This window comes from Pinus tabuliformis, chromosome J (assembly GCF_031772625.1).
Source record: "Pinus tabuliformis cultivar Carrire ecotype Pingquan chromosome J, CPIR1, whole genome shotgun sequence".
NCBI classification, from domain to species: Eukaryota; Viridiplantae; Streptophyta; class Pinopsida; order Pinales; family Pinaceae; genus Pinus; species Pinus tabuliformis.
In genome coordinates this window covers 457,552,204-457,624,292 of record NC_142295.1, presented here as the reverse complement: position 1 = coordinate 457,624,292, position 72,089 = coordinate 457,552,204, and the positions used below count along the sequence as shown (strand labels likewise).

The 72,089-nt window shown below is 37.5% G+C and overlaps 1 pseudogene; it reads left to right on the top strand.

Moving 5' to 3' along the window:
- Positions 1-23,786: 23,786 nt before the first annotated feature.
- On the top strand, positions 23,787-61,159 carry LOC149227797 (dynamin-related protein 4C pseudogene; annotated as a pseudogene).
- Positions 61,160-72,089: the final 10,930 nt, after the last annotated feature.

The following is a 72,089-nucleotide window of genomic DNA, read 5'->3' as shown; positions in this document are numbered from 1 at the left end:
TAGTGCATTAGAGAATTTGTTATATTTTCTCTTAGTGATCAATTTTTTGCATTGTTGGAAGTGAATGGAAACTCTCTCCTTACTTTAGGTAGGATTCATCGAATTGAAAAGATTACATTATCATATTCGATTGCATTCAGTGTTGAGTCGTTTCATATCCATTTACCCATTTGAGTAATAACAACCTTAATAACACAGCGCTTAATTAAAATTCATCTAGTAATTTTTACATTTCTAGGGCTCTGATACACCAACATAGCTTAGGATAGTGTCTTGGAGTAGGAGAGTAATTAACTCTCCAAGACAGCAAAACCAAACAAGTAGCTCATCTTGTGGTAGGATAAATCCAACTGTTACATTTATGCTCTGGGAAAGCTCCTCTTAAAGGAGAAGCACGAGACCGTGTCCGAACCAGTGAGGGGATCAATCCTCCTTCATTGGGAAAGACGCCAGATACGCACGTACTACAAACGGTAAACCTCGGATTATTGTCGAGGAGCCTGGGGTCACTTGTCAGTAAACCTTGGATTATTGTCAAGGAGCCGACAAGGGGATTGAGCTTGTTACTCTGCCCTTGCGTGCTATCGGGTCATAGACTGTTACCCCAGGTATATTTGTTGCTGTTGGTAACCTTAGTGACCATTATCTTTAGGGTTCTACCCAAGGTGACGGTGGAGGGAAGATCCCACTGTACCTGGAGCAGACGTCGGCTAGACTCACTTGGATTTTCTGGGGGGTTCACTTCACTCGAGACGGTTAAAGTGGAGGAACTTGGTCCAGTCTATTCATTAAGCAGGTTGCCGGGGTAACTGTTCCACCCGCCACTTCTGTACTAAATTCTGCGATGTTGGATTTCATCACCAACTAGTGTTTTCGGTCCGGAAGGCTACTGTTTGTGTGTGGTTTGACTCCTAGATTTGATAGCGCGTGTTAATTTGTTTGTTTTTACTTTTAGAGACCATAGGTGTGAATTGTGAATTTTAATTGTTAAGTGTGAATTGTGAATTGTTAATTTTAGTTTTAAATTGTTAATAAAATTCACTGAAGTTGAATATAATGGCAAATGTTCCGGAATTTATCAACCTAGGAACCCCTCCTAACGAGAATCCTAGTACTTTTCCTTACTTTGGAAATGTTGGTCCTCCTTATATGGCTACTTTGTCATTACCTGGATTTACAATAGGATTACCGATATGGTTATTTTCAACTTCATTGGCCCAAAGTACTCCGATTGTTCCACCTCAACCGAATGCTTCACCTCAACAGAGTTCACCATCTCAACATCACCAACCTTCTGTTGACCCTTTACCTTCTTCGCCTACTTTTTCTTCCTCCATTTCTTCCTCTTCGCCTGGTAAAAGCCTTGATGCTAGTAACTAGGAGGCTAAGAAGAAGAAGAAAGGGAAGAAGAAGAAGAAGAAGAAGAAGCAAGATAAGAAAGAAGTCAACCAACCAACCACGACTGTAAGTGTTAGTTGTGTTGAGGAAAACTCTGACATGCATCGTAAACCCAAATACCCTTGCAAGCTTTGTAAGGGTGACCACTTCCTTATCAATTGTCCTGGTATTCCAAAGGTCTTGGAAGTATGGTCAGAAAAATCTCATCAAATTTCCATTGATCCATCAACCAGTGATGGTCAGGTTCCTGGGAAAAAGGGTAAAGTTAGGTTTCCTTGTAAGTTATGCAAAGGGAGTCATCAAACTCACATTTGCCCTCACATGGATGAAGCCTCAAAATTGTTGGAAAACCTTACTGTTCCACAGCAAGAATTTCCAACTGGTTACCGTAAACTTTATCCCAACCTACCGTCAACTGACGGAGTGATTGATCTAATTTCAAGTACAGTCGATCACACTCTTCCATTGGAGAGTGAAACTCATGTCACTCAGGTTGATGATCTATTAGTTGATCAAGTGGTCGATTCAATTTCACATTCGGTCGACCCCACTTTCCCTTTAGAGAGTGAACTTCATACCGCTGAGGTTCTTTTTGTTACATCAGATTCCTCTACGCCGGGGGGAATTTCACCTGTTTCTACAGAACCCCCTCCAAGTACTGAGGTCTTTTCCTTTGATTGGAATAGACTGACAGAACCTCGTCTTCCTTCCTCCATCCCTTTCCAAATCATTGTCAAGGCTGGTGGTAGAGACATGCATCACACACAGGTAGATGAAGGTGCTTCTGTTAGTATTTTATCCTCAACTGCTTGGAAAGCTTTGGGTTCCCCTCAGCTTGCGCCTATTACGCAAAATCTGAAAGCTTTTAACAGAACCATTAGTGAACCTTTAGGGATCCTTCCTAAGTTTTCTATTACCTTGGAAGGTAAGACTGTCTGTATTGATCTTATGGTAGTTCGAGGTCCCTTGGATTTCAATTTACTCCTTGGGCGAGACTATGTTTATGCAATGAAAGCTGTCGTATCGACACTCTTTCGCGTGATGTCTTTCCCTCACAATGGAAATATTGTGGTTGTAGACCAGCTTTCGTTCCCTAGTCTTGTCTCAACTACCAATCATATGACAACCCTAAATGTTCCTGATTCTCAAGTGGTACCTACCCTGCCACGGGTTAATTATGTGGCAACTGGTCCCATGTTTTCAGTTACCGATGTAAGTGAGCCTCTCACTGTTTGATCATCTTCCTTTGATTTAGATCCGGTAATTGACATGGAAAACTCTATGGGATTCCTTGAACACGATGTTCTTATCCCTTTTGAGTCCCTTGACATGTGTTCCTTCCAGAGAAGTATTCTTCCTTCTGATGAAGACCTCTTGGAAGCCATGATCAAGGTGTGTCCATTGACATGTCTTTCTTCTAGTTGGAAGCTATGATAAGGTGTATACGAGGAAAGTTCCTTTTACTGTGTCAACCTCATTAAAAATGAATCAGTTGGTCTCGAGGAAAGTTCCTTTTACTGTGTCAACCTCGTTTAAAAATGAATCAGTTGGTCTCGAGGAAAGTTCCTTTTACTGTGTCAACCTCGTTAAAAAATGAATCAGTTGGTCTCGAGGAAAGTTCCTTTTACTGTGTCAACCTCGTTAAAAAATGAATCAGTTGGTCTCGAGGAAAGTTCCTTTTACTGTGTCAACCTCGTTAAAAAATGAATCAGTTGGTCACGAGGAAAGTTCCTTTTACTGTGTCAACCTCGTTAAAAAATGAATCAGTGTGTACGAGGATAGTTTTTTCCTGTATCAACCTCGTTAAAAAATGAAACAGGCTAGAGTGAGGAAAGTTCCTTTTACTGTGTCAACCTCGTTAAAAAATGAATCAGTGTGTGCGAGGATAGTTTTTTCCTGTATCAACCTCGTTAAAAAATGAAATAGGATGTTGTGAGGAAAGTTCCTTTTATTGTGTCAACCTCGTTAAAAAATGAATCAGTGTGAGTGAGGAAAGTTCCTTTTACTGTGTCAACCTCGTTAAAAAATGAATCAGTGTGTGCGAGGATAGTTCTTTTCCTGTGTCAACCTCGTTAAAAAATGAATCAGGTTTGAGGATAGTTCCTGTTACTGAGTCAACCTCATTAAAAAATGAATCAGGTAGATTTTAGGTTATATAGGTAGATTGTAGAAAGTAGGAATTTTGAGGATAGTTCCTGTTACTGAGTCAACCTCGTTAAATAATGAATCAGGTATGAGGATAGTTCTTTTCTTGTGTCAACCTCCTTAAAAATGAAACAACTCCCTTTTCAAGGTAAATATTGAAAGTAAACTTCATTCCATCCATCTGGTTGAATGCAATGAAGCCTGGGGGGCATGTACCTCGCTTTTCATCATTATACTGGGGGTATGTGAACTTTTTGAGCATAGTTCCTTGTCTTGTGTCAAGCTCGTTAAAAAATGAAACAAGGAGTCTTGAGCATAGTTCCTTGTCTTGTGTCAAGCTCGTTAAAAAATGAAACAAGGGTAGGTTATTTAGGTAGATTGTAGAGAGTAGTCATGAGCATAGTTCCTTGTCTTGTGTCAAGCTCATTAAAAATGAATCAAGGATTTTAGAGCGTAGTTCCTTGTCTTGTGTCAAGCTCGTTAAAAAATGAATCAAGGTGTTTAGAGCAGAGTTTTTTGTTAGGTAGATTGTAGAGAGTAGTTATGAGCATAGTTCCTTATCTTGTGTCAAGCTCGTTTAAAAAATGAAACAAGGGTTTTGAGGATAGTTCTTTTCCTGTGTCAACCTCACTAAAAAATGAAACAACTCCCACAAGTCTTTCCAAGATCTTGAAAGTAAAGCTTCATTCCATCCACCTCATTGAATAAAATGAAGCTTGGGGGGCATGTACCTCGTTTTGCGTCATTATGCTGGGGGCATGTGAACTTTAACAAGCATAGTTTTTCGTTTCAAGCTTGCGTAAACATGAAACTGAATCCGAGCATAGTTCTTTTCCTGTGTCAAGCTCGTTAAAAAATGAAACAAATACTCCTCTACTTGAGTCGAGAGATTGACTAGATCTCATAAATGTTAAGTATTTAGGTTAGTTGTTTTAGTTTTTGCATAATTTTCTTACAGTTTTAGGTCGAGTCTTTCGAATGATCTCGCAACTCAACTTTCATTCCATCCAGCTTGTACTTAGTTGAATGAAATGAAGCTGGGGGGCATGCGCTCTAGCAGTTACGCTTAGGGGGCATCAAGCACAATTTTCTCTCTGTTTCAAGCTTGTGTAAAAATGAAACTACTTTGAAGCATAGTTTTTCTCTGTTTCAAGCTTTTGTAAAAATGAAACCTATCTCGAGTCAATTTCAGTTATTTTCAAGACTCGTCAAACTCATGAAAATACCGAGATTATTTTGCTATCTTTCATTCTCGTAAAAAAAATGAAAATGCCGAGTTATTTCCGTCTTTTCCTGCTCGTAAATTAAATTGAAAGTCGGCCATATGAGTACATTTTTATCATTTTTTCGAACTCATTAAAACTTACGAAAAAGTGAAAACCATGAGTACATTTTTATCATTTTTTCGAACTCGTTAAAACTTACGAAAAAGTGAAACCTTGGAGTTCTCTTTTAAGCCCTTTTCAGACTCTTAAAATATGAAAAGATTGCCGAGTTTTTCTTTTTAAACTCGTTAAAATGGAACTAAAAAGACGGTCTACTTACAACTCTTTTCCGACCGTAAAAACACGAAAAGATTGCCGGATTTTTGTCGTTTCAAATTCGATATTGGAAATAAAATGGCGTGTCCTTGATCGCTTTTTACTTTTCAAGTCAAAGACACTAATCATGAAAGTACTCCTTGGTCGCAAGATCAAGCGGTTCTCTCAAGTATTATTTTATACTTTTTCGGGCTTGGGAGACACAACTTTACGAAAAAGTTCAACCTGGAGTCTTCTTAAGTTTTTTCAGACTCTCTAAAATTGAAAAACGCCGAGTTTCTCCTATACTGGACTCATTAAAATTTCACAGTAAAGGACCTGTTCGATTACAAACAGGAACGGACCACTCCTTCTTAGGGTTTGAATCAAAACTAAGTTGGACTCATCCGAAGGATGAGCTTATAATCAAGCATATGTTATCCTCCTCAAGCTTATAAAAAATAAAGAGGTACTTGCCAGAAATGGTGGGGAAAAGAGAGAAAAATGAGCTCATTTGTTATCCTTTGTCTCAGAAGAAGCCTTATTACCACTCTTGAACACGACACTTTGCATTCACCTGGGTTGGGAAATCCTTTGCCTCACAGTTGATCAAACCACATTGAAAGTCTTCAGCCGGGTATTAACTTTGGGTCAAATGTCACCAAGCCATCTGTCGTGTCGTTATGTGTTCAAGAGGTCTCTGCGATAAACATTCATCTGCAAAAATACTCGTCATCCATTTTGACCATCCCTGAGTCAGTCCTTACAGCTACATTTCTTCAACTTGATCTATGATTTCGTGTTGTGGGCTTGCCTGCAACGGGTCACTTTCTATCGACATCAGCACATTATCTAGAAAGATGACCTAGGAATCGTCAGTACCTTGAAGTCTGCATGCATCAATGGCAGGTTTCTCGCCTTTGACGACAGTTTACATCATTGACTTTCGATCTAAGGATTCCGTGAAATGTTCGACATCAACTCATTCATTCACATCTCATGGATTGTACTGGGTACTTTGAGAACCATTGACATCACTGGTGGTCTCTCTCACGCTTGTTAACAGTTTACATCATTGACTGGTAATCAAGTGGTTTCTACCATGTTTGACATCAACTCATTTATTCGCATGGATAGAATCGTACCTGTTCGGGAAGTAGAAATGAAGACCCTGGATCTAGTTTCCACCATCTAGGCTGCGAGGAGTTTTGTATTCATTATACAGTAGACTAATCATAAACAGATGGCTGCATCCATACTGTGTCTACAAAACTCTATGATTATGATGTATTGCGAAATCATTCCTGTATCAGAGTAGTAGATAGTCAATTAGTTAAAGTTTTCAATCTGAGTATGGGAATGCCTACCTCAACGATGATATGATCTTATATATGTATTTTGTGTTGAATACTTGCAGGTTCCAATTGGGCTCTCCACAAGATAATCCTTGAAATGATAAAGTACTTCACCCTTCCTAGAAAATATGAAACCCTAATCTACTACAGGCTTCGCACTTTAGGGGGCAATCTGTTACACTAAAATTTGTCACCATGACTATTTGCAGTTAGTATGGCTCCATCAACTGTCATACTATCCTCCTTGGCAAGCCTCATACCTCTGCTTTCCATGTCAAACTTCAAGAAAGAGAGAAAGTCATTAAAAATCTATATATCTCTGGGTACGCAGTTTCTCTTAGCCTTACCTGCGTGTACGCACCTCAAGTTCACAATACCTGCGTACTTGTACGCTCTGTCTATAAAGCAATGGGTGCGTACTCCTGTAAAGGTCAAAAGGCGCAAGTTTCACTCCAAAAAAGTTACTTGTGGTCATTTCTAGAGCATTCTAGAAGCTTGTTTGACGTGTATGAAGCGCCTCCAGATGGTTCATGTATCCCTACCAAAGAGGAACTTATCCCATCAAGAGGGGAGCTATCCCATCCAAAGAGGGGCTTATCCCATTGATGGTGGACCTGAATAACTTCCTCTAGAGCATTATAAATACAGGCATTGGGCCAAAGGGAGGGGGGGTTGAAAGCTGAACATTCCTAAGGGTAGATGCTGCTGGAATTAGGACTCCCTTGTAAAGCTTGAGAGGAGAGATTCCCATCCTTTCCTAGCCTTATTTGAGAGTGGGTGAGCTGATCAAAGTAAAGGAAAACTCTTGCTGGACCCTAGGAGGGACTTGCACAACACCAAGGCTCAGGTTGTAATGGTTCCTTTTGTTACCTTTTAATGCAAATGAACTTATTTTTCTCAACAGATTGTTATTCATGGTTTGTTTCATATACTCCTTGGTCTGTATGATGGATATGTATTGTTTTATGAGTTTATTAGGTGCTATTTAATCTTTTGGCTTGTTAGTGAATGCAGGTTTCGAAGAGAAGGAGGAGCTCATCCGGATCGGCGAGGCTGGACTACTACAAAGCGTTGGACTAAAGGTATGTTAAAGATCCCCTGATTACTTGTATTTGCAATGCATTTTTATTTGTCTTGTTTGTCACTAGAAAGCTTTTGTTTCTAGGGAGGTCAGTTGTGTCCGCACTAACGACTCTTTCCGCATGACAGGAGACATGTCAGCCACTCAAACATCCTGTCCTTGGGTCCCACCGATGTTATGGATATCTCAAGCCTCAGTCTCTCTCATGCTATAGTCATGGGAGAATCCAGAAACCCATAGTCACTCTCACAGGCTTGCCTACCAGCGTCCAAAGACCGAATTTTCTAGTTCTGTGCCTGCAACCCCAGGATTTGAGCCACTTTTTCAGGCCCAGAGCCTAGGTCACTACCCGTAATGGAATGATAGCTCAAGATCAATCAAAGAACAAGGAAACAATGATGCAAAAGAAATAAGTTAAACAAGACCTTAATCAGACCCCTACTAGCCATGACAAGAATTTCATCAAACATATCATTAACATGTAACCTACAGGTGTAAACAACATAATTAAGCGTAGGGATCTCATACTTATAGGAGAATCACTATGAACCATTGTTTGTTGCATTATCGTCTATTAGGCCATAGGTACATTATCCATTCATTTACAAGTAAAAACATGTTAAGAGCCAAACATAGCTTTTGTCATAAAACACACATATAACTAGCATAATAACAACATAAATATTCATGAAAGTACAACCATATAGACCACATACAATCCATCAAAATACTCTTAGAAATACAAGGAGAAATAACATTTCATTAAAGATGCAATAAGCTAACCAGAGATGGGACTACCACATTCCACTCGACCATAGATTGGCTAAGCCAAGTCTCTCTTCATCCAGTCACTCCCATGCCATATTCCAAGCATGAATGTGGGACTCATAAAACACACCAAAAACACCAAATAAGCATGGATTCCATTGGAATTCTCCACCTACATCATGAGGAATTTGAGTGCCTCCTAGTCTCTCAACCTTTACTATAATCCATAGTCTAATCCAGGGATCACTAGGCCCTACATCGAGACACACTCTCCAAGCTTTACCGTACATCCCATCTCGAGACTACTAGGCCCAACGAAGAGAGATCCACCTCTTGGATTTATCGTATATCCTGCCATTCATCGACAAGGATTCCTACGCCCACCGAGGCACATAATCCTGGCTTTACCACAACCCACAGTCCGGTTTATGGGTTACTAGGCCAGTGGCTTTATCGTGATCCACAATCCTGTCCAGGGATCTAGGCCATGTGTTTTTCATTTCGGAGATACACCCCACTCAGCTTCGAATCCATTCGGCCATCCCAGATAAATCGAGTATGAGAACCCATCTCATCAAAGCTATCTAGAAATGGCAAAGCTAGGTTGAAGAACACCATCACACCTGTCAAAACCCATGCCATGATAGAAAATAACCACATGCAATCCCATGCATGCCAAATCTAACAAGGAAGATATAGATGCATGTTGATAACTACAGTGAAGCTTGTTGTAGCTGCTTGATCCTGCCTTTCCTTGCTTGATCTTTGCTTCCTCTTGCCTTCTTTTCCTTTCTTGCTCCAATGCTAAAGTGCTCCAAGAAAACTCTAAGTGTCCAAGGGAGAGAGAGAGAGAGAGAGTGAGAGAGTAATGAAAGAGCTCCAAAACTCAACTGAAAAAAGGTTACCAATTGATCCTCGGAAGCCTTTTTATGGATGAGACCTCTATTTTCTTTATTTTCCATTAATTTCCTTCAATTTCCTCCTCACATGCAACCTGTGACATTTCACATTCCTTTTCTCCTAATTTCCATTTATTTTCATAAATAAATGTGCCAAAATTTTCATTTTTCCTTTCCAAAGCCTTAACCATTTCCTTTGCCAATTTCCTTAGCCATAAACAACCAAATGCCCAACATTCACCTTGGAATAATTGTCCCATAAACCATGATTATTATTTTTAACTTTTATTACATGGAATTTTCACCAGGGCTGTTACAAAAATGAAGAAAGAACACCCCCAAGACCCCAAAAGCCCGGGAAGCAAACCCTCCTCCAATGTTGAATCGCTCATGGACACGAAGGCACAAATTTCAGACCCCCCTTGTTCTTAACACCTGTCGGACCTCTGGTTCGACCTGTATGGCCACCACGTCAGAGGAGAGGACCCGCTTTGTGTAGTTGATTTAGGGCTATATTATCAGATCGCCCCTTGTGTGTATCATTCCCTTGTGTTCATTTCTTATTTAACTGCTACATACATAGAAGAAAACAATTGTTTTGTTTCTTCCACTGAGCCAAAATCCTAGAGGTGACCCCAAAGTTGATCCAAAAAGCTCTGATTTACCCAAGCTCCCCTGAACCCCAACAATTCACAAAAACCACTCTGGTTTATAATTTTACTACCCTTTAAACCGTTGAATAACAATCCTTTCAACAAATGGTCCTAGCCCCTAGCTTGCAGTCCTTTCCCATTGCTGATAGTTTCCCAATATCTATCTTTCATGAGTTTGTGCAGCCTATTTTATCTATAATTTCTCATCCTTTTGGGGATGATAATTACAATATGGCCAATAAAGTGTCCCTAGGATTTCTAAGGGAGATGATGTGCCATAGCTTCTGTTTGACATACCTTCTTACTTGGCCAAGTCCATAAAATTCCAATTACGCCATTTTCCTACCACCTCATACTTCAGGTATTATTCTCTGTTGTTCTATCTGTTTGTGTACACCCATGTGGATGAGTTTGAGTTCTTGGGTCTCAGTATGATGGCCCCAAACAAATAGAGAAGTGTTTTTTTTTACTGAGACATTGCTGTTAGGAGGAGACTAAATAATGATGGCTATTCCCAGTTCATATCCTCCTACATGACCATTGCTTATAAAATTATTCATAATGTTTCCCCTCCAAGAATCCTCCCTCAACAAAAATCAATCCTTCAACTGAGTAAGGACACTAAGGTGGGATACTAGTATCTATTTGAGAATTACACAAAGATTAGGGTCTATGGGTGTGAGCTTCCTCCTTACCACTTGCCTGTATTCATGCCTATGAGGATATTCACCCTCGAGTTCATTAGACAAAGTCTTAATGTGGACCAAGTCCACTTTGTCCCTGCCAAAAAGGGATATATGTTCAAGTTGGGTAAGCCTATAGGGCCTTTTATTGTTAACTCCAGACAAGCCTTCTTGGCAGCTGAGGAATTACTTAAACAAATGAATTTTGATATGGGAGATGTTTGGCATTATGATCCTCATGGTGTCATTGAAAAGAAAATGGAAAGCATAAAGGCTTCAACTTATGAGCATGAATGTAGGATTGAGATTGAATGGAAGGCTAACCTTGATTCATGGCCTATTAACACAGAGATGGAGATTGAGACTCCAGCAACAAAGGACAAGGCGCAAAAAAGGACCGTTGATGAGACATGGGATGTAGAAATGGAAGATGTAAACACTAGAAAGGTCAAGACCCAAGAGATAGAAGAAGAATAAATCGAGACTAGGTTGGTGGAGACAAAACCAGACCAACCAGGCTTCCAAGTGACTTTGGAAGACCCACTACAAGCTGCTACCTCATCATCCTCAAAGGTAGCCATTATGAGTTCAACTGGAAGTGAGACTTCTACTGAGCAGGTAGTTAGCCTACTCGAAAGGCCATTGAAGGAAGGAACAAGAAAATAAGGGAGGAGATGTAGCAACAAATGGAATCCCATTCAGTCCATACCAGACCGGAATTCTAACTGCTATGGAATTGGAGAGAAATCAAATGAACTTGTCGTGGCATCACCCACTAGTAAGGTAACTACAATTGGGCTCCCAGTTCAAGGCCTTAGATGTTTCTTTAGACTTGGAAAGTGTCCCTCTACCTGATAATATCAACTTCCATAGGCAAGTGGGAGAGATGTTGTACAATGAGATTAATCAAAATGCAATGACCATAAGTAAGGATGAGAAGTTTCTGGAGAAGGCTAAAATAAGATTAAAGTAGGAAATACCTAACTCTAGAGCTATACATATGCAAAATGAGAAATTCAAGGAGTTGATTGTGAAACTGGGGGTGAATCTAGAGGATAAAGCTACATTTGAGGCCCTTCTTCAAAGCTCACAAGAAGAGGTTCAAGAGTTAAGACACAAGCTGAAGATGCCAACCAACGAACATGTGCAGTCCAAGGAACTTGCACAGGTGGAGGAAGAGAAAGAAATCCTAGCAAAAGAGCTGATAGACATAAAAAATGAGGTGGTGGCTCTTAAGCAACAGGTAGAAGAACTTCAGTAGAGAATAAACACTCACATTTGTGCAATGCTGGTGCTTGAGAACCCTCAGAATCCCACATAACAACTTACAAAGACCCTCACCGAGCTCCATCTCTCGGAAGGGGAGCTCAAGAAAGTGCAGAAGGACTTAGACACGACCCAGCGAGCCTTGGCACAAAAAGAAAAGCAACTTGAGACTGCTAGGACTAATGCAGATCTGATTAGTAAGAACCTACATGTAGCCAATCAGGAGATCTTTGAGCTCAAAGGCAAACTGAAAGGAAATATGTCCCTCCTGCAAGCTAAGCAACTAGTCTAGGATGAAATAATAACAGAGATGAAAAACAACTGGGAGCACATAACTCTGATGGACAAGCAGAAGATTGTGATCAAGGACTATGAGTTCTTCATCCTAGCTGCTAAGGAAGAAGGTGAAAATAATTCCCATATTGCCAAGAAATTCATCTAGTTTGTAAATGAGAAGCCACTCAGTGAGTTGAGGGCTATAGATGTGGTGGATAGGGTGTCTGCTATCATGGAGATCTCCAAAGTAGTTTAGAAGGAGGAGGCCAAAGCCAAAGCTGAAGAATGCCTAGACATGGTGTTGAAGGATGTGGCTACCTTCAACTCTGAGTTTGAGGAGAGAGTCAAAGCAGGGCTGCCTAACTGTTGGGATTTTGTGGGAGTGCTGATCCTATTGGAACAATATAGTCAAATTTTAGTTGATCCAAGAGAAAGGTGGATTCATATCATGAGAATACTTCCACCCTTAAAGGTAAAATTGTGGTTAATTATCTGAGAAGGGATTTTCAACTGTTAGGATTGGTGAAGACTTTGTTATGCCCTAAGTTGAACTATACAGGGCTCACAAATATCAAGATTTCATATCAATGATTCTTCAATGCTCCTCTACCAAGTTCAACGTTGTGGCAAAGATGTGAACAATTCATCAATCCTCCAGTGCTCCAGATCATCGAACCAATGACGTTGCCTCCTGAACCGGTCCACCACGAGTAAAGATACTGCTGATTGTGTCAATCATGATACTTTGATATTTTATGCTTTATGTAAATATTCTATTTTCATAGATTTAATTCCATTTGGTTAGGATCTGGTTAGTACAACTGTGTCACTAAAGGAGGCTGATATTTTTATTATGATGATTCATTGCCAAATCAAGAAAGAATATTTTGTAAAGGGTTCTCTCCCCAAGGCCCTATAAAAACAATTTATGATACAGAACCAAGGGTTTGAAATTTTGTTTTCAAGAGGGAAGCTCTGCAAATTGTAAATGAAATGTATGCCCTGTTGAAGATTAATGAAATCTTTTGGATATTCCGGCTCATATGAATGTGTAGTATTTATTATTTCTTATGTTTGTTCAATATACCCTCACACTTTTTCTTAGATTACATGTAATAAAAACTACTGGATATGTTTTTATGAATTCATGGATTCATCTATGTCTAATGTTGATCTAATATGCCTTTGAATGATAAGAATTATTATCTTTAAGTATGGGGGTTTACGCAATGCATTCTATTAGATATCATTTTTGGGATTCAACTACGTTAAGTAAGTCATTCACGTATGACCATTTCCATGAGAGGTAGTCGTAACTGACTAATTTCTCATGATTTTTGAATAGTTCACTTAGCACTCATTGCATCGGGTGATGCTCACAGGGGTGAAGAAGTGGGATTGAAACTAGTGAAATGAATCACATAGCATCAATCATCGCTTCCGGGGCTTGCACCCGGTAACCAGGACTTCCCAGAGGAGATCTGGGATGGGTGACCTCCTGGGAAGTCCTAGTTACCGGGTGCAAGCCCCGGAAGTGATGATTGATGCTATGTGATTCATTTCACTAGTTTCAATCCCACTTCTTCACCCCTATGAGCATCACCTGATGCAATGAGTGCTAAGTGAACTATTCAAAAATCATGAGAAATTAGTCAGTTACGACTACCTATCATGGAAATGGTCATACGTGAATGACTTACTTAACGCAGTTGAATCCCAAAAATGATATCTAATATAATGCACTGCGTAAACCCCCATACTTAAATTCAAAAAAGAGTGAAGGGATCTCTACTTGAATGGTTCATGAGGCACAATACTTGCTAAGGTTTTGCAAATGGGGTAGCAAGCTAAGTGGGCTTGATTGTGGGGAAAAACTCCACAGTTAAGCGCGCTTGAGCCAGAGGAGATCTGGGATGGGTGACCTCTTGGGAAGTCCTGGTTACCGGGTGCAAGCCCCAGAAGTGATGATTTATGCTATGTGATTCATTTCACTAGTTTCAATCCCACTTCTTCACCCCTGTGAGCATCACCTGATGCAATGAGTGCTAAGTGAACTATTCAAAAATCATGAGAAATTAGTCAGTTACGACTACCTCTCATGGAAATGGTCATACGTGAATGACTTACTTAACGCAGTTGAATCCCAAAAATGATATCTAATATAATGCACTGCGTAAACCCCCATACTTAAATTCAAAAAAGAGTGAAGGGATCTCTACTTGAATGGTTCATGAGGCACAATACTTGCTAAGGTTTTGTAAATGGGGTAGCAAGATAAGTGGGCTTGATTGTGGGGAAAAACTCCACAGTTAAGCGCGCTTGAGCCAGAGGAGATCTGGGATGGGTGACCTCCTGGGAAGTCCTAGTTATCGGGTGCAAGCCCCGGAAGTGATGATTGATGCTATGTGATTCATTTCACTAGTTTCAATCCCACTTCTTCACCCCTGTGAGCATCACCCGATGCAATGAGTGCTAAGTGAACTATTCAAAAATCATGAGAAATTAGTCAGTTACGACTACCTCTCATGGAAATGGTCATACGTGAATGACTTACTTAACGCAGTTGAATCCCAAGAATTATTATCCTTAAAAACGTGCTCCATGTATCTTAGCACATCATTTGAATGTGTTTTCTCATCCACTTTCTGTTGAACTTCGATGCACTGGATTCTTAATTCTTGATTCTTCTCTCCAATATTCTATGAATGACTGATAAAACTACATGCTCATGTAATATTGGTTGTTGGAGTTTAACATTAATGCTTCTATGAGTATTACTTTGCATCCAGATTTGTATTTATCTTCGTAAAGAAGATTCTGAACCAATTCTGACTTAAAATCTAGTTAAATATTTAGTGTAAGTGAACAATTCCAGAATAGCTTATAAGCACTCATTAAGATGTCCTAGGCACTGGTATCTATTCAACCCGTGGGCTATCTATAGGAGCTACAACACATTGATTATTAGGCACTGAATAAAATCACTGTCAGGAATAGGTATCCAATCCCACCTATTGATGACCTTCTTGACCAGCTCAAGGGGGCCAAGTACTCAACAATATTGATTTGAAGTTTGGCTATCACTAGGTTCTGATAGGAACCCACAAATGTAAGGAAGATCACCTTCAAATCTAAGGAAGACCTTTTTGAGTGGTTGGCCATGCCCTTTAGGTTGAAAAATGGGTCTACAACTTTTATGAGGCTAATGGATGATATATTGTAGCCCTTCACCAACTTATTCATGGTTGTATATATGGAGGGCATCCTCATATTCAATAAGAGTTGGGAAGAGCACTTGGAACATATTCGACAGGTTCTTCAATCCCCACGACAACAAAAACTATGTGCCAACTTGGAGAAATGTGCCTTTGGCATGAACCAGGTCCAATATCTAGGTTACATCATTCATGAGAAAGGCTTGCATGTGGATTCGGCTAAGATGCAAGTCATTCAGATTGGCCAGCGTTGACCACTCTAACCAAGATTCACAACCTTTTGGGCCTTGCCAATTTCTATTGAAGGTTCATGTTGGGATTCTCTCATATCAATTTCCCTTTGAGTCAAGTTAGTAAGTGCAAAGCGAAAGGAATTTTTTTCTAGTCTGAGTCCGAATAGAAGACATTCGTCGAGCTAAAGTGCTACCTTTTCTTTGCAACATCGCTCACATCGCTAGACCCTACAAAAACCATTTGAAACCAAAATAGATGCCTCCAATTATGCTGTTGGTGAAGTTCTCACCCAACAATGGCATCTGGTGGCCTATCACAGTGAGACACTCTCTAATAAAATTAAGAAATACCCCACCTACGATAAAGAGATGTATTCCATTGTACAGGCTTGCTAACAATGGAAACATTACGTTCTAGGGAAGGAGACAATCATCCACACATATCATCAAACTCTCTAGTTTATATATACACAAGGGAAGTTGCAGAAAAACTGCCATCAGAAGTGTTACACATACCTACGATAATTTTATCTGAACATTAAGTATAAGAGCGGGGGTGGGGGGGTAGCACCAATAATGTTGCAGATTGCCTCAGTCGACCACTAATTGTGGCACTGACCACTGTTCACGACTCTTGTAGGCACGAGACTTCTGGATGGCTGCAACTTCATAATGATGATCCAAAACTCACCACCACATACTAGATACTGATGGATGGAAAGTACGTTCTATACTTGCACCTCCAGGACGCACTATTATGGCATCTCAGATACATTTGTGTTCGTTCAAGCAAGCGTGCCAATATGATTTGGGAGGCACATTACAGTCGGGTCGCAAGACACTTTGGCACAAAGAAGATTGTGGAAATAATGTAGAAGTATTTTTATTGGTGAAATCTTTGACAAGACATTGGAAAATATATCAGATCCTGCACTACCTTTACCATCTCTAAGCTAACCATTAAGAAAAAAGGCGTGTATACTCTTATTCCTACTCCTAGCTGACCTTGAGAATCCATATCCATGGGCTATATGTGTGGCTTTCCTTCTACCAAGCATGAAAATGACTGTGTATTTTTGGTCGTTGACAAACTATCTGAGATGGCCATATTGATTGCATGCAAGAAGATATCACAACAAAACCCATTTCCAAACTCTTCTTTGAACAAGGGTGGGTGCACTTCGGGATCCTACAGACCATTATATTAGATCAAGATAGCATGTTCCTAAGTGCATTCTCATCGAGCCTTTGGTCATTGTTCGACACCAAGCTCACCAAATCTAATGCATTCCACCCCAAGACTGATGGCTAAACAAAGGTCATCAATAAGATGATAGTGCACATACTACACATGTACAACTCTAAGCATTCGTGAAAATGCGATGAGAGTCTTCCCTATGTGAAATACAATTATAACAGAGCTCTCCATAGCTCGACTGGCCACAACCCCTCTCAAGTGGGCTTGGTATTTCAACCGTTTTGTCCCATTGATGTTGCACTGCCTTTTGCAACTACACAAGAAGAATCTGCACATGTTCAATTTGAAGCTGATAAAGCCACTAGGTATATTGAACGCATTCAACACATCTACCAACAGGTTCACAACATCTCGAATAAATCTAATTCCAAGTACAAACAATGACAAGATTAGCATCATGTGCCACATAAGTTTCAAGTGGGTGACAAAGTTTGGTTGCATTTGCAAAAAGAATTCCTTGTCGGATCCCATAAAAATCTTTGACCCCTATGATGCAGGCCTTACACCATCACCAAGGTTTTGGGAGATAATAATTTCGAGTTCAGTATCCCCCCATTCCTTGGATTGCACCCAATATTCAACGTGAACCACCTTAAGCCATACTTTCCACCATTATTGGACACATTAGACATTGTTGAGTAGATGACACCAATAGAGCTCAACCCAAACTGCATGGAACATGCCACAACTGATCAAATCATGGAAATATGAATCAAGAACACTCACCAACAAAGGATCCATTTGTATCAAGTTGTCAAAGCTGGCCAAATCCTGCATCAAGGCAAGTGGCCCATTAGGGAAAAAGTTTAGCATAAGTTTCCTCATCCCATGGAGGCACTCAACTCAATGGGGACCATTACTTCCTAAGGGGGGAGGTATGATCCATGTGGATATTGGTGGCCACTTGCCTATTCTACTTGGACCCCCAACACTGTTTCCTTTCAATTTACTTAATTCTAGCACAACTTTCTATTTTTAGTAAATTTTAGGGTCCTAAACTTCCAAAGTTGTTTTGAGGCCCTAAATGACATTTTTTGGAAAATGCACCAAGCACATAACTCTTAGGGTCAGGGATTTTTGGGAAAGTTGTTGTCCTCAGAAATATCATTCTAACGAGGTATCGTGTGTGCCAAACAAAGATCATATGGCAAAAATATGACCCCATGAATTTGGTATTCCAACTAATCCCAACGTGGCCCACAAACGTTTAACAGTTCATCTCCTAGTGTTAGTTATTTGGATGATTAGGGTTTTCCATTGTTTCTCAATAATGAAACGACATAATAGCCTCATTGTAACACAGTTTAGAAGGCGTATAGCCTTCACATCTCTTCTCAAAGATAGGCTACCGTAGCCCGTGCTAGTTGATTTATCTTATGTATGTAAACAATTTTCAACAGTTGCTATTTATTAATTGAAATTTTGTTTCATTGTATCTTTGTGCTTTTGTTTGAATCTGTATTTAATTTCGTTCCTGCATAAAATGGATCAACTATGTGATATCTAATATCCATTTTTCAAACTATATTGTAAACTTTGGCCTCTTAAATGATCATGAACCTAACTCTTATCATAGACCTTTAACTTTAAATCTAAACTTTTCCATGCAAAACAACCCCATTCATGAGAATTTTGAGAGTCAAAGACACTTGATTTTTGACAAGAGTAAAATGGATCTCTTCTTAAAAGATTTAAGTATGGATTTAGACCTCTTAACTTATAAGGATAACATTGAAACCTCTATCATAATTGTACTACAACCCTCTTTGTTACCGTTGGCAAGTTCTCTACCAAGCTCCTCTCTCATAAAATTTCTAGAAAAGCGCTTAGGGATGCTCCTAATGAAACCTTAAAAATTGATAAAAATATATATGTACAAATATTAGAAAAAAGATAATATATAAATAGAAGGCAAGAGAAGTTATTGCACCTCTCTAAGTTTGACCCTAAAATGTTTTGGAGGAAAATTTTGATTTGTAATACTAAAGAAAATCATTTGATTTCCTTGAAGAACTAGGATATTAACCTTAAAAACCTTTATTAATCCCCTAATTCCATGGACATCATTTTGAATGCACCTATAAAGGATGATACATTTTCTTTGGAAGACATTAATTTTGGGGTTAAACAACTAAATAATGGGAAAGCTAATGATATTGAAGTCTATTGAGCTGAAATTTTTAAAATGGGAGAACGTATCCTCATTTGGCACATACACAAGCTCTTTAATTTGGCAGTGAAGCAGGGCTTCTCTAAGTCTTGAATGCAGAGCCTTATTTTTCCTATCTTTAAAAGTGAGGATAAAAGTGTCCCCTCTAATTTCAGGAACATTATGATTAGCCTCATTTGCGTGAATCTATGGGTTTATTTTTAGAAAAAAGATTAGTCTTTCGCTTGAGATCCATGGTAAAAGAGATCAAGGTCAAGCTAGGTTCAAGAAACATCATTCAATCGTGGATCATCTTCTTACTCTTAGGATAATTGCAAGGGGATTTTGCAATAATAAAAATGATCTCCTTTGTTTTCTGATGACTTTAGAAAATATTTTGACATTATTCTTACAACAAACTATGGAAGGGACTAGAAGAGATAATGATTGCAAGGGAATTTTGCAATAATAAAAATGATCTCTTTTGTTTTTTTGATGACTTTAGAAAATATTTTGACATTATTCTTACAACAAACTATGGAAGGGATTAGAAGAGATAATGGTTCCTCTCGAGTCAAGGGTAATTGTTACAAGGCTATATATGATAATGTTTTTGATAAAATTAGGACCAGTAAGGGTTGGTTAGAAGAAATTAAATGCAATATCAAAGTTAAGAAGGGTGCCACTCATCCCATACCCTTTTTGACATATACATTGATAAGCTAGAAGAGTCTTTGGAAGATATAGGTTGTGTTAGCCCTGTGCTCACTGATATGGTCATAACTCTTCTCCTTTATGTTGATGATATTGATCTTTTGAAAAAGTGGCATTAAGATCTTGGAAAGAAACTCAAAATCCTCCAAGTTTTTTGCTCTAAGATGGGTATAACTGTTAATATTGAAAAAACTAGTTAAATCCCAAAAGATCACCTATGATACTTTCCTTTATGACAATAACTCCTTGGAGGAAGTTCATACAAATATCTAGGAATCAACATCCATCATAACCTCAATTGGAATTATAGCACCAAGAAAAGGAAAATGGAGGTTGGAAAGCTTACCATGGGCTTGCAAACAATTGTAACTCGATATATATTTCGATTTGAGATAAAATAAAGCTCCTCTTCAAGACTTGTTTCATTCATGTTAATTTATATGGATGTGAGGTTTGGTTTCCTAATATATACAAAGATTCATGGAGGAATATTGAATATATCCAAAAGCAATTTATAGCCTACAACAACACAATTAAAGGAAATACTCCCTAGCATATCCTTGTGATGAATCAAGTTTTTCCCCCATTGAAAGCATGGTTATGACTAGGTATCTTATGTATAGGAAGAATTTATACAACATTGATGCCAAAAGGTTTGCTAAAATTATTTTTAGTTCTATCAAAAACCCTATCTTCAACTCAAGCAAGGGTGGCATAAGCATGCCTAATCTTGGTTGGACTATTGGGGAATAAAGGAGGTGATCATTTTGAATAATCCATATTATATTAAAAATATTATTTCTTCTAAAATTAAGGAGAAATTATGGTGCAATATAGAGTGAGAGGGGAAAATGAAACTACAATGTTATAAGGAGGTAATCAATCCCAATCTCAAAAACTAAAATTATAGTTATATCTTGACTAGTGTTAAGAAGAAAATGAGCATTGCCAATGATAGAGAACTAATTCTCATGACCTCCAGAGTGAAATTTGGCATTGGTCGATTCCCAAAATGCCATGAAATGAAAGAGTTTGTCACTTGTGCGATCTTAAGAGGGTTGAAGATGAAAAACACACTGTTACAATGTTTATCTTGAATCCACATTCAATCTAATTTTTAAAGTATTTGTGATACTACAAACATTTTTACAATGTCCATCTTATACTCACATTCAATCTAATTTTTAAAATATTTATCATAATACAAACCTTCCCAACATTTTAAGTTAGCAAAATTATGGTGATCTTCAAAATGCTTCTTTTATTTATTTTTAAACATATAAATACAAAATTAAATAATTTTGTTTAATCTCTTACCTTCTGAAAGTCTAATAATCCATATAAATAATAATTATCATTATTATAAATTATATAAATTTAATAATTTAAATTTACAATTTTAATTATTTATATTTAAATTTAAATTTAAATTATTAAAAGTAGTCAATAATAATTTATAATTAATTTAATTAAAATTAATTAAAAAAACACAACATAGAAAATAAAAGATTGAACCCGTGGTTCTTTTTTAAATGAGGAATTATAAACATCGACAAAACTGGCTATTTCTCAGAAACCACACAATGTTGCTCTGTTATAGTGCTTCAATCATTCTTTACTACGGTCAACATTATAAGCTCAAAACTTTTGTTTACATAACCAGTTGTGTAATCAGGGGTTAAATTTGATGGGTCACTTTACCCATTGGGGAAATTTTTAATGACGGTTTTATTCTTAAAGTGCTTTTCATATGATTTTAAATATTTATTTTTACAAGTTTTTTTTTTTTTTTACTTTTGCTAATTATATTCATAATTGCTTTTCATATTAAAATAGTAAATGTAGGTAATTAAATTAGACAATTAAATTTAACTTAAGAGAAATTGAAACACATACCATGTTTTCCATTTAAGTCACTTCAATGCCAATCCAATTAAAGAATAATATGTGTGATATAAGTTTTAAACAAAAAAACATAATGTGCATGAAATATGTAAATGTTTAAAAAAAATACATTCAATATTATCATGTACAAAAACTAAATTTTTGAGAGTTTCACCAAACAAAGTAATTGTCAAAATAAATACATGTTCGGGCCATAAGGATCTGTAAATGTATAAAAATAAAAAAACAAAAACAAACTACATACTTGGACCTTCTTCTAAAAGATCTTCAAATATTCAACAGTGTCATCTAGCATGTCCAAAAGTGAAAATTTATAATTGTTAATGAACTGCAAATTGTAACAATTTTTAGAAACAATGAGTTCACCTACAATCTAGGCATACCACATTCAGAATATTAAGCTCCAATTTTCTTATTTTTCATATTTCGTACAAACTATTCCATCACTTATGGGTGTTTTTCAGATATGCAAATATGTTAGTATAAATATGGTTTGTATCTGTGAGAAAAGCCTATTAAAAAAAAACCAAATATTATGGCATTTACAACATAATTTTCCAAAAAAAAAACATTTTTCTCAAGCAAATAATTACATTTCTCCATCAAAGATTAAACATCCAAGCATAACCTAATGAAATTATATAAACATCCAAATGTATAAATTTAAACTTTCTTTTTACCATTAATTCAAAAAATCATATAACAAAATGAAAAATTGTAATTTGATAAAAATATTATGTAGTAGAATTCTTTTGATAATTATGGTCAAATAAAGTTCAAGTTGTAAAACTGTTAGACTTCTTTTTCAAATATTAATTTATGTTGGGAAATTTTTGTGTGGGAAAGTATTTTTTCAAGAAATACCATGCAATCGTGTGGGAAATACAAAAAAAAAAATTATGTGAGAAAAAACGAGAGGAGAACCTGAACAGGTTAAATTTCTTACATTTTAGCGATGGCCTTGGGGTTTCGAATGAGGCTTCATTTTTCGAAATGGCCATCATTCTGTTTTCTAACTCTGCCATCCACTCTTTTTTATTTGGGTTGCCATTTCCTTTATATTGCTCTTTAGTCACTTATCCACTCAATTCTGCTTTACTTTGGAGGGTGTTAGTTGATGAGAAATGCACAAATCTATTATATGAAATAGAAAAATTGCGCCTACGATCTAGAATGTAGAGCAAATCGACTAAATATGACTCAGCAGCGAGCTTCCATGGAGATGGAGAGCCCAAAAATGCACAAATCTATTAAATGAAATAGACAAATCGGGCCTACTATCTAGAATGTAGAGCACATCGACCAAATATGACTCAGCAGCTAGCTTTGATGGAAATGGACCCGTCTAGAATCCCTGGGAGCCAAGCCGAGTAGTAACCATGTGGCTCCTTGGTTTTGTCAAGGTTTGAATCCAAGGAAGTCCCAATGCCTCCGTTGGTGATCTGATCTTGAAGCTAGTTGAAAATTTTTTAATGGAGATTATGTGAATGGGAAACAAGAATGAATTTATATATTTCAAATTAGCTTCTTCAATATCTAATTCAATATAATTATAATTATGAGGAGATTCATACGCACAAAACAGAGATTTAGGAAATCTCTGAACCATTCCTGTATAGTAATTAACTGTAAATGCGAGGCTTGACTTGTCTCTGAGCAATTTTGTGTTTTAATTATAATTATGAGGAGATCCATACGCACAAAACAGAGATTTAGGAAATCTAACCATTCCTGTACAGTGATTCACTGTAAATGCGAGACTTGACTTGTCTCTAAGCAATTAAGCACAAAACAGTGATTTTGGACTTGTCTCTGAGCAATTTTGTGTTTTAAATGACTATAATCTGCAAATCACAATTAATTATTAAATCCACAAACACCAAATATATTTATCACTTTCATTAACCTAGTTCACCCTTCCAAAGTTCCACCAACCTGGACATTGTTGAAGTCATCTTGTCCTTGTCTTCTCTGTGGCGTAATTCAATCTGCCGTCATTCCTCTACATTAAAAAACTTTATGATAATGAAGAACCACCCTTTCTAACAAAATCTATATGCAGAGCATTTGATATATAAAATAGATATAAATATATAATATAGTTTTAAAAATTTAAAACTGGTAAAATTTTTATACACCCGTCATTGTGACATTTTGAAAAATTATCAGCGAATCAACGATTACGTGCTTATTTTAAAATACGCCGTATTTGACGGCTAAAAAATGGTAAAACGTGCACATAGGCGTCAATTTTAAAGCCTGGCTCCACCGCCGGTTGTGGTTCGTGCGACAGTGCCACCAATGGCCCCCATATTTAATGTCGGTAAAAGTTATTCTGATGCGATGTCCTCCACTAAAGTTACATCACCTCGATCATTACATTTAGGTACGAGATATTGGGTATCTGCGGCCTGCCTCATTGGATTCCAGGAAGGTCTCTGTAAGCAAGTTCCATAAGAAGAGCCCAAACCAGTGGTTTCTTTCATCCTGTTTTCTCCAGCCATTCCCTTTTTCTGTAAACTCATTTCCGCTTCTTCTGCTACTGCAATTCTAGCTTTGCTTTTCTCTTCGCAGCAACATACACCAACATGTCGACCAGTTGCTTGAGCGAAAGGTTGTTAATGTCCAAGTTAATGCAAGGCGATTTCAGTGAAGTCCCGCCGGAGCCCTTTGCCAGCAGCGACGAGGATGTCGAACTGGAGGCCTTTGCCAGCACAGACATGACGATTTCATGCTACGAGAATGTGGCGCCGATGGCCTCGAGCCGCGACTTCTTGTCAAACAACAACAACAAGGGGAAAGGCATCATGCACCACGCCTCAAGCTGCATTGATGAGTCATACAATCAGGAAGTCCGCCCGCTGCTGGATGTAGTGGACAAGCTGCGTAATATGGATATTTCTAAGGAGGGCATCGAGCTCCCCACCATAGTTGTTGTTGGAGATCAGTCCAGTGGAAAATCAAGCGTGTTAGAATCTCTCGCCGGGGTCAAGCTCCCCAGAGGCCAAGGTATTTGCACGCGAGTCCCGCTCGTTATGTGCCTAAAAAGTTGCAAAGATGGATCGCAAGCGTCGATTTCTATTAAATACCCGGGCAAGGAAGAGCGAATTGAAGAATACGAGATAACAGAGAAAATAAAAAATGCTACAGACGCCATCGCGGGAAAAGGGTGTTGCATAAGCGACAATCCGATAACGCTCGAGATTGTAAGAGAGGGAGCTCCGGATTTGACACTGGTGGACTTGCCAGGTATTACCTGGGTGCCCATATCAGGTCAGCCGCCGGATATATATGAACAGATTTCAGAAATCATAATGCTTTACATAATTCCAGAGGAAAGCATTATTCTGAATGTCATAACCGCAAATGTAGATTTTTCCACCTGCGATTCAATCAAAAAGTCCAAGGATGTAGACGAACGCGGCGAACGAACTTTGGCCGTCGTCACCAAATGCGACCGCGCGCCTGAAGGGCTTCTCGAGAAGGTCACCATGAACGCCGTCGACATACGCCTGGGGTATGTCTGCGTCATGAACCGCATCGGCGACGAAACCAACGAGCAGGCGCGGAAGAACGAGAAGGTATTGTTCGAGAGCCATCCAAAGCTCAAAAAGATCGACAAGTCCATAGTGGGGATCCCTGTTTTGGCCAAGAAATTGATGCAAATTCAAGGGAAAAGCATCAACAAATCTATGCCCACGGTTGTGAAGAAAATAGCGGCCATGCTCTCGGAACGGCAGGTGGAGCTGACCAATCTGCCGTAGCATCTTTGCAGTCCGGGTGAGGCCAACGTGCTGTTCTACAAGCGGCTGAAGTCAATGGAAGAAAGTCTCAACAAGATTCTGATCGAGGGGGATTTCAAGGAGTTCGAGAATGACCGGAAAATGCACTGCACGGCTCGGCTCTGGGAGATGTTTGAAGGCTACTACGCCTATCTCCGCGAGACGGGCTCGATGAGTGGAAAGTTTCTAGCGAAGGAGACGGAGATGCTGGATGAGGCTAAGGGCGTTGGGCTTCCCAACTTCTTGTCACGCCCAGTGTTCAAGAACCTGTTGCAGGCTCTGGTGGACCAGATCGCCGACAGGAGCTTGGATCTGGTCTTCAATGTCTGGGAATACATGGAAACTGTCTTACTGCGAGTAATTGACTGCTATTGCCGTTTCCATCCGCGGCTGCAGGACGAGGCACGGAGAGTTGCTCAGAATCTTGTTGTGAAAAAGAAGCATGATTGCGAGAAGCACGTGAGGGAGACCATCGAAATGGAGAAATTGGTGGACTCCACTCTCAGTCCTTCATACATAGAAGAATACGACAGGCTGCTCATATTGTAGGAATTTACAGGGTAAGTTCCTCAGAAAGAACACCAAAAGGACACCGCTGACAACCAGATCTCAAATCAATACACCAGTATTTTTGACGTGGTTAAAACCCTCAAAGTGCAAGGAGGGAAACAGTCCACGGCCTGTCCCAACGTGGGTACTACAGGCAATTTATTAATCAAAGAATGAAAATTTACATAAGCTTCTCTCATGCACGGATTACCCGAACAATGACCCTCCATGCGCTTTAAATAGAACTCATGGACCAATCGGGTGTCAAGCCACGGATCAAGTGTCGGTAATACCGAGGTGAGAGTGAACCGTCGGATCACTACATATCGTGACCGTCGGATTGTAAGTTACAAAATGTACAACGGTAAAGAAACACACTTTACCTAACTCTAACCTAACTCTATACTAGACCAAGTTGAACTTAACTATATCCTATGTGTCAGAATATCCTAACATCCCCCCTTAAGAACAACTTGGGATAGGATTGAAGGATTTACAAATATGACACAATAGGAGAAGGAAGGAGGCACTAGAGCCTATCCCCCCTTAGTGACAACTTCCTGAACTCCAAGCATATATCGAAGTTTAGTGAACTTCGCCTCTGTGAGAGCCTTTGTGAAGATGTCTGCAACCTGATCATCTGTTGGACAATATTGCACTTCAAGAACATGGTCATGAATGAGCTTTCTGATGAAGTGCATGTGTAGTTCAATGTGTTTGCTGCGCTGATGCTGGACTGGATCTTTGCATAGCTGAATGGCACTTTGATTATCACACCAAAGTGTGGTTGGATGCTGCTGCTCAAAGCCAAACTCTGATAGGATCTGACGAAGCCACAAGGCTTCCTTACTAGCTTCCACGGCACCACGATACTCTGCTTCTGCTGACGAAAGAGAAATGGCAGCCTGTTTCTTACAAGCCCATGTAATAGGTCCTGAACCAAGAGTGAAGACATAACCAGCAGTAGACTTCCGATCATCAGGGTCACCAGCCCAATCAAAATCAGTGAAACCAACTAACAGAGGAGCTGCTTTGGCACTGTAATGAATCCCAAACTGTATTGTACCTCGAACATAACGAAGTATTCTTTTAGCTGCTTTCCAATGACTTTCACGGGGGTTTTGCATAAAACGAGAAACAAGGCCAACAACAAAGGAAAGATCAGGACGAGTATGGGTTAAATACAAGAGTTTTCCGACAAGTTGACGGTATAGGGTAGCATCAACTTCAGGAGAAGTACAAGAGACTGAAAGTTTGACTCCAGACTGAAAGGGAGAAGGGGCTGGCTTACAGTCTTCCATGTGAAAATGATGAAGAATATCACAAGCATACTTGGACTGGGAAAGGAAAATACCCTCCTGGGATTGCAAGACTTGAAGACCGAGAAAATAGTGTAAGTGTCCTAAGTCTGTCATTTCAAATTTCTTTTTAAGGCCAGACTTCACATGGTTTATAAGGTTGGGATCATTACCAGTAAGAATAAGATCATCAACATAAAGAACAAGGATGATAAGAGAGTTGCCCACTTTCTTGGTGTAGACAGTATTGTCAGAATGACACCTAGAAAAGCCAGATTCTAAAAGAAAGCTATCCATTTTGGCATACCAAGCCCGAGGAGCTTGCTTGAGGCCATAAAGGGATTTCTTAAGTCGAAAAACAAGGTTGGAGTCTGTTTGTATGAAGCCAATGGGTTGTTCCATATAGATTTCTTCCTGCAAGTCCCCATGCAAGAAGGCAGATTTAACATCCATCTGATGGACTTCCCATTTTAAAGAGGCAGCAAGGGAAAGAACAAGGCGGATAGAGTTCATTTTGGCAACAGGGGAGAAGGTTTCAGTGTAGTCAATGCCTTCAACCTATGAAAAGCCCTTAGCAACGAGACGAGCTTTATGTTTATCAACTTTCCCATCTGGTCCATACTTGGTTCTGTAAACCCATTTACATCTAACAAGTTTGCGTCCCTTTGGTAGAGGAACAAGATCCCATGTATCATTTGTCATCAATGAATGATATTCTTCATTCATAGCTTCTTCCCAATGTGGATGGCCTGAAGCTTCTGCAAAAGTGTCAGGATCATGATTTACTGGAGCTTGAGCCAGTAAAGAAGAGGCTCTTTCAAACTGAGAACGTGTACGTCGCTGATCTGTAGGATCACCGGCAAGATCACCTGCTGCATCCCGAGTAGCACAGACCCATCTTGGAAGTTGAGGATCTTGAGAAGGTGGGGGAGGATTATCATCCTCGATTTCATCATCTGAAGAAGAAATGTTTTCAAAAGTAGAAGAGATAGGAAGAGGTGGCACATCCGCCGGACTAGGCTCGCAGGTCGATTTATTTTCATCAAATTTTACATCTCTTCTAATGATAACATTTTTGGACTTAAATGGAATAAGTCTATAACCTTTTACATCTTCAGAATATCCAACAAAAGTACATTTCTCACTCTTAGGTTCTAAAGATTTATGCTTTTCATCTGGAATATGGGCCCATGCTTCACTTCCAAACACACGAAAGTGACTTACATCTGGTTTAATGGAACTCCAAGCTTCTTCTGGAGTGATATTCTCTAGAACCTTAGTAGGAGTGCGATTGATTATATAATTTGCACAATTAATTGCTTCGGCCCAAAAACTAAGACTGAGTCCTTTAGATTGCAGCATACAATTAGCCATTTCCTTTAAGGTGCGATTTTTCCTTTCAGCTACACCATTTTGTTGTGGAGTGTATGGAACAGTATGTTGCATTTGAATTCCATTTTCGGTGCAAAAGTTGATGAATGTGTTTTTAACATATTCTCCACCATTATCAGTTCTTAGCTTAAGAATTTGATGTCCAGATTGTTTTTCAACAAAGGTTTTGAAGGCCAAAAAAGTGTTAAATACTTCGCTCTTGAGTTTTAAGAAGTATACCCAAGTGCGTCTGGAGAAATCATCAATGAAAGTTAAGAAGTACTTGTAGCCAGAGAAAGAAGCAACAGGAAGAGGACCACATAAATCACTGTGCACAAGCTGTAAAGGGGCTGAGGCGTGCCAAGAGGCACGTTTGTCAAAACTGTCCCGATGATGTTTTCCGAGTACACATCCAGAACAAACACCATCTCTGCAAGATACCATAGGAAGACCTGTCACCATATTTTCTTTACATAGATGCTGAAGGGAGCGATAGTTTAAGTGACCAAATCGCTCATGCCAAAGTTTGCTCACTTCATCATTATGAGCAACAAATACTGAGGGAAGATTTGATGACCCAAAGTTGTGAAACTTATACAACCTTTTGGAATCATCAGCAAGACCAGTAGCTAGAATCTGTTGAGGATCTTTTAGATCCTTGATTACAACATCATGAGGTGAAAATTCAACAATTTTACCTTCACCTGAATGAGTTATCTGATAGACAGATAGAAGGTTGCAGGATAAGGTTGGAACACATAATACATCATTAAACTGACCATTGTCTAGATGAACAGTTCCAGTCCCTACAACATTAAGAGATCTATCATCACCAATATATATATTTTTGGTGTTACAATCATTTAAAGAAGAAAACATGGCTTGGTTTTTGGCCATGTGACAAGAGGCTCCAGAATCAATGAGCCACTCATGAGAATGAGAAGAAGAAGAAGATACATTTAATGCATAACCAGACTGAGATGATTGACAATGACATGTAGAAAGTGCCATTCCGGAAGTTGAAGTTGAAGTAGGCTCCACATGGATGTTATGTTTCTTCATTGCGGCTTCCAAGGCTTCCATCTTCTTAAAGCATTTAGATTCTAAGTGGCCATCTCGATTACAAAAGTTACAATGTCTATCAGTCTTCTTCCATTTGTTTTTATTGGTCTTATCATTTTGCTGAAATGATCTTTCATTTTGAGGCTGAGATGGTTTAGGACCATTCTTTTGGGGATATGACTTCTTAGGATTCCTTGAATTTGGTTGCTGCTGGGCGGCTAACGCTTTCGTGGAAGAGTTTCCAAGATTAAGAAGACCAAGGTGTAAGAGTTTTTCTTGTTCTCTTATTAAGGAATCACAAAAGGAGTCAAAGGAAGGGGCCTTGTAGTCTTTTCCTTGACAAATGAAAGCTTCCCTTGTAGAATGGAAAGTGGAAACAAATACAGAGTAGGCTGGTCCCAACTTAGTAAGGATGGAATAAATAAGGTTACCATCTTCTTTCTTAACTTTAACACCTTCCAAGAGATATCTAAGGGTCTTGAATTTGGACAAGAAATCTTCAATGCAAGAAAAATTATTAGGATCCAAAGTAAGCAGCTCATTTTCAAGTTGATGGGCTCTAATTTCATTTTTAATCCCAAACACTTTAGCGAGTTTTTCTAATGCTTCATGAGGAGTCTCAAGGTCTGCAATGTGGAATCTAAGATCAGGAGAAATAGACATCCCTACCAAACCACGTGCTTGATCTTGTCTATTTTCCCATTTTGCAACCTTGTCTTCATCTTTTGGTTTCTTCTCTTGGTCTGTGGCTATTCTGAAGAGACCTTTACTTCTAAGTAAATCTTCCATGTAGGCTACCCATTGGAAGTAGTTAGTGCTGTCAAGAATGACTTGGCATGGACTTTCCATTTTTTAAAAAAAATTGAAGCTGAAGATGCTGAAAGTAAGTGTTCCAATGGATAGATCTCGAAAAAATAGGCGGTTTTAAAAAAAACGGCTCTGAAAAAGGCTTCCAGATGAAGAAGTTATGGCTTTTTGAAAAAAAAATTGTTGAAGTTGCCGGCAAAGTGCGCGAATGTGCGGGAATGAAAAAATCCGCCCCCACAAAAAGGAGACTTGAACCCAAGACCTCTACCCTCTTAAAATAGCTTTGAACCAATTGATCTATACAAAAAATTTGAGAGAGAGAGAGAGAGAGAGAGAGAGAGGGGGGGGGGGGGGGGGGGGGGGCTTGGTTTGCGTGCTTACCTTGAGAAAGCTCTTTTTCCCTACAAAACACAAAACACAAAACACAAAACCCAACACGAATATGCAAAGAAAAACGAACCTTGCGGCTCGAAGTTAGCTTTAGCCAAAAAAAAACTAGAAATTTAAAAAAAAAATCTCAAAGTTAGCTTTAGCCAAAAAACTAAATATTTTTCTCAATGTTTCTGATTTTCCGAGATCACACTAAGGTGCAGGGAAAAGAGCATACGCATGAGAAAAATCCTTCCTTTCTGTTTCTGATTTGCCCAGATCGCACAGAGTCGCAGGGCAAAGAGCATACGCAGAAATGAAAGGTATAGATCCGGTTAAAAAAAAAGGCTAAATAAACTGAGACCGAAATAAGCAGAGAGAAAATAACAGTAAACTGTAAAAAAAAACACTGTATACCTCCCGATCTGAAAAATGACGCAGCTAGGGCTACCGGAAACCTTTTCGCGTGAAACGAAAAGGGTTCCTCACTGGAACAGATGATCCGAATGCAAAAGAGCAGTCCTCTCGGCCCGAAAGCAGTCAGAAACAACAGATCTAGGAAACGACAGCCGCATGCAGTTCTACCGGCTTCAGATTTGGATCACCAACTGATGCGGCCCTCAAATAGCTCTGATACCATGTAGGAATTTACAGGGTAAGTTCCTCAGAAAGAACACCAAAAGGACACCACTCACAACCAGATCTCAAATCAATACACCAATATTTTTGACGTGGTTAAAACCCTCAAAGTGCAAGGAGGGAAACAGTCCACGGCCTGTCCCAACGTGGGTACTACAGGCAATTTATTAATCAAAGAATGAAAATTTACATAAGCTTCTCTCATGCACGGATTACCCGAACAATGACCCTCCATGCGCTTTAAATAGAACTCATGGACCAATCGGGTGTCAAGCCACGGATCAAGTGTCGGTAATACCGAGGTGAGAGTGAACCGTCGGATCACTACATATCGTGACCGTCGGATTGTAAGTTACAAAATGTACAACGGTAAAGAAACACACTTTACCTAACTCTAACCTAACTCTATACTAGACCAAGTTGAACTTAACTATATCCTATGTGTCAGAATATCCTAACACATATTGAAGAGACAGTTCATTGACAGACTCAGTCATGCCAGGCGTGGTTACGCCATGGTTGAACTGGATGGAATTGATGTGGATGTGTCGAACATACTGGATTTTCCTCCTGAACGCGTGGCGGCAGCTTACGATATGCAGATGAGCTTGATGGCTTACTGGAGGGTGGTTACTCTGAGGATGGGTGATGGAATTCCTTTGCGTCTACAGTTCATGTGCAAAAAATTGGTGATGACTGAGTTTACCAGTGAGTTTCTCACCCAAGTGGGAGGTCCCAAATATGGTTCCATGGAGGAGATAATGGAAGAGAGCCCGGAGGTTGCAAATAAGCAGAATAGCTTGACCAACAACATCGGTATGCTCACAGAGTCCAAGAACACTGTTGAGACTATCATGGATCGGATTACAAAGGTTTGAGACATCACCAACCTTGATCGGATTACTCTTCTTTTTTCTTACCATAACGACCAGTCCTACAGTCCCGTCGAAAGTTTATCCAGCGTAAATTATGTATTCAGTTCATTAGCTATGTACCGGCTTCCTTAATTTCATGGTGATACAATATTTTATTTTCCGAAGTAGCAGTGAACTCTGTGGGTAATGCTGTTGTAGTCAGGTAATGCTGTTGCCTCTATAGAAATTGTGACTACTTGGGTTTTCTTAAGCCAATCTGGAGACAATCTTTGCAGCGAGGCTTCGAAAGTTCTATTTTCCGTTGCCATTGAGCATCATCTCAATTAGCCTATTAACGCTTTTTCTTTGTGTGTTTTCAAGTAGCGTGGGCAGGGCTCGAGCCTTGACAATTCTCATTGTTGCCATCAAGAATTAATTTCGACGCAATAACCATATGACGACTTTGTTCTACTTGATTTGTGTAAAAAGAAAAATATACTCTAGAAGGTGGTATTGTAATTGATGTACAAAACTATTTTTCCAGTTTTTATTTATATTCCAATAAATTTTTCTGTCTTAAATGAGAGGAGTAAAGGTAGGAAGACAATTTACTTCTTTAAAAGTAGAGGGATAATCAAAAGATTCCCATAACTATCTTTTCAATAAGGTTTTCGCCAATTTAGAAATCTGGACGATAGAAGGAATTGTATGAAAAGAAAATAAGACATGCCAACTTGGGAAATGTTATTTCGCCAGTTTAGAAATCTGGACCAGGCTTTAAAATTGATGCCTGTATGCACGTTTTACCATTTTTTAGCCGTCAAATACGGGTTATTTTAAAATAAGCACGTAATTGTTGACTTGCTGATAATTTTTCAAAATGTCATAATGACTGGGTGTATAAAAAATTTACCGGTTTTAAATTTTTCTATTTTATATGTCAAATACTTGTCTTTCTCCCACATCCCACATGGAATCTGCATATAGATTTTGTTGGAAATGGCGGTTCTTCGTTATCATAAAGGCTTTTAATGTAGAGGAATGAGGGCAGATTGAATTACGTCACAGAGAAGACAAGGACAAGATGACTTCAACAATATCCAGGTTGGTGGAACTATGGAATGATGAACTAGGTTAATGAAAGTGATAAATATACTTGGTGTTTGTGGATCTAATAGTTAGTTGTGATTTGCAGATTATAATCATTTAAAACACAAAATTGCTCAGAAACAAGTCTAGCTTTGCATTTACAGTTAATTACCATACATGAATGGTTCAGATATTTAAGAAATCTTTATTTTGTGCTTATGTAACTCCTCATAATTATAATTAAAACACAAAATTGCTTAGAGACAAATCAAGCTTCACATTTACAGTTAATCATTGTACAAGAATGGTTAGATTTCCTAAATCTTTGCTTTGTGCGTGTGGATCTCTTTGTAATTATAATTAAAACACAAAATTGCTCAAAGACAAGTCAAGCCTCGCATTTACAGTTAATTACTATACAGGAATGGTTCAGAGCTTTCCTAAATCTCTGTTATGTTCGTATGAATCTCCTCATAATTATAATTATATTGAATTAGATATTGAAGAAGCTAATTTGAAATACATAAATTCATTCTCGTTTCCCATTCACATAATCTCCATTAAGATTTTTTCAACTAGCTTCAAGATCAGATCACCAACAAAGGTATTGGGACTTCCTTGGATTCGAACCTTGGCAAAACCAAGGAGCCACATGGTTACTACTCGGCTTGGCTCCCCGGGATTAGAGACGAGTCCATCCCCATCAAAGCTGGCTTCTAAGTCATATTTAGTCGATGTGCTCTACATTCTAGATAGTAGGCCCGGTTTGTCTATTTCATTTAATAGATTTGTGCATTTTTGGGCTCTCCATCCCCATGGAAGCTAGCTGCTGAGTCATATTTAGTCAATCTGCTCTACATTCTAGATAGTAGGCCCAGTTTTTCCATTTCATTTAATAGATTTGTGCATTTCTCATCAACTAACACCCTTCAAAGTAAAGTGGAATTGAGTGGATAAGTGAGTAAAGAGCAATATAGAGGAAATAGCAACCCAAATAAAAAAGAGTGGATGCAGAGTTAGAAAACGGAATGATGGCCATTTCGAAAAATGAAGCCTCATTCGAAACCCCAAGGCCATCGCTAAAATGTAAGAAAAGCCTCATTCGAAACCCCAAGGCCATCGCTAAAAGTAAGAAATTCCATCGCTAAAATGTAAGAAATTTAACTTGTTCAGGTTCTTTTTTTCTCACATATTTTTTTTTTGTATTTCCCACACAATTGCATGGTATTTCTTGAAAAAATACTTTCCCACACAACATTTCAGTGCATCTGTCTGAAAATTTCCGTCTGAAAATTTCCCAACATGAATTAATATTTGAAAAAGAAGTCTAACCGTTTTACAACTTGAACTTTATTTGACCGTAATTATCAAAGGAATTCTACTACATAATATTTTTATCAAATTACAATTTTTCATTTTGTTATATGATTTTTTGAATTAATGGTAAAAAGAATGTTTAAATTTATACATTTGGATGTTTATATAATTTCATTAGGTTATGCTTGGATGTTTAATCTTTGATGGAGAAATGTAATTATTTGCTTGAGAAAAATGTTGTGACTTTATTTACTAAATCTAGTTCAAAAAACCCTCAAAACCATGTCTAAGTTAGTTCTAAAACTGTTAAGCTTATTAGTTTGGGCCTTGAAAGAACTTTAACAATTGATTTGTAGTTTGGCTGCTATTAGTTTAGATTTGAATTATGAAAAGCTAATGTTAAACTTTAGAAATAAATAAATTATTTTTTATTATAATTAGAAAAATTATAGTTAGTATTGGACAAAAATATTGATATCTTATTTCAGCCTTAACGTCTTCTAGCCTAGTCTCACCGATAAACTCTCTTCTAGAGAAGATGTATTTCCATGTACATGATTGTGTATCCATCAACCTTAATCTCAGGCGACTGGTATATGACAGTTGACGTCGGAGGTTGTAAACATTTTGGACACATATTGTTAAGGAAAGATGAAATTGGCGTTGCACACAATGAATATTGTTGATATATCTACAATGATCAACAAAAATAATGCACAGTGCATTGGAGATACATTGGGATAATTATGGGGTATTCCGATAACAATCATGCCATTTGTGATAAGTGTGGTGGGAATGGTAGCCTGGATACTAAGGTTCGTGATTTCTTAATTGTCGTCTCACTCTCGTCACCTAATATTATCTCTCAGGTTTATACAATCCTGGCAACTTTAAAGGAACAATTCTTTCTTTCCTTTTTATGGTTTCCACTGGTTTACCTACCTAGAGCTTGCCAACGATTTTTTTATTTTTATTTGGTGAAGAAATTTCTAATGGGCGTCCTATGTTTTGTGGCAAGAAGTTACTAAAATTGACATCCCTGTGCATAATGAGAGACACAATTTTAGTGGAGGTTTCCCTGGATCTTCTCAAATGTCCTCTTTACACACTATAATGCTTCACCAAAACTAGACAAGTCCCTTCTAATCACAATGGGATTTCTAGGGATCTCATACCATTTTATTCCTATTTTACTCTGTGATGTAGATGAGAACTAGAAGTGCAATAAATCAAAACTTAATTTGGGGAATTTTCTTCATACAGGGAATCATTATGTAGCGCATATAGAGTCTTGCAGAGACCCAATGATACAAAATTGCCATGGTTTTTGTTTTTATGTTTTTTTTCTTCACATAGTTTGTAGTCTCTCTAGTTTATCTATCGATATAGTGGTTCAATATGGGAATGAGTTACTATGTTTTGTTCAAGATGTAAATAATATTATTTTGTACAAGAATATATATCCAAGTCTTTAATTTCTTTTTTATTTTTCTTTTTAACATAAAAATCCCACGTGGTTCTATTTTTTAAAATTTTGTGTAGACTCACATGAAATGATCATATTATTTGTGTTGTGCACATTTTACCACATTGAACAATTTCACTATTAGAATATTTCACCTATTGATATATCATTACATGTTTCTTGGTAATTATTTGATCTGAAATGGGGGTTTTATAACTTGTTATTCTTACAAGAACCTCCCACTCAGTTAAACAAATAAATGATCTAGCTTATATATGACATTTGCAGAATTAAATACTTGAAACAGGTGTATGTTTTCTTTTAACTGTTTAAGTGTTTTAAGTCCATTTGTTTCTGCTGATATTAAACACATATAACAACCATATAATGCAGCAAATAAACAACCACACATAACAACAAATTTAATCTAGGAGTTCACCCGAATATCGTGGGCTACGTCTCCTTGAGCTTTTGTCATCTTGACTTGGCTATTTGGGATTATGGCAAAGTTTATTTTACAAGTTCCACACTTAACTCCAAAGGTTACTGAATTGAACCAATGGGATTATAATACTATCTATATCCCTGCCATGGCTGTCATCACTCTGTAAACATATCTAAGCTCTCTTAGACTTGATTCCTTCAATCAGTGCTCTGAGCTACATTGAGCTTCTTAATGGCACTAACTCATCTACTGTCTCCAGCACATATCATACACTGAAAATAGTCTCATCATTTGCTCAAAATGAGCACTGCATCCCCAAACTATGCCTTCCTCCACGGTTAGCACTAGGCTACCTGAAACTTCCCTGTAGCATCTCGGCCTTTAGAAGTCTTCAAATTCTTTTGTAAATCCCTGCAATGGATTTAGAAGTTTCATTACAGTCAAGAATAACTGTTGGTTCGCTGAGAACGAGTACTGGTAGCTCCTACAACTGCGTCCAACTCATAGTGGCCCTAAGCTCCAAAATCTCCCTGGATGAAAATATCTATGAAGACGACTTCTTCAGCTTCTCTGGACTATTCCATTGGCTTCAAAAGGCTCCGATTAGCCTATCTAGCCTCTTGTTTCACTCTCCCTAGTCGAAAACTACTCCTGGAGTGCATTTAGGAAATATCCCCTAGGGATTCTCCACCAAATTTGGTTAACTACACTCAACTCCAGTTAAAATTAGCATAACCACCTTTTATCTGCTCTGCCAAGCCAGACTGTCAGAGGTAGTTGTTACCACAACTGTTGGGCATGAATATGAGGCGGTTAATCTGTAACGGTTAGGGAAACTCCCCGTAGAACTGGCGGTCAATTAACATGCAACCGCGTGTACATTGTTTGCAACCGACAGTTACGTTGCAATACGTGTGAACAATTTCATGGGGCTGCTGGCGGGTAAGAGAGCTGGCAGTCCTACCCCTAAACCTCAACCTGTTATAACACAAATGTACCATGCAACCATTGTATGTTAAGAAACATCGTCAGACGGAGTTGGTAGAGCGCTGCCCTGTCTTGCTAGAGGTCGCAGGTTCGATTCCGTTGGAATTATACAAAATTTTACATAACCATTCTAGGGCCACGTGGCGGTCTCCGTGCTTGCCACATGTCGGCCCTTGATTGGTCCTCAAAAGGGAATATTCCAAAGAATATACTTTTTTTTTAATATTTCCAAAAACAAAATTAATCTTGGTCAAATGTCCATAAATTGCAGTTTACTGGACTTTTCAAATTGCGATAACTCGTTCATATGGTGTCGGTTTATTGAACCATTCATGGCGCCGAAATTAGGAAGATGAGATCTATCCAGTCGCTCAGGATCGACACTCTTTCAAACACTTTGAAATTTGAGCTATTGCTTAAGTCATTGATCAATATCTGATCACTCCTACCATTAGGAACCTTTTGGACCCCAAAACACTGATATACTAATTTGTACAGTAGATGAGAGTACAACACCCTCTTCTTTCAGCCTCTATACACTTGCCTTGCATGGTTAGTGTCTTTGAACCAAAACTCGAAGGTAGTTGACACTTCCCTTCCTCGATATGCTTGTCCTCCTGTTAAGAACTGCCTTCCTTGACCTCATTCAGAATTTCTGTTGAGAAGTTTATACAAGGTAGCTGAAAATCACTTCCTCAATCATCGACCCGAGGTGGGTCAAACCACTTATTGCCAAGCCACTTCTATGGTGACTTTTGCTGCTGCAAATCTTCTGCTGACATCTTGTCAAAAACAACATAATGTAAGAAACAACTTGACGACATAAATTCACTTCATGTGAATCATCATCATGCCTCTTACATCTTGTGTACAAATGAACGACTAAATCACAAGACGACAAAAACATACCTTTTTCAAACAACTGACTATCCAAGTCAAGCATGTATAAAAAGAACTTGACGATTCTTTTTCAAAGTAGAAAGAATTCCACCTCTTGTGAAACACTTCATCATTATCTCCCTTTTTTAGTATTGGAGACAAAATCAACTTTTCCAAGTCGATATGACATTACATGCATGTTTAAACAAAGTAATAGACCATCAAGTCAATTACACATACATGTTTAAATACAATGAAATCATCAACATTCCTTTGTTCATACATACCATTCTCATGCATGTATTCCATTCTTCAACTTTCTTTCAAGCACAATCATAAGTACAAGATCCTCAGTCATATGTAAATGTACTTACAACGCTGAAATGAACATAATTTTGCTGTAATAAAGCGATTCTCATACTCAACTTTTTGATCCACCTTTTTGGTAAAACCCTGCAACTTGCATTCCATTGGCAAAGAAATGTATCAAATCAAAATACATGCAACCTTAATTGGATAAGAACTCTAACCATTTCCTACCAATCCATATCAAAGGCACTTCCTTTAACTGCACATCGACATCAACATGTGAATCCTCCTGAAACACATCAATTATGGAAACTTCCTTTCCATTCTTTCCATTTTCTTTTTCCACCTTCTTCAAATTTCGTGGAAGCATTGTTGAATTCAAAATCCAACACTTTTCAACAATATGTCCTTGATTATGGAAATAGGTGCAACACATGTTCATCCTCTTTACAACATAATTTGCCTTATCCAATGTACCTTTGGCTTCTTACCTCATTTTCTTCAAAAGTTTCATATATGTGGCCATTTTCTTCCAACATCTAGAAACACTATGGTTAACCAAACCACAAAAGGAACATAATTTTTTTTTCCAATGCTTATGTGGAAATTTACAATGCTTAACATAATCAAAAGAAATGTGATTGAAATCAGATTTATACCTTCCGCTTTCACCTTTGTTGCCTTCATGAGAAGGTGAATCGAATGAAGAAGTGGCTACCTTCGGAACACCATCAATCTCTTCAATTATTTTAGAGCTTTCACAAATCCCTTGTTCGAGTGCATGCTTATGAACACCTTCTTCTTGCAAAGTATGTTTCAAACAATTGCATTCCCGATGAATACAATCTTTACAAACTTGAGGTAGAGAACCTAAAATGAAACTCCTTCTAGGAACTGTTTCAATTGCCTTCATGGCTACTTTGGAATTTTCTCCATAAGATTGTCCTTAGCCAAAACCCAAATACTTAGGCCTTTCCTCAACCATTATTGGCTCAACTATGCCTTGTGCATGTTTGCCCAATTATTTTCCTTCATAGCCCATTTTTGACATCAACTTGGACCCTATGCCTCTTGTATGTTTTTCAAAAGAACCAACATAAACATTCTTTGAGGAAACTGAAGACAACATAGGATTGTTTACCTCCTCTTCAGACTGATGCTTGACTAAGGCTTCTTTGGCAACAAGGATTTGTGTCTCCAACTCATACATCCTTTCTAGGTTCATATTTGCAATATGAAGTTGGCTCTCCATTTCCAGCAATTTGTCAAAAAGCAACTGCTTCTCTCAATGTAAACTTTGAAATGGAAACTATAAACTCAGAACGGGAACTCTGGCCAAAAAACCCCGAAAAAACATCAAAAACAGTGCTAAAAACGAAAAGTGTTGATGCTGGAATAACAACTTTTTTTTTGGGGGGGGGGGTAAATTTTCAACATGTTTTAAAAATGATGGTGAAAAACACCCTCAAAACGAAAAGTGTTAATTCTGGAAGAACGATATATATATATTTTTTTTTTTTTGTCAAAAGTAAAATTTCAACATTTCGAAATAATGGCGTAAAATATTTTATCATGACCTCGGAAAACATTAAATTTAAAAAAAATTAGTGAAAACATAAAATAGAATAAAAAAATAAAATTAAAACAATGAAAAAACACAAAACAAAAAAAAATTGAAAAAAAAAAAAACAAAAAATAAATTAAAATATATACTAAAAACAAAACATAAAATAAAAATATAAAACTAAAAAAAATCAAATATAAAAAAAAATATCAATCATAAAAATGTTTAAAAAAAAAAAAAAAAATTATCTTGTAAACCATAAAAAAAAATTGGCAAAAGAAAGAAAAAGACAAAAATATGGAAAAAAAAAAAAAAAAAAAAAAAAAAAAAAAAAAAAAAAAAAAGCTAAAAATTAAGTAGGTAAAAAAAAAAAAAATTTGAAAACAAGCTAGATTTAAAAAAAAAAAAAAAATTAACAAAAAAAAAAATTAAAAAATACTAAAATTGAGATTAAAATGTTGATTACGTAAAAAAACAAATATAAAAATATATATAAAAGACAAAATAAAAAAATAAAAAATGTTAAAAAAAATTATCTCACAAATCATAAAAGAATTTGGAAAAAAAAATAAAATTTAATATATATATAGCAAAAACAGAGAAATTAAAAAAAAAAAAACAATAGCAAAAACCGGGAAAAAATTTAAAAAATTAAAAGCAAACTAGTTTTAAAAAAAGAAAAAGAAAATTAACGAAAAAAATTTAAAAAACTACTAAAATTAATATTAAAAACAAAAAAGAACAAAAAAAAAAAAAATTCAAATTAAAAAAAAAATGCGTATTTTTTTTATTAAAAAAATGTAATTTTTTTTATTAAACCTACAATTTTTATTTCATCATCAAAAAAATAATAATTAATTAATTAATTTTTTTTTTAATTATAATTATTTTTTTAAACATTATTATTATTATTATTATTATTTAACAAATAATTAAAAATATTTAATTTTTTCTTTTAAAATAAATTTATTTTTTTTTAATTTAAAATTTAAAAAAAAAATTAAAAATTAAAATTTTTTTTTTAACGAATTATAAAAAAATAAAAATAAAAATTGTGGCCCTCCGTGCGGCCGGGGGACGCGGCCTCGGGTGGAGGGGCCTGCGTGGCGTGACCATGGGCGGAGGGCCTACACACAGGCACCTCTGCCTACGGCTGTGCCAGCAAGGCGATTCCCGGAATCGCCGTCCTGTCCCCCGGCCCCCCGTGGTGGCGTGACCATGGGTGGAGGTGCCTGCAGGCAGGCCCTCCGCCCACGGCTGCGCCACCACAGGCGGCTTGGGAGTGGAGGACCACATTTATTTATTTTTAATAATAATTTTTTAAATTTGAAATTAAAAAATTAAATTTATTTAAAAAAAATTAAAATATTTTTAATTATTTGTATTTTTAAATTAAAAAAGAATTTCTTTAAAAAAAACTATTATTTTTTTTAAATAAAAAAAAGAAGATTGTTTAAAAAAAATAATTTAATTTTAATTTTTTTTAAAATAAAAATGGTAGTTTCAATAAAAATAATAATAATAATAATAATAATTATTTTTTTAAATAAAAAATATGCATATTTTTTTTTTATTTTTTTTTTAATATATATATATATATATATATATATATATATATATATATATATAAAATTTGAATTTGAATTTTATTTTATTTTTATTTAAATAAAGAATAGGCATTTTTTTTATAAATTGTAAATGTTTTTTTTTTAAGACATATATTTTACGCCATTTTCAAATTTTTATTTTATTTATTTATTTATTTTTTAATAATATTAATTTTATTAGTTTTTAATTTTTTTTTTTGTTAATTTTCTATTTTTTTTCAACTATTTTTTTTTTCCTAGTTTTTGCTAATGTTTTTTCTTAATGTCTCTATTTTTTTTTTCCAAATTATTTTATGGTTTATGAGATAATTTTTTTTAACATTTTTTTATTTTTATCTTTTTTATATTTGTTTTTTAGAAACAATTATTTCATTTGGATTGAAAATTTAATTAACGACGTATAAATATGTAAAATATCGAAAATGCAAAATATCGACCTTCTTCTTTAAATATGCAAAACAATAAAAACCTCACTACAAAAAAAAATAGAAATAAAATAAAAACAAGATAATATGAAGAAGAAGACCACTTCCAAAATTATTAAATTTACCAAATAATTATTTACATTTCATACAATAAAAAAATTTAAAGTAAAAAAATAGGTCTTTTAAAAAAAGGGTCTGATGCAGAATAACCACTTTTTTGAATCAGCATGAAAATCACTACCATTCTAAAATGCAATGTACATAAAAAAAATTAAAGCGCCAAAAACTATGCTCTAAAAAAACATGTGTGTTATGCATCACCCCTTTTTAAAATCGGGTCACTTTTTTGCTATCTCTACAAAACGGGTAATAGTATCAGTTCCTGTTTCAAATTTGCAATATGAAGTTGGCTCTCCATTTCCTGCAATTTGTCAAAAAGCAACTGTTTCTCTTCCTTAATGGAATTCAACTTCTCTTGAAGTTTTGTGCTCTTCCTTTCATCTTCATACATTTGTTTCACCATATCCATCATGATGAACAAGTCTCGCCGTTGGAGATCAGATGCACAGCTAATTAAACAAAATACACAGCAGATAAATCAAGCACATAAAGGCACAGGAATTAACGTGGTTCACCCAACCAATCTGGGCTACGTCCACACAACATAGGCATCAGCAATCTTATTAATCAAACAGGAGATTACATAATTCAATTCTCACAAACTCTCACCCTCATTCCAAACAATCCGAATGGTTGCCTGTTTTATAGCAAAGGGAATCTAACAACTTCATTAACTCACTTTCATCAAATATAGGAGGCATTAATCATCTCCCAACAACCTGGAGCTAATCTAGGAACTGATTCCTATTGTTGTCATCTACTGAGATTTTGCCTATCTTATGCAAAACAGAAAATCTCAACAATCTCCACCTTGACAACAATTAGCCTGATGCCCTGTTATTATTATTTTATCTTTTCTGCAAGCCAAGAGAAGCCAAACACCAACGTAGCTTCTCTAACAAAACTGGTTTCGTGAACATGTCTGCACAATTCTCCTTTGTATGCACCTTTTCAAGAGAGACTCCCCTTTCAGTGATAACCTGTCTTACAAAATGGTATTTAATTGGAATATGCTTTGATTTACTATGATAGGCCAGATTCTTAGCCAAATGTATTGCACTTTGACTATCACAAAGTAACCTGATGTTGTCCTGAAACCTACCAAACTCACCAAGCAAACCTTTCAACCAAACCGCCTCTTTGCAAGCATGTGAAGCAGCAATGTATTCTGCTTCAGTAGTGGATAAAGCGACAATGTTCTGTAGCTTTGACATCCAACTTATAGCTCCACCTGCAAGAGTAAAGACATACCCTGAAGTTGACCTTCTCTTATCCAAATCACCTGCAAAATCGGAATCAACAAATCCGCAAACAAATTCACTACTCTTATTGTAAGTGATATAATAACTACTTGTGCCTCTCAGATACCGAAGCACCCATTTCACTGCTGACCAGTGTTCTTTACCCGGATTTTCCATGTACCTGCTGACAACCCCAACTGCATGTGAAATATCTGGTCGCGTACACACCATCGCATACATTAAACACCCTACTACATTAGCATATGGAATTCGAGACATATAATCCTTTTCTTCATCTGAATTAGGACATAAACTCGAAGAAAGCTTGAAATGGGAAGCGAGAGGGACTGACACAGGCTTCACGTTATTCATACCAAACCTCAAAAGTATTTTCTCAATATACTTTTGTTGTGATAGCCATAGCTTACCATTGCTCCTGTCTCTGAAAATCTCCATGCCCAAAATCTGTCTTGCTGCTCCTAGATCTTTCATATCAAATGTCCTTGCCATCTGAGCCTTCAACCTGTTGATTTCTTCTATGCTTTTGCTTGCTAAAAGCATATCGTCAACATACAATACTAAGATAATGAATATGTCATTTTTTAATTGCTTAAAATAAACACAATGATCATATTCACTTCTAACATATTTCTGACTCAACATGAAAGAATCAAACTTCTTATACCACTACCAAGGCGATTGCTTCAGGCCATATAATGACTTCTTGAGCCTGCAGACAAATTTCTCATTGCGATGCTGAACAAACCCTTTCGGTTGTTCCATATAAATTTCCTCATCTAAATCACCATGTAGAAATGCAGTCTGAACATCTAATTGCTACAACTCTAAATCAAGTAAAGCCACGAATGCTAACACAATTCTAATTGAAACAATTTTAACCACTGGCGAAAAAATCTCATGAAAGTCAATACCGGCTTTCTGAGAAAACCCTTTTGCAACCAGCCGCGCTTTGTACCTGTCTTCCGTATCATTCACACCCCGTTTCAGCTTGAAGACCCATTTACACCCCACAGTTTTCCTGCCTTTCGGAAGCTCAACCAGATCCCATGTGCCATTTTTACTCAAGGCCATCATTTCGTCCTTCATGGCTGCTTTCCACTTATCACTCTTCGAACCTTCTATTACTTCCTGATAGCACAGAGGTTCATTGTCATTAGCAGTAAATGCAACAGAAGTGACATAATCATCATACCTTCTCGGTGGCCGTTTGATTCTTGTCAACCTCCTTAAGAATGTTTCTCGCACTTCCTCGATTGGCTGACTACCATCTGTAGGAACTTCTTGATGATCAGAATCTGAGACCTGTTCATGATCTATACCTGAACCCTGTTCATGTTCTGATTCTGAAACCTGTTCATGACTAGTATCTGAACTATGGTCATCATGACTATCATTAGAAATGCTATCAAACTGAATGTGTTGAAAGTCAGATACATCATCCTGTTTCAATCTACTATCTACATCTAACTGTACAAGAGAGGATTCATTAAACTTTACATCTCTGTTGATGATGATTTTGTGGGTAGTAGGATCCCACAATCTATATCCCTTTGTTCCAACACCATACCCAACAAAGATATACCTTTTAGACTTTGGATCTAATTTAGTTCGCTGATGTTTAGGCACTAGAGCATATGCATCACAACCAAACACTCTGAGTTTAGAATAGTCACAAGGGTGTCCTTTCCATACCTCTTGCGGAATCTTGCAGCCTATCGCCGTTGATGGAGATCGGTTTATCACATAACAAGTTGTTGCCACCGCTTCCGTCCACAACTCCTTTTGCAACCCGGCATTACTCAGCATACTCCTTGCTCTCTCTAGAAGAGTCCTGTTCATGCGTTCAACAACTCCATTCTGCTGAGGAGTATAAACCGTGGTCTTATGTCTCTCGATCCCTGCATCCTTGCAATAGCTGTCAAACTCCTTGGAAGTAAACTCACCACCATTGTCAGTTCTTAAACATTTTATTGTTCTACCAGTGTTGTTTTCTACCAATGCTCTAAACTGCTTGAAAACTGAAAAAACATCAGACTTCCTTTTCAACATGTAGACCCACACTTTCCTAGAAAAGTCATCAATGAATGATACAAAATAAGACGAACCACCATATGAGGTTGTAGGGGCTGGTCCCCAAACATCTGAATGGATATAATCAAGTATGCCTTTACTAGTATGTTTGCCTGTTTTAAACTTTTGTTTACTTTGTTTTCCAAACAGACAATGCTTACAGAAATCTAACTTTCCAGACTTTAGATTTGGAAGTAACTTTCGATCAGCCAAAATTTTTAATCCTCTTTCACTCATATGCCCCAATCTTTGATGCCATAAGTGAATGGAACTACTGTCATGTTCAGACACAGTAGACACAAAATCTGACCCTGTACCTCCTTCTAACTGAAATAGATTTCCTACTTTCTTAGCTTTCATAACTAGTAAAATGCCTTTGTAAATTTTCATTACTCCACCTTGAATTACAGTTTTATACCCATTTGAATCAAGTGCTCCTAATGAAATCAATTTTTTTCTTAAATCTGGTACATGCCTCACATCAGTTAATATTCTAGTTGTCCCATCAAACATTTGTAGTTGTATGCTCCCAATCCCCACAATATTACATGTTACATCATTACCCATGTACACAACTCCATCATTAATTGATTTATATTCCTTAAACCATTCTTTATGGATACACATGTGGTTTGATGCACCGGAATCTAACAACCAATGTTGACCATGATTTGACACATTAACTGACAATACTTCATCACTCATACTTGAACCTGATGCCGAACTTGTATCTGTCGTATTTGCCTCCTCCTTCTCTGCCGAAGAATCTGCTTTTGAAGTTTGCTGATGTCGCTTCCAGCAGTCCTTCTTTAAATGCCCTGATTTGCCACAAAACCAACACTTTAGCTTACTCTTCTTCCCTTTCGACTTTGAACGTGAGTCGCTCGGCCTCCTGGGGCGTCTTTCTTTCGAACGACCTCTAACCATCATAGCTTCTGATGTAGAGGTTTCGGAATGCGACCTTCTCCTTGTTTCTTCCAATAATAAGGATGCAACTACATCATCAAACTCAATAGTTTCTGATGAACTAAGACTTATAGAAGTAACAAAATGATCCCATGATTCGGGCAACGAGCACAATAAAGTAATAGCTTTATCCTCGGATTGAATTTTTACTTCTATACTTTGTAATTGCACAAGAAGAGTATTAAAAGCATTTAAATGATCAGCAATCGATGTACCTTCCTTCATTCGCAAACTGTACAACTGTCGCTTCAGGAGAATCCTATTGGTTAAGGATTTGGTCATGTACAGTTTCTCCAGTTTCATCCACAAACCAGCAGCTGTTGTCTCCGACATGATATTAAACAGGACATCATCAGCTAGACACAGTCGAATAGCACTTATCGCTCTTTCATCCATCTCGGCCCACTCATTATCTGTGATGTTGTAAGGCTGTTTGGATTTTCCCAACAACGCCTTTGCCACACCATGTTGGACAAGCAAATCGTACATTTTCACCTTCCAGATCTCGAAATTATTCTTGCCATTAAACTTCTCAATTTCAAACCGGGCACTTTGAGTTTTCGCCATTTTGTATCAACAAAAAAACACAATAATCTCCAAAAAACCAACTTTAAATACCAGCAATTAACAAAACAAACCGCCTATGCCTTTCTGCCTTTGCCTTAAAAAAATTCTGCCCTTTGTACTTCACAGAAAAATTTCTGCCATATGCACTTATATGCCTTTGCTTTTAGCTAAATTATGAGCAACCGTTGCTGTAAAATAAATCTATCCTATTTTAAATTTAAATTCAGTTGATACATAAATTTTGAAGGACGAAGAATTTCACATGGCCCTCTTTAATCTAATAAGCAATTCGGCCTGCCACAATTACATGCTACCATGAATACGTCAACCCGTCAGGCAGAACTCAACCCCTAAGCAATTAATACGGTCTCTACAGAATGAGGAACTTGGGCTTCTAATATCAATGCAGCTCAAGGTATAAAACTCAACTTCTTGAATAATTTATGCCTCCAGGAAATGGAAAAGCCTTCTGGGGTGTAGGCGACAATTAGGCGGAAATAATTTGAAACGTTGTCGAACCAGGAAGTTATTATTTCAGCGTGCCAACAAATGACATTCGGGCAATTAAATTAAGCCGACGGATCTGTTCTACCGCCACTCTTTGAATTGATAGAGACTACAACCGGAGCCTCCTGTCTGCGTGCTGGTATGTTGAGCTAATACAGCAATGTACACAACAAACCTCCACGCCACAACGAACCAAATCTCAACAAAATCCTCGGCCAAGCAAGTCCCGACAGATCAATTATTGTCAACAATACATGTAATTATCGCACCGTTGTGAAACCATAGTTTTTACTTCACAAATTATAAGCTGCGGGGCTCTTCAGTTATTAAATATATTTATAATCAGAACTAATATTTAACATAGAACTCAAGTTCCCAATCCATAAAACAACGTTTGAAGCAAACTGTGGTAGGAAGCGTTGACATAGTAGAAAAACAGGGGGCGTACACAAATGGGAGCATATTAAAAAAAAACAAGCTGGAATACCTTCAACGTTGTCACATATGTCCTCCCATGCAGCAATCCCCTCCAGCAGCGATCCGCTGAACTCTTTATTGCGTTCAACGCACCAGGCACAACGCCAATAACCAAAACCACGCACAGCAATCCACGCATTCACACGCAGGCTCAGCGCTCCAGCAACACCTGCGCTCCAGCACGCTGCCTGATCCACGCATCAACTGCGCTCCACCTCCAACATTGCTCTGATACCAGTTGTTAGAGATCAGATGCACAACTAATTAAACAAAATACACAGCAGATAAATCAAGCACATAAAGACACAGGAATTAACGTGGTTCACCCAACCAATCTGGGCTACATCCACACAACATAGGCATCGACAATCTTATTAATCAAACAGGAGATTACATAATTCAATTCTCACAAACTCTCACCCTCATTCCAAACAATCCGAATGGTTGCCTGTTTTATAGCAAAGGGAATCTAACAACTTCATTAACTCACTTTCATCAAATATAGGAGGCATTAATCATCTCCCAACAACCTAGAGCTAATCTAGGAACTGATTCCTATTGTTGTCATCCACTGAGATTTTTCCTATCTTATGAAAAACAAAAAATCTCAACACTCGCTTCATGTCTTCATCAAAGAATCTTGTGAAGGAGGAAGATTCTGAAAACTTACTTGTAGAAGTTGTCATTATCAAAATGAACAAAAGAACTTCAACAAAATTCACAAAGCTTTCAAAGAACTAATGTCTTAGAGTCAAACTCTTATTCAAGCAACCTTTTGCAAACAAACCCTCTTGTGCTTCAAAGGTTGCCTTGAGGTCCTTTGGGTAAGGAGAATGCCTTCTGCCCTTCTTCCTTCATAAACTCAAGCAACGTTTAGTTTACAAACAGTCAAATCCTTTGTACTATTTAAACACCTTTCAAGTCAAACAAGCAACCTACTGCTCTGTCAATCAAGCAACCTACTTTGATACCATTTGATCTGAAATGGGGGTTTGATAACTTGTTATCCTTACAAGAACCTCCCACTCAGTTAAACAAATAAATGATCTAGCTTATATATGACATTTTCGGAATTAAATACTTGAAACATGTGTATGTTTTATTTTAAATGTTTAATTCCTTTAAGTCCATTTGTTTGTACTGATATTAAACACATATAACAGCCATATAATGTAGCAAATAAAAAACCACACATAACAACAAATTTAATCTAGGAGTTCACCTAAATATCGTGGGCTATGTCTCCTTGAGCTTTTGTCATCTTGGCTTGGCTCTTTGGGATTATGACAAAGTTTATTTTACAAGTTCCACACTTAACTCCAAAGGTTACTGAACTAAACCAATGGGCTTAGAATACCATCTATATCCTTGTCATGGTTGTCATCACTCTGCAAACAGATCTAAGCTCACTTAGATTTGATTCCTTCAATCAGTGCTCTTAGCTACCCTGAGCTTCTTGATGGCACAAACTCCTTCAGAATTACTTAACTGTCAGTGAAACCTCATCTACTGTCTCTAGCACATATCAGACACCGAAAATAGACTGATCATTAAAATGAGCACTCAATCCCCAAACTAGACCTTCCTCCACCGCTGGCACTAGGCTGCCTGAAACTTCCTTGTGGCATCTCGGCCTTTAGAAGTCTTCAAATTCTTCTGAAAATCCATGCAATGGATCCAAAAGGCTTATTACAATCAGGTATGACTGTTGGTTCGCTGAGAACGAGTACTGGTAGCTCCTACAATTGCCTCCAATTCCTGGTGGCCCTAAGCTCCGAAATCTCCCTCGATGAAAATATCTATGAAGATGACTTCTTCAACGTCTCTGGACTGTTCGATTGGCTTTAGAAGGCTCCAATTAGCCTATCTAGCCTCTTGTTTCACTCTCCCTGGTTGAAAACTGCTCCTGGAGTGCATTTAGGAAATATCCCCTAGGGATACTCCACCAAATTCAGTTAACCGCACTTAGCTCCAGTTAAATTTAGCATAACCGCCTTTTTCTCCGCTCCGCCAAGCTGAACCATCGGACGTAGTCGTGACCACAACTGTTGGGCATGCATATGAGGTGGTTAATCCCCGAAGATTAGGGAAATTCCCCGTAGAACTGGCGGTTAGTTAACATGCAACCGCGTGTACATTGTTTGCAACCGACGGTTACGTTGCAGGACATGTGAACAGTTTCATGGGGCCGCTGGTAGGTAAGAGCGCTGGCAATCCTAACCCAAAAACCTCAACTTTTTATAGCAAAAATATACCACGCAACCATTGTATGTTAAGAAACACCGTCGGGCGGAGTTCGTAGAGCGCTGTCCTGTCTTGCCGGAGGTCGCGGGTTTGATTCTGTTAGACCCATACAAAATTTTACATAACCATTCCAGGGCCACGTGGTGGCCTCCAGGCTTGCCACGTGTCGGCACCTGATTGGTCCCCAAAAGGGAATATTCTAGGGAATATTCCAGGGATTTTTTTTAATATTTCCAAAAACCAAATTAGTCTTGGTCAAATGTCCATAGATTGCAGTTTACTGGAATTTTCAAATCACGATAACTCCTTCATACGGTGTCGGTTTTTTGAACCGTTCACTATGGCGGAATCAAGGAGACGAGATCTATCCGGTCGCTTAAGTTCGACACTCTTTCGAACACTTTGAAATTTGAGCTATCACTTATGTCATCGATCAATATCTCATCATTATTGTTCCCATTCTTTGTGATAAATGAAAATATTATCAAATCTCAAGTTCAAGTGAATAGTATGGTAAGATGGTGGTTAGAATACAAATTGATTTCAAGGCGTGACATAATCAAGTTATGATGTAGTTGCTAATGAGTGACCTAGCTTATCATATTCCCCATGTAGTATTAAGTGCGGGTGGATATTTATCATAGACAATATAATTATTAAATTTAATAAATATATACATTAACATTTGTTGTTTCCAGAATCTTATACAAGGACAAGGAATATAATGAGTTATTTGATTTAATTTAAGATTTAATTTATATGTTTACAAATTTGTAAGAAATTTATGGTAAAATAAATTTCTAAATCACTATACATTTATCTCACATAAATTGCAATAAGAATATTGATTAAAAATAATATTTTTTTCTTAAATTCAAATTAATAATAAAGATTCATAATATCCTAAATGTTTTTTTAAATAAATTATATTTCCAATTTTCATAATAAATATAATTAAGTGTAGAAATTTTGATTTTTGAATACTATTTTCATATATTATTAATCCTTTCCTCGCCGGGGACTATAACATTCACTTTGTGGTCAAAGTGCATTGACATTGCATTACTTTGCTTTTTTTTTACAATTTTAACCAAAGTTTCAGGAAAATACATAATATTTCTATTTCCCATAATTCAAAAATGATTTTCTAATCTCATGGAAATCTTATTTCTAATTTTCGATTGGCTCAATGACTTTTGATGGGAGATAATTCCCCTAGTGGAGAGCATTTTATTTTTGATATTTGTCATTTCCTCATAGTTCATTTAAAAATAAAAATAAAAAACAAATTTTGTGAGTGGTCATTCTATTGGTGACTGCTCTAACATTGACACTTTTATGGTACTTCCTTGCCCAACGATGTCAGAACCAACATGGTTCTAGGTCCTCAACATAGACAGGGGGGGAGGGGGTATTGAAAATTGTTATGGTACTTCTCTATGTAACGATGTCAAAACTAATGCAGTTGCAGGTTCTTTATGTCGGCAAGGGGTGGGGGGCTGAACAAATCTCCAATTAATATTTCCTTAGGAAAAACTTTCATTGTGCAGAGAAAGCATCCTCCACATGTTTCAATTTCTGAAAGAATATTGAAATAAAATATATTTTAAGATTACATTACTGAACTAAGGTTTAATCTAAGACCAAGTCGAGTTCCTGCTCCTATATACTTCATTGATTCAAAATGCTAGGCCCATAACGTCATTCTAATTCTCATGTTCGTCAATTAATTATGTTTCGCTAATATAATCGGGTGAAAATTTCTTGAGACAATGAACTTGATTTCTTTGAATGAATACTTCCATCAAATTATTTGAAATGAAGTGTCACATATGAATATTTATGTGTATGTAGAGGCGAAGAATTTTTCACAAAGCAAGCTTGATTCCTTTCAACGAACATTTATGTCAAAAAATATTATGTCAACAAATTTGTTAATATCTGAGCTTTTAAACAAAGATGTGAATGGTTGTACTTGGAAATTTCCCAAATTCTATGGCATATAGTGTATTATTACCTTGGTTGAGATTTTGGATTTTGGATTTTCTTGTAAGTTGAGCAAATCCTTAAAGTGATCACATTGGTATAAAGCGGAGTTGGTCCCCCAGTGATAACTAAAGCAAGAGGGTTGGTGAAATCCATCCATGCTAAAAAGAGGTTATTTGAATCTACATTGTATGACCATGTTTCAAGCATTGGAGCCTCCCTTTCATCCCTTTTTGATATGGGTTCATCGATATTGTAAAAATGACTTTTTTTATAGGCGTATATTGTGTGTGTGCACTGTAGAAGCCCATGTGCAAATGTGTTCTCCCTCGTTTCTGCACTCCAAACATGGGATTTCTCAGTAATATGGACACTCCTTTCAGTGGTCGACCATAACTTTAATTGTTTGTAATTTGAAAAACCTCTAAATATGATGATTATTGGCGAATTAGCACACTATAGGATGCTTAGGATTGGTTTAGGTAGTGATTGCTTAGGTGATGTTAGTTGGTAGTTCACGTAGCTATAGGAGCTTGACTAAGGTATCAATTTAGGTAATCATATACTATTGATGGGATGAAGATTACTGGGTTTAACCAAATGGGAAAGCGTGTGATTTCAAGAATCTAGTATAGAAATATGATATCACATGAAAATCAAATGGAGGCTCAAGCTTACATAATGTATCAAAAACTGCTCAATGGCTATTACAAAGAATCTGAGATCGTTCCTATAACCACCCCATCCCACATTTACCCACTTTCACACTATCCAGGTAAACATGAGCTGAGAGTTACTATGACATGACCAAACATCCAAGTTCCAGTTATGGAAGTGGGGTCTACTAACTGGAAACTTACTGAAACCTCGCAGGGACATAAGATCACCTAAGTGTCAGACCACAACCCTTGGTGCTCAAATCTTGAGCTGTAACTTCTTTTTAAGTGATCCCATAACACAAATACATGCATAAGCCATTGTGAGTGCGGCTGGAAGGCTCCAATGACATGCAAATACCTCCTTCCATGTGGTTTCACTCGAATTTTTCCAGTTCCATCCATGAAGCAGCAAAATCAATGCCACATTTTCAGGGCTAGCCTATAGGACACTACCCAGAACATCCTAGAACTTTCTAGAATCAATTTTAAAGTGATGAAAAGTATCCATGATAAGTAATAGAGATTGATATTCCTTAGAAGTTTCCAAACACATAAGAATTTTTGGTCAAACACATGGTAAACATAGTAACTATAGGTCATGAATGTATATTTGTTCATTGTCTCCTTAACTTCATCAAAGAGTCATCAAGAAGGGCCAATGCCCTCTCAAACTAGCTACAACAACACTAGTTAGCCCATGCATTCACATATTACCAAATCATGAACAAGATCAATAAAAAGAAAAAATCATTTAACCAAGCCTATAACCAACATATAACTAGAATGGATCCATGATAAACCAACCATAAAATCAACGTAATAATCAATACATGTGCTCATTAATCACAATAAGGAAATAACTCATATTAACATATGAAAATGCCAACCAAGTCAGCGACTTCCAAGTAACACCCAACCATAGAATGGGCTGATCCAAATTTCTCTTTCAGCCAATCACCCCCATGCCATATTCCAAGCATGAATGTGGGATCTCACAGGATAAATCAAAATAGAACCAGTGAGAGCTTCCAGACGCTAAACCACCTCAACCCTCAACCATAATGATTTCACCTAAACTGGTCTAGAAATCACTAACACCAAAAAAGCTTGGATGTCTCCAACTTTCTTCACCATACACAAAGGAATTTTCCTATCTCCACCCATTCGTCAAGAGCTATAGAAGAAATCACATCTCCACCCTTGACCCTTGGGAATCCTGAGACCACCTTACCAGGATCCAAATTCTACCAACCATCCAAAGCTTAAACCAAACAACGAACCCATAACACCATGGATATCCAGGAAATGGTAAGGAAAGGATGAAAACCACTGTTAATCCAGGAAAATACCATGCCATTGATAACAAAGAAACCAAATAACCCAATGCATACACCATGCATTCAAATCTCAATAATGAAATCACACATGCAACCTGTTACTTGCAACGTCCTTTTGTTGTAGCTTCTTTTCCAAACTTTTCCTTGTGCTCCTTTGCTCTCTTATGCTTGCTTTCTTATGTCCAAGTGCTTCCTCTCTCTTCCATTAGATCTCTCTTTCTGAAAATGATCAAAGCTATAATTGACAAAGGATGTGAACTGTTTCTCTTATGCCTTTTTATCCTTGATGTCTAGTCTCTTCCTTTCCTTCTTCCTTTTTTTTTTTCATTTTCCTGTAATTTCTCTCTAATTTCCCTTGCATGCATATTTGTGTCTCTTCATCTCCCTTTTCTCCTATTTTCCTTTATTTCTCATATTAAATTTTGATTTATTTCCTCTTTCCTTTGCCAATTTCCATAGCCATTAATAAACCACAAGTGATGCTCACTACATTGTTTTCCCCTCCATTTAGCTCAGAATATGTGTCTCGTGACCTTGGTTTTATTTTATTTACATGGAAAATCAACCCAAGGTTGTTACAATCCCTAGCTGCAAATTACAAATAATATTTGAACATGCGAACAATGGTACCATGTGTTCTTCCTTTGTACGACTATTATAGAGATAAGCTTGCAGCGAGTGGATGCTTGATGCATTGAGCGTAAGAAATTAGGCTTGGAAATATGTGCAAAGAAACTCTAAAGCTTTCATAGTCGATAATTGTGTTGATGAGGGAAAGAATGAGCCTCCACAACCATATCCAAAAACCATGAACGGTGGGGAAAATACAGGAGGTGATAAAGGGCATGAAGGCAGCCATGTGCACCTGCAAATCCATTGTTAGTGCCCTCCACCATGCAGGTGAAGACACTAAAGGGGTTTCCCTGTTCAATTTCATGAAGCAATATAGTGTGAAATAATAAGATCTACTCTTAGTTCAATTAGTATATAAAACCATGTATTTTGATTAGTTACCAATTACCTAGTCCCAAATTGAATTGGTAAGCAGGATAGTGAAGAAAAACAAAATTAGACTTTCCAATATATGATAAAAATATTCTTTCTTTGCTTGATTTGGGTGTTCTCAAGTTCCTTGAAGTTTGTACATTTACCTTGGGTGCACTTATTGATCCTATGTTGGGAAAACCTATCAAAGGAGATTTCAAATATTTTGGATAAATTTTAATAGATGAAATTTACTTGTGAGGGAACGAAATACAGAGGTGCAAGGTGCAAAAAAAATTCATTGTGCATAATGCAGAGGAACTTTGCACAATGAACTTACACCGCAGTCAAAATTTTGAATTTTTTATAATAAAAATATCTTGAGGATTTTAATGCAAAGGTGTGGAAAAAATTCATTGTAGGGAGTGTGGAGGACCCCGCAGTCCAGTCAGCACAATAAACTTACTTCGCACTCCAAAAAAAATGAATGTTTTATAATATTTATAAAAATTAAACATTATCCAGAAGTACGAAGGTGTTGTAATGCGGAGGTTTGTGTTCTTTGTTCCGTACACACATCCTCTCGCACTCCTTGCCTCGTTATTATCATTTCATTAGTTACTTACATGTAAATGCATGGATTGACTTTAATGGTGACTGAGTTGTTGGCATCTACTACAATCACAATCACATTTCCTGCACTAGAGACGTTCCATAATATTGTTCTTCCAATTACAGTAGGAGGGTTCCGTAATAAACAGTTACACTGTTGCATGAAGAGAAGTAAGAACTAGTAATCGTCTAAAATTCGCCATTGAAATTCATCTCATTAGAAATGGGTTTACTTTCCTCGATTAAGAGTATTATGTTAATGGTGGTGTTGTACACGCAGTTGAAGATTGCAATCCTCGATTAAGACCCTCCTCTATTAGTAACTATTATAATTTCATTATGTTATTCCCTTACTCGGATTTCAATATCAAAAATTAATAGAAGTTCTTGCACCTCACAACAATTACAAAATATCCTATATTGTCCTAACTTGCTTCAATCTCCATCCAACCAACAAACCAAATTGAAAGTATTGTAGGAACTAGCAGCTAAAATTGAACCAACAAATACCATGCACGATCAGTAACCCAGGCTGGAGGAACTTAGAGGTGATTCAAAAAGAAACCAATTTGTCGAGTGGCGGAATAATCGAGAGTAGCACTAAAGCATTACATTAACATATAGTTTTTGTATGTACATAAATAAAAAACATATATAACTTCATAATAAATATTTCATTAGTTCAATAATAACCATAGAAGATTATTACACCTCCTCTTTAAAAAACATAATCGCTAAAATTTACTTCGTCGAGTTCCTGCCTCTATATACTTTGTTGATTGAAAATATTGGGCCCATAACGTCGTTCTGATTATGATGGTCGCCCATTAATTATGTTTTGCTAATTCCATGGAGAAACAAATTCTCGAGACAGTGAGCTTGATTGCTTCAAATGAATACTTCCATCAAATTAGTTGAAATGTGGTGTCTGATAGGAATATTTACAGGTATCTAGAGGCAAAGAATTTTGACCAAGCGAGCTTGATTACTTTCAATGAACAATTTCGTCAAAAAAATACTATGTCAATAATTTTATTTATGATAGAGATTTTAAACAAAGATGCAAATGGTTATACTTGGAAATTTCCCAAATTTTGTGCCTATAGTGATTTCTAAGCAATTATGGCTAACCATGAGAACATAGATACTTAATATTATTATTATTATTATTTGTTATAAGTATTATATCTATTGCGTAGTAGTTAATATCTATTGTAAGATCAAATTGTTCATTGGACAGTAAGAAAGGTAAGAGATTACTTGCTTTGCTTTAAAATTTTATTTATGTACTTGAAAAGATTTAATAGAAACATTATTAAATCACTATAATTTTGTTCAATTATAAATTTAGGACAGAAAGTATTGAAGCAAATATTTTGAAGTTGTGATGTAATGTGGGTGTACCTAATACATTTTAAGAGAAAGCATTTTTCAACTTCAACCTCTTAGTATTACGAAGATGACAAATTCTTTTGAGGAATTATCCAATGCCGTCTTTCACTATGGAGCTTGTGAGAGTTTGCATTTATCTTAAAAATGTTGGTTTTCAAAATAAAGAATAATTTTGATACTCTAAATTAGTATTAATCACTTCCTTATAGTATCTTAATTTAGTTTTATCTTCTAATTCTTTAATTGCGTCAAAATTTATCCTTAAATATAGATGTAATAATATTTTAGTGTTATTGTTATTAGTTAGAGTAGTCTTTTCCTTTATTCCAAGTGATTTAGTGAGGACTTGACATCTTTATGCTACCCCTAATTGAGTTACAAGTAGTTTTGGTTGAGTTTGAAACAATCTTAGGAAACTTCTTGTCTTCCATGTTGTTAATCTTATACTTATACATTAGGTTCCTGGTCATAACTATGTTCTCAATGAAGGAATGACTAAATTTTATGAGAGTATGTGATATGGCGAATTGCATTTAATTTTGAGATTATAGTGTTATAAAACACTCTTGAATTTGCTTTATCTTTCTCCACAATTCTCCTAAGACGAAGTCTAAAACTTCTCAACAATATAAGATAATAAGAGAAACAAGAGCCTCAAAAAAGAGTTTCTTCTTCTCCCATAGTGAAAGGTCCATTGATTTATAACTATTATCTAATCCATAATAAGTTTTGCATCCTAATTTTGAGATTATCATGTTATAAAACATTGTTGGATTTTCTTTATCTTTCTCCATGATTATATTGAGATGCAATCTCAAACTTCACAACTATGTAAGATAACAAGAGTGACAAGAGTCTCAAAAAAGAGTTTCTTCTTCTCCCATAATGATAGATCCATTGATTTTTCACCATTGTCTAATCCATAATAAACTTTTCACTCTATAACAACAAAAATAAGACTTATATAACTTACTTCTTACTGGAAACTCTCACACTTTTTAATATATATGTTAAAAAAAATAAATTAGAAAACAACATCTTTATTAGATATATCTCACTATTTTCAATGTTATATATATATATGTGTGTGTGTGTGTGTGTCCGCCTGGGGTAGCTCAAGTGGCAGTGGCCATGGAAATGAAGTCTCACCAGACCGAAAGTCTTAGGTTCAAATCTTGTTGCCCTGTAGTGGGGTGAATAATGGACATGTAAACACGAAAATTGGAGAGCCCTACCAAGCTTACAAAAAAAATGTTATATATATATATATATATATATATCGTAGGAACAAGTTAAGCCCTTTGAATTTTATGGTTTTCTTGATTAAAGGTGATGAGTCAGCCTGCATTCGCGGTTAACAACCAGAGATGATTGTCCTCACTACTGATTTGACAACTGAGTTATGATAAGTTTTCCCACCTATGTTGTAAAGGTAATGTGTCGTTTTATAATATATTAAAAAAAAAAAAAATGACAAATTTTCTCAAAAAAATTCATTTATGACTATGTTGTATCCTCTTACCGCAACATTAGTATATATTTGATTATTTTTTGCCTTTTTCCAAGGGCTTATAAGACTTGATTTTCATTTTTTAAAAATAAAGCCAAATACAATAGACATATTCCAATGTTTTCTGGGAAGTGTGTCTTTCATTAAAATTATTAGTGTAACCCCTTTTATTTTTAAACGTACATGACATTTGCTGTTATGAAACCAGCTCACAAAAAGATAGAAAAGGTAGATCAACGCCTTAGAAATAAGCCTCTTCGAGGGGGAAACCTACTTTACATTACACAAATGAACAATTCTTAGATAATACAAATGACAAGACCTCCTTTCTATATATAGGAGTCTAAGGGGTCATAATATAATTAGAGCTGACATAACAATAATAATGTAAGGGCACAAGGTGACCAAATGCCGAGAGAGGAGCGCTCTGCAACTAGGTTTTTCAACAGACTTTCGACGCCATTGAGTTCTGGATAAGCTCTGCAGCCTGTGAGGGTCTGACCTCCAGCGACTGACATAGTACTTCAGGCGAACCTTGGCGCACATGGACCCTCCCCAGGGGGGGCCTCAAAGCCCTCCCCTCTGACAGAAACGACGCCGTCAAGATCCTCGGATACCCTAATTTTTGGATCAATCCGCGCAGGCCAGGAAACTATACCGCGCCAGAAAAAACTAAAAGAAACATCAATAACGACTGACAAGATCGATGCAGTCCCAGAAGGAAAAAATCAGACAGAGGAACAAACCAAGGTCACCTCAAAAACCTGCAAGCCAATAGCAGAGGAAAGACCCAAGATAGAGCTGCCAAGTCAGAAAATCAATGAGAGAATACAGTACATGCCAGATCATGCACTCATAGGAAAGTTTATAGGAATGTGGCCAACAGAAAAAATGTTGCATGGATGGATCTCGGCAAAGTGGAAACCAAAGGGCGACATCACATTACAGTTAGGACCGAAGGGTTTTTTTACTGTCATATTTTTTTGCTTAGAAGACAAGTTCAGAATCTTAGATCAAGGTCCATACTTCTTTAACTCATCAGGACTGTACCTGAGAGAATGGATAGCAAGATTCAATCCGGACAAGGAAGACCTCACCTGGGCCCCTGTTTGGATCAGAATGTACTCTCTACCAGAGGAATACTGGGATGAAGGAATACTCAAGGATATCAGAAATGGGCTGGGGGAATACATAAAAGCAGCAGAAGAAACAAAGTTGAGAAGATACACTTCATATGCACGCATCTGTGTCTTCATGCGACTAGACAAAGCACTTCTGGATTCGGTAAGTCTCTCCCATGATGACTATGAATGGATTCAACCTCTAGATTATGAACATGTTCCGTTTCAATGTCGTAAATGTCATGCTCTGGGACATCTCTTTAGGGATTTCCCGCTAAATATCAAAGCCCCTATTTTTGACCCCTCTGATATGTCAGCCCATGAGGGCTTTACCAAAGTTCAAAACCGGAGACGAGCTCATAAAAAACCTGCTCCAAGTAGGAAGCTTCAGCAAGACTCTGCATCTTTTCCCTCCACAAGCAACAGTTTTAAGATTCTGACTCAAACCTCAGAAGATCCACCCCTAAGCTCAAAGCCAAGTTCATCACCGCTCTCCAAGCCTGATCTGAATACTCCCTCCAGCTCGGCCCCTGTAGCAACCATCTCTATGGACAAAAAGGCTGCACCCATGGATACCCAAACTGATAACACAGGGAAAACAAACGAAATGGAAGTTGATGGATCTGTGAAACATCTCATCATCTACGAAGAAAAAGATGATGAAAGAAGTCAACCGCAGATGATGGAGGAAGAACCTGAAAACTTTGACATGGAAGGACTGGACTTACTTGAACTCGAGCAAGCCTGCAAAAAGAAAAACTATGATCAAATCCCAGAGATGCAGCTCAATAAGCTGGAAGTAGTTCTCTCGAAGGTATATCAGCAGAAGCAACTAGGAATTCAACCAAGCAGTTCCTGGGATGGTAGCCTTCCCCCAAGAGACTTCAAAAAGAGGGGAAGAAGAACAGAACTCCAGAGAACCATTGAAGTAGGAAAAATCTTGGTGGACTCAGGAAGGTATGCAAAATTGACGAAGTACTACAAACCTTCCCTCAATAGTGAACCATGAAGCTCACCTCATGGAATTTACGGGGGCTCAATAGCCCAGGAAAACTCAGATCTTTAAAAAACATGATAAAATTGGAGAAACCGCAAATGTGTTTTCTTCAGGAAACTAAATGCAACAGCAGTACGCTAGGAAGCATCCTCTCCAGAGCTTGGCCAGGATGCCAATCAGTAGTGGTGGACGCAGAAGGAGCATCGGGGGGACTAGCCATAGTGTGGAACCCAAAAATGATCCTTCTCCATGACTTTCATGCCTCCCACAATATCATTCAAGCTAAATTTCACATCACAGGAACCAATATTCATGGCAACCTAACTAATGTTTACTTCCCTCAGGAAGCTGGAAACAAAATAGCCCTCCTCAACACAATAGAGGCTTTAAGCTTAAGCAGAACGCACCCTCTATGGATCATTGGTGGGGATTTCAATATGATCACCAAGCTTGAGGAAAAACGAGGAGGAAGAGCAAGGCTAGATCAGGAAAATGCCCACTTCAAAGATTTTATACAAAACAACTCTCTCATCGACATACAATTCTACAATGGCATGCACACATGGAGCAATCACAGAGCAGGGAGATATCAAATCGCCTCAAAGCTAGACAGATTTTTAATCTCAGACAATTCGGTTCATCTAGGAGGGGATAACTGCCATTCTACCCTACTCAAGATCTGACCATTGGCCCATTTCACTCCAATGGCAGAGGCCCGGTAACTTTATCAACCGACCCTTTCGCTTTGAAGAATGTTGGCTTTAAAACCCTGCATTCAAGGACTTCGTCAAATCAAAATGGAGTACTTTCTATCCACCGGAAGGATCCAAAATGTATCAGTTTCAACAGAAACTCAAATATCTAAAAGCCCAAATTAAGAAATGGAATCAAGAAATATTTGGAAATGTTTTCAAGGAGCAGCAAAATCTGAACAAGGAAATGGAGGAACTTCAGCAACAAATTATCACCAAGGGACATACCATATGGACCTTAGAACAGGAGCAACGCATAAATACTCAATTGGAAGAAAGGAGAAAGCAAGAGGAAATACTCTGGAGGCAAAAGTCCAGGATAAGATGGTTAAAAGAGGGGGAAAGGAATACCAAATTCTTCCATAGAACCACTGTCCAGCGACGAATGCACAATAACATCTCATTCATACAGAATCAGGAAGGGGCAAGATTGGAAAAGCATGAAGAAATAGAGGGGGAATTTCTACAACACTTCAAACAAGTGCACAGAGAGCCTGAGACAAACAGAAATCCAGCCATCGATAAAATTATAAGAAAAATCCCAAAAATCATTACAGATGAGCATAATGAGATTCTCCTACGTCCCACTCTCCCTCAGGAAGTGGATGCAGCAATGCACCAGCTCAAAGCAGGCAAAGCACCAGGACCAGATGGCTTTTCGACCACCTTCTATCACCAGTTCTGGGAAATATTAAAAGAGGAGGTCTGGCAAGTTGTAGAGGAATCCAGGGCTCTTCATTGGCTCTTACCCTCCCTCAACGCAACCTTCATTGCGATCATCCCAAAGGAGGAGAACTCTAATACACCGAACAAATTCCACCATATAGCACTGTGCAACGTCATCTACAAAGTTATATCAAAAGTAATAGCAAACAGACTAAAGCCTCTTTTGCCTTTGCTGATATCACCGGAACAGTCTGGCTATGTGGAAGGGAGGTAGATCCTCGATGGAATCATCCTCACGCATGAAGTCATTCATTCCCTCAAGCATCACAAACAGGCAAGTATGATTCTAAAGCTTGACCTCTCAAAAGCATTTGATAAAATAAGTTGGACCTACATGAAACAAATGTTAAATGCTTATGGTTTCTCGCCCACGTGGGTGCGGTGGATCATGAGTCTTATATCATCCACATTCTTCTCCATACTTGTGAATGGCATTCCCTCTAAACCTTTCAGTACTTCCAGAGGAATCCGGCAGGGCGATCCTCTTTCCCCCTTTCTGTTCGTTTTAATGGCTGAAGGATTAGGCAAGTATATCAAATCTGCGCACGTCTCCCATCAGCTCAAAGGGATTTCCATTCATGGCACCCCAGCCATAACCCATCAACAGTTTGTTGATGACAACATGCTATTTGGCTACCCTTCAGTTCAGGAAGCCTCCCTCTTCAAATCCCTTCTCAATGACTTCTCTGAAGCCTCAGGCACCAGTGTTAATAATGCCAAATCTCAAATCTATTTCTTCCATACCTCTCCTATGGTGCAGCGAGCTATAGCCCGTATTCTGGACTTCCCCATAGACACCCTTCCCTCTAATTATCTAGGAGCTCCCCTCATTGACTCAGCCATCAAACATTCATCATGGCACACCTTAATTGAGAAGCTGGATTCTCGTCTCAATCTCTGGACGCATCGAACTCTGAACATTGCTAGCAGGGTGGTGCTTATAAAGGCTATACTCCAGGCTATGCCGCTATACCCGTTTTCAATACTAGCAGCGCCCAAATGGGTAATAAAAAGAATAAAGGATCTTCAAAGGAACTTCCTATGGGGTAGTACTGCTACTAACAGAAAATGGGCCCTGGTAAACTGGACAACTGTATGCATGCCCAAAGAAAAGGGAGGCATTGGACTACGAGACCCCAATCAAAGCAATGCGATAATGTGTGCCAAACTCTGGTGGCAGTGGCTCTCCAACACAGACAAACCATGGGCCACCATCTGGACAACCAAGTATGCAAATAATAGACCACAAAAGGAGCTAATCAGGCTTATTCCCAATGTAAAAGGATCGCTCATATGGAATGCGGCCAAGCAACATTACAGGTTAATACAACAACACAGCTTCTGGGAAGTAAGAAATGGTGAAACAGCACGATTCTGGATGGATGCCTGGAACCAAATGCCGAAACTTAGAAACATCCTCGACCCTCTTCCATCATGCATAGGGGAGGAGCAACAGAGGCAAACTATCAGACAATACTGGACCCAGGAGAAGGAGCAAGGATACAGGCAATGGATACCAAGTGACAGGTTACCAAGGAATTTGGATCGCTCCTTCAAGGAAAGGCTGGAATGTGAACTTCAAAACTGACGCATACGACATTCAGAAGGCAAAGACATCCTTCGATGGGGATACAGGCCAAAAGGAACCTTTACAACTTCAGAAGTCTACAAATTAATCAACTCCAACCAGTCTCCCATCGATCTCATCTGGGGAAAAATATGGGATACAGGTATATGGCCTAAAATATCAATCTTTCTATGGCTGGTGGGGCATCAGAAAATTCTAACTTGGGATAAGCTAAGGAGAAGAAATTATAATGGACCCTCAATGTGTGTCAACTGCAAAGCCCAGGAGGAAACATTGCAACACTTGTTCTACACTTGCGCTATGGCAAATCAGTTGTGGGAAAAGGTTAGTTTCAGATGTCAGAGAAGATGCAGAGTGGCAGAGAATATCATCGATACCCTGCGTCAATGGAAAAAGAAACCATACAAGAGTGAAATTCTCAATTATTTATGGAAAATAATCCCAGGACAGCTCGTGTGGGGAATTTGGAAAGAAAGGAACAAACGCATTTTCAAAGACCAGAGTTCTTCTTTAGATCATATATGGAATAGACTCTGCACAAACCTCAAAGAAACTCTGCTAACACACACCTGGACTAAGGAGGACCTCCCCTCAAACGACAGGGAGAGAACTATTATGGAAAACTGGAATATACAACTCCCTAATGCCTCTCTAAACAATGCTCCCTCAAGAACCAACAATACAAAAAAAGAATCTTGGACTGCTCCTCTAGAACACTCAATCAAGCTCAACTTTGATGGAGCCTCCAAGGGCAACCCTGGAAAAGCAGGATATGGAGGAATATTTAGAAATCATGCAGGGAAGCCTCAACTGATCTACTTTGGGAATATGGTTGGGACACCAACAATTCTGCAGAAATGGAGGGCCTATGGCAAGGCCTCCAACTGGCAAGAACACACAATTACCTTCCCCTGGAGGTAGAAGGAGACTCTTTGCTTCTCATCAATATGGTTCAACGACTCCTTAATGGCTCACATGCTAGCAAGATTGCTACGAGCTGGAGACTGGAAGCCAGATTAGAAGCAATAGAACTTGAGCTTCTTAACAACAGAGCAATAATCTTCAGTCATGTCAAGAGGGATGGCAACAAAGTAGCCGATCTCCTAGCCAATGTGGGGGTAGAAAGCAACCTAGCATTACTCACAGGACCAACAAACATAATTCCGAACAATGACAAACTACAGGAATGCAACCAGATGGTGCAAGAAGAAGCTACACCCCCAGATGAGGGTGCTCTGCATAGTCATTAATTCGATGGGATGGAGGACGGCGAGGTGTGAAGGGCACATGTCCAACATGCGCGTTGGACGGAATACCGAGTGGGAAGACGGGACATTAAGCGAGGCAAGCGTTAAGGCAGATAGAATGAAGGGTCTTGGCATTAAACAGAAGTTTGGCTCCGCACGCGCTGAGGATTACCCGCCTGCAACCACCCTGATAGCCACAGTAATGGCGGGTGAAGATCGAGGGAGAGGCACCCGTTTATTTAAGAGTTCTGGCAGCAGAGAAATGCTACTATGCCTCATGATATTCAGAATCATTCTGGGTTTTGGTTCTGCAAAGGTCTTGGGTGGGTCTGGCTCTGTCTGTTGTTTTCGGATTATGGTTGGGGAGAAGGACTCTTTTGCAGCTGAAGGAGGCTGCCGCGGTGGTGTATGCAGATTTAATCTCGCTGATAGTAAAGGTTACCCGGGTTCGCAGGCTGTTAATCAGGGCGGTAGCGGACAGCTCTTTGATGGTAGCGGAATCCCCACTGTTGCGCCTAATCTTCCTTCGGCTGCAGGTAATACTCTCAATGTAACTTGTGGATTTCCGCCTGCGGTTGATTATTTTCATCTTGTTGTCTGCAATTTCTGGATAGTTATGACGAGACCCCGCCAGCGTTTGTTAAGCCGTAGGGGCTCCGGCCGTGGCAACCCCTCTCGCCCTTCTGTTGGGCCGGGTTCCAAGGAGCAGGTTCCAGACCCTCTAAGATCTGAAAACGTCATGAGACCGGGTCAATTTATCAATCCAAGTTCTCCAGGTTCTACAGGCTCACCGTCCTTCGGCTCCGCTACTTTCACTTTTAATTGTGCTCTCAGTCGACCTCGAATTACTGCTCATGTCTCTATGCTTTTCCTGGAAGATACCCAAGATGAAGGCGAGCCTGGTATCACTCTGCCTCACTCCCCTGGGCCTTCTCCTGCAATGCACTACGGGATATCACAGCCTGCCAGCGCTATCAATACTATTTCAACTGATCCAGCTCAGACGGAAGGGACGGAAATTGACGAAGGTGGCTGCAGGATTGTTGAAGAGCCCCCTGATGTTTAATCCCATGTCTCAAATCCTCTTCAGTTTTTTGGTCATCTGGACAAGATTCAGTTTTGGCTCTGTTTGTCTGATTATATGTGTTTGTTCTTGTGTCGGATCTACTGTCATGTTTCATGTTCCAGTGATATGTGCATGTATCAGTGGTATGTTCATGTGTCGATTCTATAGTCAAGTCCCAAATGTTTCTTCCTGATTCCCCTGCGCGGGATATCTTCTCTCATCTTACAGTTTTGGACTAGACATGCTCATTCGGCCTATCTCTCAGGCACGATGATTATCAGGACCCAAATGATGTAACAGTATTCTCTTTTTGTAAATAATAGATTAATCTTACTTAGCAAAAAAAAATAATGTAAGGGCACAATAATAACAATAATGGGCTTCTATGGGGCACAATAATAACAATATGGGGACTACATGGGCACAACAATATAATAAGGGTGTTGTACTAATAACTATAAGGGGTTACACTAGTAGTATAGGGGCCCAACATGCCCCTCTCCTTCAAAAAGTGTTGTCCTCAATGCTTGAGTAGTTCTTGATGCTTCTGTATAAAATTCTTCCCATGTGGAATCATGAGCGGGTAAGTTCTTCCACCTGACGAGATACTCTGAAATTGACCGATTTCGTAGCTTTCAGGTTCTTTTTTCTGTGACAACTCTAGGTACCAATATGATTTTTCCTTCCTCGTCAAGTTCTGGCAATATTGTTTGAATTGGAATATTCTGCAACTTTTGAATGAGTGGCCACACTTCTTCATCCTTCTTCCATTCATCCCTTGCTTTGTTTATCCAATCTGGTTGGATAATAGAAATAGCACAAAACAATGCTTCCACATCCTCATCCTTTCTTGAGAGTGCATCTACGACAAAAATTTTCTTCCCTTTTTTGTAGATGATTTCAAAGTCATAACCCAACATATTTGTGACCCGTTTTTTCTGTTATTCTAAAGATAATCTTTGTTCTAAAAAGTATTTAAGACTATCATGATCCATTTTTACCTTGAAGTGTCTTCCTATTAGGTAAGGTCGCCATTTCTTAAGTGCATGTAATATTGCCAACATTTCCTTCTCATAAATAACTTGCTTGAGATTTAGCTGTAAAAATACCCAATCACCTACATCAAAACTTCTTTCACTGCGATGTTGATCTACCTGTTGTTTCATTCGATTCTGCACCAAAGTGGCATTATCCTTTAAAAGTTGGAGAACTTGTCGTTGATGCTCAATGTGATATTTCACTGCTTGAACCTTTTTCTTCTTGATATGTCCTTCTATCTTGAGAGTTTGAGGAGTGGTAATTTCTTCCAATGCATTACAAGATATGGTTGGATTCATTTCTTGATGCTCAATGTGATCTTTCACTTCTTGAACATTTTTCTTCTTGATATGTCCTTCTACCTTGATAGTTTGAGGAGTGGTAATTCCGTCCAATGCATTACAAGATATGGTTGGATTCATTTCTTCTTTCTCGATGTGATCTTTCACTTCTTGAACCTTTTTCTTCTTGATATGTCCTTCTATCTTGAGAGTTTGAGGAGTGGGAATTCCTACCAATGCTTTACAAGATATGGTTAGATTTATTTCTTCTTTCTCTGGGGTTGGTTCCTGGTTTATATCCTCTTATTTTGATCTTTATTGATCATTTTCTTCCTCCTCTTCATAATCTATGTAAAATAATTTCTTCTTGGCACACTTATGACCTTTAGTGCATTTTCTATCACAATTGTAACAAAGCCCTTTTTCTCTTTTTTCTTCCAATTGTTGTGGTGTAAACCTTGTAGGTTGTGGAAGGCTAGGAGAAAAAACACTTCCATAATTATAGTCATGAGTGGTGGGATTCCTTGTTTCCATGATTTCACTTTCAATTTTTCTTGCCCACCTGAATTCCTTCTCCAATGAATCAGGTTCCCAAAGACAAACCTCATGTTGAATGTTATCCTTTAAAGTACCTATGAAGACATCAACCCTTTACTTCTCTAGAATGTCATTTACCCTTATATTCGATTTTTGAAAGTCCTCAATGTGCTTTGCCATTGAATCCTTTTGTTTAAGATTTATCAATTGGCTAAAGCACATGTTTCTCTTTGTATCCTCATAATGTGCTATCATTTCCTCCGTGAAAATTGACCATGTAACCAGTGGTTTATAAGAACAAAGCCCTTTATACCTTAAAAATTGATACGGTTCTAAATGTGAAGATGCAATACATACCTTGGTAACAGTGGTACACCATGTAGATCAAAATATTTCTCCATCTGTAGTATCCAATTTACCGGATCCTTGCCATCAAACTTCCTCATCTCGCTTTTTCTTGATTTTAGGATCTCGATCATTAAACGATTGTAACTCTGTACTTTCAGATCATTAAGTTCTAAAATCGCGACCTGCAGTAGCCCTCTGTGTACTCTTTCCAATGCCACCAGTTTGATCGAAATTGGATTATCCAAGAAATAGTAATGCACAATCTCCCAAGATGACCTGATTATATACCTTTTCAGAAGAGCGAAATTGTATGAAGTGCCATGTGTCACTGTTTTGACCTTCGAATCTGAAAACTATAAAAATGGAACTACAGTTTGTCCTCTTTCTATAACTTCTTATGAAATTTCAATCTGATGCTCAGAGAGAAAGTTATGACTATTTTCCCAAGGTCACTTGTTTAAGATGTAATTTGAGTGTCTGAAAAAACCCTAACTTCCTCAGATCATATATTTGAAAATATAGCGAGACAAGATCTGAAATTCGGAACCAAGTTTTAGACCGATTCCTTCTCAAGTGGGTTTTCGTTTTAGCTTCTGAAACTTCGTAGCGAAAACAATGTAGTGAAAATTCCATGATGACCTGTTTTAGATGAAATTCTGGAGCTTGCAAAAACCCTAACTTCCTCAGATCATATCATCGAAAATATAGCAATACAAGATCTAAACTTTGGACCCAAGGTTTAGCGCGATATCATCTCAAATGGATTTTTTTGTTACTTCTGAAACATCGCAGAAAAAGAGTTATAGCGAAAATTCCACGATAACCTGTTTCGAGCAGCGAAACCCTATAATCCAAAGCTCTGATACCAAATGTTATGAAACTAGCTCACAAAAAATTAGAAAAGGTAGATCAACGCCTTAGAAATAAGCCTCTTCGAGGGGACAACCTCCTTTACATTACAGAAATAAACAATTCTTAGATGATACAAATGACAAGACCTCCTTTCTATATATAGGAGTCTAAGAGGTCATAATATAATCAGAGCTGACATAACAATAATAATGTAAGGGCACAATAATAACAATATGGGGACTGCATGGGCACAAGAATATAATAAGGGGGTTGTACTAATAACAATAAGGGGTTACACTAGTAGTATAGGGCCCTAACATTTGCTCTCTATTTACCTTTCCCTTTTAAAAGAGTCATTACCCATTTAAAAGGGTCATTCAAGCATCTACATAATTTTATTAATAAAATGTTGGAAAGCTAAGGACCTTGTCCATTCAAGGTCCTTATTTACTCTTTGTTAGTCTCCTTATAATCTTGAATTCTTATACACAATTCTATTAGTATAAAGTTCAAAGGCTAAAGGCCTTGTCCATTCAACTTTTATTTGAGTTAGTTTTTTTGGTCAATCCCCTTTCATTAAAATTACATATACAAAATTTTATTAATAGATATTTTGAAGGTTAAAGACTTGATTCATTTAAACCACTTTACACTATTTATAAATATCTTCATTTATTTGCATTTGATCTTACAATATTTTTAGCTCTTATTTTCTAAATAATAATTGATAATTTTGTATTAAGCAAAATTCTACGAAAGTAGTTGTTTTTTCTTAATTAAAAAATAAATGGTTTGTAAATTATCTCAAATACTTTATTAGATAGTTTGTTATTACATTTATGATAAAAATAGAATAAAATATATACTATGAGAGTTACTTTTCTTAAATTCCATATTTATTAATTACTATTTTCTGCTTATGCATGTAAAAGATAAAATGCAGAAAATAGAAAACATCAAAATACAACTACATACCAAGTTCCAACCACAATGAACACAAGATATTTTTTGGGGAAACCCATATAATAAAAAACCTAGTTGGAAGGTGAGGTTGTTCTACTCTCTTTTGTTTGGAATGGAAAAATGAAAGTACAAAGGAGAAGACATTTTACATGGAGTTACTTGAGACCTATGGTCTAATAGGAAACTAGAGGCACTAAACCCCCTCTATTATGCTCTCTCACTCCCACTCCTAAGTTGTTTTTCTCTACCATGGAATAGGCTGGGGCACATGAGTGAGAATGGGGATGCATATTCTTCACTCTAGAAATTTGTTTCTAGGTTTGAAGCATGTTGATTTGGATTTCTCTGAAAATTGTGTTTATGGAAAACATATGAGAGTCATATTTATCAAAGTTGATAAGGAAAAGAAGAGCGAAAAATTAGAGCTTGTTAGGTCCCTATAATAATAGTGTAGTCCCCTTATTGTTATTGTTAATGTATCCCCCATATTGTTATTGTTGTGCCCCATAAAACCCCACTATTGTTATTTTGGTGCCCTTACATTACTATTGTTGTGTAGGCTCTTATTATATTGTGACCCTTTTGACTCCTATATAGAAAGTATGCCTTGTCATTTATATCATCCAATAATTGTTCATCTATGTAATGTAAATGAGGTTTCCCCCTCAAAGAGGATAATTTTTAAGTCTTTTATCTATCTATTTGTGAGTTGATTGCATAACATTTAGTATCAGAGCTTTGGATTCCAGGGTTTCATTTCTTCAAACAGGTCAACTTGGAATTTTCTATATAACTTTGTTTATACAAAGATTCAGAAGTTGAAATTGCAACCATGATGAGCTGAAATATTGGTGAACCTTGTGTATGAATTTCAGAAATTAGTTCACTATATTTTTGAACATATGATATGAGGAAGTTATGGTTTTTGCAAGCTCCAGAATTCCATCTCAAATAGGTGACCTAGGGAAAATCATCATAACCTTCCCTCCGAGCATCGGATTTAAATTTCGAAAAATCACTAAAAGAGGACAGACTGTATTTTATTGGGTATCATTTCTTAGGCCGAAGGTCAAAACAATGACACGTGGCACACCATACAAATTCGCTCCATGGAATAAGTCTATAATCAGGTCATTGTGGGAGATTGGGCATGAATATTTCTTGAAGAATCAACTCTCAGTCTAACTTGTGAGGTTGCAAAGAACACCCAAAGGGCTACCACATGATGGAATTTCAACTCTTTGAGATCTGAAATTACATACATACAATAGTTTCAATATCCAACTCCTAAAAAGAAAAAAAGGTGTGTATTCTTTAAAATTTTATGTAAGTTCTGTTTGAAAAATTAGTTTGAAGTGATGCAAAGGGCATAGTGAACCATAGATATCATTGTTTCATTCCAAAATTCCTCGAAACAAAAAAATAGACACACCTAGTAAGCAACTAGAAAGCTCTTCTATGATGCATGAAGAAGAGGAAGAAATGTAACATGATTTACCAAAATTACGAGACCAAGTGCAACAAATTTCGCTCTCGCAAAGAGT